Source organism: Clarias gariepinus, chromosome 27, assembly GCF_024256425.1.
Source record: "Clarias gariepinus isolate MV-2021 ecotype Netherlands chromosome 27, CGAR_prim_01v2, whole genome shotgun sequence".
Taxonomy (NCBI): Eukaryota; Metazoa; Chordata; class Actinopteri; order Siluriformes; family Clariidae; genus Clarias; species Clarias gariepinus.
In genome coordinates this window covers 4,191,542-4,252,489 of record NC_071126.1, presented here as the reverse complement: position 1 = coordinate 4,252,489, position 60,948 = coordinate 4,191,542, and the positions used below count along the sequence as shown (strand labels likewise).

The following is a 60,948-nucleotide window of genomic DNA, read 5'->3' as shown; positions in this document are numbered from 1 at the left end:
GAAGGCCTGATAAAGTACAGAGAACAAATAAGTTATTGCTGCTAAATATGGGTCTACGAGCTATTAAATCAGTGTGGTACTTAGTATTGCACAAATATTTTTCCTTTTTAGCTTAATTTCTGTTAAATAAATAATGTCACAGTAAAAAAAGTTACATGTTGTTTGTCTAAAGTGGATTGAAGCAGGCCAGATTATGTGTAATCAGATACTGAAGAATGGTTTATATCTCTCCGGCAATATAAAGAGAGCAAAAATCAAGACCACCCCTCCTGCCATACCCAGCCAGGAGAGTATTCCTGTTGTTTTGTCCTCAGGAATGGAGCGTGTCTTAAGTGGCTGGTATACGCGCTCCCACTGGGTGAGGATGGCCTGACGAGCCCCGGGCCACTGACCCGGCCCACACAGCCGAAACTGATACGCCGTGAAGGGACCGAACAGAACTCTCCCACCCAAACTAGGATCAGTCAGGAACAGCCACAAGAGGTTGGGACGCACACCGATTTCCCGCGCAATGGAATCCATGTATGGGATGAAATCTACATCGAAAGAAGTGTTCCTTGAGCAAAAGAATCTGTAAAGGATTAATAAAAAGCATTACAGAGACACTGTTAGTACTGCAAATATCTAAAGAAAAATGTTATTTATCACTTAAATGCAAATTAAAACCATTAAACTAAATCACCTTTTCATATTTGTCTTCTGGTCTTTCTCATAGATCTTCTGCCTTATTGGTACAGGAGGAAGTTGGTTTAAACCTAGGGGAAAAGAAGAAACATCACCAAGGAACAATACCAACATGTCAATACCAACATTAACATATTAGTCATATTATTTTAAACTGACTGAAATAAATAAATAAATTTCTCTCCCAAGCTATTACTAGTATAACTCATTTGAGTGATTTGTATTATTTGCACATTTTGTTATTATTACCAGACATTGACCTTCTTGATGTTGTGTTTCTGTACAATCTCTCCTTGCTCTGTAATACCTGCAAAGACTCGAGTGGCCCATCGTGCCTGCATCTCCATCATAGGCATCATAGCTCCAGGGCCACTGATTAGCCCTATGACGGCCAGTGTGGGGCGCTCTAAGACCAGAGGGAAGACTTTCTTGTAGAGACTCATTTCCCCAACATGATCCATCTCCTTTGCGTAGAGTAAGAATGGGAAGCCTGGCTTGTATCCTGTACAGAAGATAACTGCATCTATCCCATCTTCGACAGCACCATTATCAAATACTACGGTTGAGCCTCGGAACTCTCTCACGTTTGGTTTCACCTGCACTGCCCCCTGTAAGATGCGTGCTGGTAGTTCATCATTAATCATTCCTCTCTGTTTAAGTATCCTGTAAGAACAATAATTAAAAAAAAGATGTCTTTTAAGGAATGCTTTACTTAATCCTTTACACAAACATTCTAGCACCGATATCAGTGAGAAAACAGTGTGCTGCATCATTAAATTATGACTACACTTAAAACTTTATGGGCTACAGTATATAGTTTTTTTAGTCTTTTAATCCCCTTTATTGTATACTGATGTCATTTCTGGGATGCAGCACATATCCTTAAAAATAAAGCCATTCTTAAATGAATTGTGAGATCTGAGTATGTGAGTAGTGTTGTGTTGTTTCACCTATAACTGGGCTGCAGTCCATATAGCTTGTGGTCATATTTCTCATTGTAGACTCCCTCCACTGCCCAGTTTAGCAGTGCATCGGGAAGTACTTGCATCAGTATGCTGTTCAGACGTTTAGTTAGGTTCATATCCAAAGGCAGGCCACAGGTAGACACACGGCTCACAACCCATGCTCCATCACGCATGCTCAGAAAAGTCTTTCGAGTAAAAATATATAAGAAATATATAATGTTTAGATGCATTAGATATGGTGTGAATACATAAAGAGGCACAACAAAGATAGTAACTACCACACTTCTAATGTAAACAGATAAGATATTGCCATTAAGGCAACCTGCGTAACATGTTGGTTTACTAAGGCTACGTTTACACTGCAGGTCTCGATGCATGTGTTTTTTTCCTGTTTACACCGACATAGAACATATCCGATATGTGTCACATATGAGCAAAAGAATTGGAATTGGGTCACATTTATCTGACATTGTAAACGTAAATGTATGCATATTTACAAAAAAACAAAGAATGGACTAGGAGATAGGAAGCATTATGAACAATGGGGGTATATGATCCAATCTGAAAATTCACTTTTAGCACCAATACCATGTTTAGGCTGTTTAAATGTTAGAGATCTAATATTTAACAATCCTAGTTTGAAATCAGGGGTGCTGGCTATGCATTCAGTATAGTCTAATTTTTTGTTAATTACTAAGACGGGTTTTTTAAGCATTTCTACATTTTGGTTTAGCTTGGGAAATGTATTTTTATTTATTTATTTATGGTCTCACTATCTGGTATCACATCAATAGGATGGGTTCCTTTTCGAGTCGGGTTCCTCTGAAAGACTTCTTCCTCATGTTATCCCAGGGAGTTTTCCCTTCCCACCAATGCCTCCAGCTTGCTCATTAAGGATGAACAACTTTTTAAATAATATTCAAAATACTCATTCCTGCAAAGCTGCTTTGCCACAATGTCATTTTTGGAAAATGCTACATAAATGAAACTGAATGAAATCAGTTCCCTGATTGTGCTTACTTTTTCTGCAACTCTGCTGATCTCCACAGCAATGTCTCCAGCAGAGTTGCCACTGCCAATAACCACAACTCTCTTCCCATGGAATGAATGTGAATCCTTATATTCCCAACTGTGACAGCACTTACCTGGAAATGTGTCTATTCCTGAAAAAGAAAAAAAGGTTAAAAAATAAGGATTTTGGCACCTATGTGCTTTGCAGTTAAATCACTTCATACAACACATAACGTATGGGATATCATGCCCTCTTGTGTCCTGGCTGAAGACATGGCTCTACTCATGCCGTAACAAAGTAGAAGCCTTTATTTACACGAAGTGTGTCCCATCTGCCTGGGAATCCTCCACATTATCAGATTTTCCTGACGTTTGCATGCTTGCCTGTTGAGCAGTCCATAGCTAATAGCTAATAGCAGTCCATAGCTAATCTAATAGCTAAGGGTCTTCCTCTGAATGTGGTCAAGGCCTCGTCCACTAGAGGCTTAGAGGTGAGCAGTGTTGGGGAACGTTACTTTTTGAAGTAACTTATTACATTATAAAATTACTGTCATTTAAAAGTAATCAGTTACATTACTGCATTACCTTCTGATAAAAGTAATTAGTTAGAGTACTTTTTAATTGCAGAAAATAAAACTTCTCCAAACAGTGGCTTTCTCATTGGTGTTACGACCTCTAACTAGGGGTGCAATGGCATAACATAATAAGACCTCTCACCACCTTCCCACTCCCAAGTTAAGGTAGCCACCAGGTCTAACAAAGTAAATGTAGCCTTTATTTATATTTAGAGTTGAGCAATGCTCAAAACAACAACAACAACAACAAAAATACTCTACGGGTGCCCTAGGCTTGTCTAGTCACAAATCAAACACAATGTAAAATACATGTAGTCCAACCTAACTTCTAAACAAAAAAAGGAAAAGAATACAGAGAATAAAAGGGCTTCTCACTCCTACAGAGGCTACAAAGTGCTCAATATATACAGTGAATATTTCTACTACTAGTTTAACAACACAACTGAAATTTCAAAATTGCTACTTAATTATGGTGTCAGATCAGATTGCACATTTTAGCATCACATCTCACAGTTCACACACAAACGGTTTAGTTGGAAGTGGCAGAACAGAGAGAGAGGGACAGCTGTCATCGGTGGGTTTTAAACATGGGATCCCAGCTGGTCCAATCAGCTTGCTGCAATCTATTCGAATAAGCAAGTCACAGGAGATCTCCTATAACTCCAACCACACACATACACACTCTCACACAACACACACTCAAAACACACATTATAGCCATTGTTCAATCGGATGTTGGCTTTAGAGAATACTATTGTCCAGTTTGATACAACAGCCCCTATCTATGGCTTATCCTGTCCTTTCTGTGGGGTCCATGATACAATAGAGAAGCTATCTAGAGTTCTTGTTCCTAAATTTAATGAATGCTTGCCGGTGTGTGAATATATATGTCCCTCACGATATGTTTAATACTGAGTGATTTGACTCAGAGGAAACTAATAGTTATGATCAGGACCATTCATTTCCTAAGGGAGAGAAATAAGGTACAACACCTTGCTGCACCGCTGTTGAACTGAAAGTCAACTGTGGTGACGGTGCTTTACATGTATAGATGGAACTGCACATACTTTACCACAGTCACACTGCCTGCCTTTATGGCATGAATGAAAGTATCTTTAGCCAGGACACAAGAGGGCCACCCCCCCATCCCATACAATATGTGCTGTATCTCATTTAGAGGTTATAAACATGACCATTCGTTATGAGAAGTGGTACAGCTGAATATACCAGGAAATGCTGAGCGGGGTGTGAAAGGGTGTATGGAGCTCCCCGAACACACAAGCACCCCATCAAATACATGTGTTTCTTTGTGTCCATCTCTCTTTTCAGTCAGCACCTCCCACTGACCAGTGTCATGCCTTTGTTTCACACTACCCACTGTTGTCTAAAAGATGCAAAAATAAGATTTAGCATATGCGTCTTGACATGTTAGTACAAAAAATAAACAAAGGTGTAAATAATCATAACCTGGAAGTTAATGTACTTGAGCAGGTCAAAGTGCTCAGCATATAGCCGTAAATAGTTCAGCATCATGGAGTGGTCAAAGTAGTTCGGGTAATGTCCTGGCATTGGGAAATCACTAAAGCACGTCATTTCTTTTGAGGTATTTATGGCCAGTGAGCGGTACAAGCCGGAACGTTTAGGCTCTGGTTTCTCCTGCACATATAAAAAAAAAACAACACATTAACACTTATAGAGAACTGACAATCTCACCTCACAATTTTTTATTAGTTGTTTATTATCAAGCAAAACAATTTTGTGCTGGGGACACAAGCTTCTGAATAGTGCAACAGCAAGGCTTAAAAAAAAGTCATGCATGTTAAAAAAACACTCCACAGCTTTTTTTCTCCAAACTTTGTGATATAAATAGGGTGACCTCAAATCATGACATTTTCTTTCATTTACTGCATTCAGCAGATCCCCCTATCCAGAGACTTATAGATTTGGTTTAAAGTCTCTTTCAAACAAACACACTCATGCTAGTTTATCCCTAAACACACACACAGTAAAAGAGCACTTGTTTTCCACTACTCTGCTCTCTAGGTCTTTGACCTGTTTTTCCTTGCGGCAAGATCTTACATTGGTGGAGAATGCAGGCAGCAGACCATGGCACAGGGTCTAACCCCACCCCAGAGCAATATCTTCAACCAGCCTCCGGTAATAAACAACCTTTTAAGTGGGCAGACAGAAACTATTCCTCACTAAAACACACATGACTGCCGGCTGGAAGTTTGCTAAAAAGCACCTGAAAGATTTTGAGACCGTGAGAAACCAAGTCCTCTGATCTGATGACACAAAGAAAAAAAAACTATATTTGGTCACGTCACTTATTAAAACAATACCTACAGGCAAACATGGTGGTTGCAACATATAAAAAGCTATCCTGAGAGAAAACCTTCTCCAGAGTGCACAGGAGCCTGGGATGAAGGTTTACAGTTCAACAATACCATGAGCCAAAGCATAACACCAAGAAAGCATAGGAATGGATCCAGAACAACTCTGGGACAGTCCTGGAGTGGCCTAGCCAGAGTCCAGACCTGAACCCAATAGATCATCTTTGGAGAGACCTAAAAAATGGTTCTGCACCGACCCTGTTTATTTAACCTGGTTGAGCTTCAATGGGTCTAAAAAGAATCACAATCGAGAAGAATGAAAGAAACGACCAAAAGAAAGGTTGCCCATTCCCAAATTTTTGCATAGTTTCCTGATTCAGTGGATTTAGAACTTTTTCTCAGATGTTACTATGGTTACTTTACACTTAATTATAATTACAAGAATTTCATAAGTCTCTAAGGCTTTTATTAACCTTTACATTACAAAGAGCCAATGTTGGCAGTGTTGACCCTTCTTTTTCAAATTAGCTCTTGCATGCTGTCAATCAACTTCTGGGCCACATCATGACTGATGGCAGCCCACCCACTCATGCTGTATACAGTGACAATTTGCCTAACCTGCAAGTCTTTAGACTGTGGGAAGAAACCCACCAAGAAAGGGTAGAATATGCAAACTCCATGCAGACAGACAGAGGTAGGAATCAAACCCAGAACCTGGAAATGCAAGGGTATGTGCTAACCACTAAGCCACCATGATGGCAACCCATTCTTGCATAATCAATTCTTGGAGTTTGTCAGTATTTGTGGGTTTTTGTTTGTCCACATGTCTTATAAGGCTTGACCACAAGTTCTCAATGGGATTAAGATCTGAGGAATTTCCTGGCCATGAGCCCAAAATTTTGATGTTTTGTTCCTCGCATTATATTTATAACTTTTGCCTTATGCCAAGGTGCTCAATTGTGCTAGAAAAGGCATTGTTCATCACCAACCTGTTCTTGGATGGTTGGGAGAAGTAACTTTCGGAGGATGTTTTTGTACTATTTGTACTACAACCTGTCTCGAACTTTTTTGTTGGAACCAGCATTACTGCTTTGGTGACAGAGGTGAGGACCTATATACATTATACAGTGGAACCTCGGATAGTGAGTAACCTGGTTTGTGAGTGTTTCTGCAAGACGAGCAAAGATTTTTAATAATTTTTTACTTGAAAAACAAGCAAGACTTGGTTTACGAGTACCGAGTGTCATGTACCAAGTACCGAGTATGATGAGCATCACATGATTACATTTGAGCCAATGTTTTTTTTCTCTCGACTGCGATTCAGCTTCATACTCTTGGCACGTTTCCAGCGCCAACGGATTTCACTGCGCTGTGCAGTGTGGCCATCCCCCCTGGCTATTACACTATTTTTTTATAGTGTAATAGCCAAAGTGTCATGTTGAAATAATGGGCAAACCACAATTCTCAGAGACCAGAATCTCTTTCTCCACTGACAAGGCTCGCAAAACGAGCTGTCCTTAATAATAGAATTTGATTGATAGGGATCTTATATTTCCTGGATTCCTACGGGTCCTGATTTTCACGCTATTGCACCTGCGCTTCGTTAACGAATCTAACGACATTGACCCCACGCTTTCAATAAATCCCACGCCGCTCTGGTCCTTGACTGCGATTCAGCTCCATACTCTTGGCACGTTTCCAGCGCCAACGGATTTCACTGCGCTGTGCAATCCGTTCTCCACATTCTTGGCACGTTTCCACTTATTCATACAACCTGAGAACAGTTAACGCCTTGCCTCTGCGTCTGGATCCACCTTGCATGCTCCCTGACAGACACAGACACACCTTGAGCCGTTATACTTACAGTGGAACCTTGAACTGCGAGCATAATTCGTTCCAGAAGTGTGTTCGTATATCAAAACACTCGTAAACCAAATTTCCCCATAAGAAATAATGAAAACTCCATTACTTATTCCACAACCCCAAAAAATTAACAAATGAAAATAATAAATACAAAATATAAAGTAAAAATAAAACAAATTAACCTGCACTTTATCTTTGAAAAGAATTGCGTGTCTGTTAGAGTGTGTGTGAAGGAGAGGGGAGGAGTGGTATGTGTGAAGGCGAGAGGAGAAGGGGTGTGTGTGAAGGCGAGAGGAGAAGAGGTGTGTGTGAAGGCGAGAGGAGGTGTGAGACAAAGAGAAAATGGATCTTTAACCTCTCTATTAAGACTTTCTTTTACTTTACACACACACACATACAAACAAAAATAAAAGAGGCTTTACACACACACATGTGGTCAGTGTTATAGTAAACAGTACACATGCACACGGATGTCGATTATACCAGTGAAAGATGCACACTAAGACTGAGCAGTGTGCGCAAGGAAAAAACTATTGGCTCAGTTGTGATCACGTGACACTCGACATCAAAAAATGAAAGTCGGTACTCGTAAACAACTTCCTCGTTTTGAAAGGCAATTATTAAAAATCTTTGCTCATCTTGCGAGACACTCGCAAACTGCGTTACTCGCAATCTGAGTTTCCACTGTATAAATATTGTAAATCATTTATTAGGGCAGTAGGGAAGGCCCCTTTTGAAAAAAAATGCAAAATGAATTAAACTTCTTTAGGAAAGTCTGGAAATAGTGAGCAGTTTGTAAATGCAAATTGCATTAATCTAATTCACCATGTTAATTGTACAAAACAAACAGACAAACAAAATTGACCAGCAAAAAAAAAATCTCACCCTAAACATCCAGAGACCTCCAATGTCATCGCTGCTCTCAAAACATATCGGATCCAGACCCTCATCCAAGCAGCACTTTATGCTGGTCAGTCCCGCGCTTCCTCCTCCAATCACAGCAATACGTCGAGCCATAGTGTGGATCTGAAAATCAGAGATAGTATTAATCCAGTACACACAACTATTTAATTCATTTGTGTAGCATGTCACGGTGTGCGCCTGTGATGGGCATGTGCCTAAATCTGTTGTCGCTCCTGGCTCACTATGTAGACAGCCCCCCTGCAGCTGCATGAAGGGTTGTTATATGCTAAAATGCCCCCTGCCTCCTAGGTTATCTCTATCAAATATTATATTAGAACATAACTCATAGGTTTATGATTTACAAATGACAAGTTACAAAGATTATAAAATTATATTATATGATTATAAAAAGGAACATAAAAATATATACAGTGTTATAAATTTTATATAATTTTTTTTTCTATATACAACATACAGCATATATTTCTATGTACTGGTACACTGGTCACTAGCTCACGCGAGTTTGTGTCATTTTTTGGACTGCTTGCATTTTCGCAATAGCTAAGAGAACAGTTCAAGCACAGCTTTTGACATATGTTAGCATTTTCAAAATTTTACATAATATACAGCATTATTAATCTAAAGGGGATGATGGTTTTATAGAGGCGATATATGTCATTTTTTTAAACCGGGGTATGCCATCCCCCCTGCATCCCTGCCTCAAATTGAGCCCTGGTCATCATTACTTATCATAGAAACGCATGTCTTATCAGAAGTGCTATCAGTTTCTAGGTCCAAAAAAGTAAATCCCGACAGATAAGTGTTTCCATTAGTGTTTGTTATGTGGAAGAGGGAGAGGGTGTCGCACAAGCACAATGCCACATTAAGTTGGCTTTTTTATAGTGTAATAGTCAAAGTGTCATGTTGAAATAATGGGCAGCAAACCACAATTCTTAGAGACTGGGATCTCTTTCTCCACTGACAAGGCTCGCAACTCATGGAAAACGAGCTGTCCTTAAAAATGGAATTTGATTAGTCAGGATCTTATATTTCCTGGGTTCCTACGGGTCCTATTCTGTACCAGGTATTATTATTTCATAGATTATAAGGAAATAGAATAGAATAATTCAATAGACGACCAATAGAATAATCTATGCTCGACTGAAGAGAAAAAAAATCCATCAGGTAGCTTTCACACACATGCCAAAATCGAATTGAAAATTGAAAATCAATTTCCATAAGAAATCGAAACTGAGCATTTTTAAATAAACACAAACATTACTAAACTTTTTACTACTAATTAGTAAGCAGCAAACGCAGGCATTTCTTAATAATTATCAAAATTTCTGTATTTTTAAGAGTCTATTCCTCTTATCATCATGCATGCTGCATAGTCGGTCACTGTCAGCCTGCATACATGGAGCGGTAAAGTAAACCTGGCAGAGCTGGGAACCACTCATGATCTTAAGAGTCAAGATTCAAAGGTGCTTTATTAGCCTGACAAATATTTACATTCGTATTGCCAAAGCTTAGAAATAAAACACAAGAAAACAACAGAAGTAATACGATAAAAAAAGCTCTTTATTTTTCCTTTTATTTATATTTTTGTGAAAATTATTGTAGGCTTTTTACTATCTGCAGAATAAGGCTTGAGCTTTTTGAGTGCTTCAGTGCTTCAACCCGCTGGTTGGTTGCAACACAAAAAGAGGGATCAAACCAAAATATGTAATCAATACAAATTATTTATTTATGTACAAGTCCAACGGTAAAAAATTATAAACATAATAAAGTCTATGGATAAATATTTTTTATTTACATGTTATGAAATGCACAGGACAAACACAAAATTAAAGAGTCAACAAAAGGTTACATGTTACACAAAAGAACCACTACTGAGACTCCCTCCCCACAGAGTCTATCACCAGTTAACCCCTACAGAGTCTTATATATGCTACCAATTAGCAATTAATTATAGAATAGGCCAATCAGGATCAGCCCCACTCTTCCCAGTAGGGTCTGAAGAAACGTCAGGGTCGTCACATTCAGCAATAGGGGGATTAGTGAGGATCGATTTACAAGATTTAGCTGCTGCCTTTGCAGATAACATTTCATGATGTATTCCTCCTAACCAGCAAAAAAAAAGGTTATTAGATTGTTGTAGAAGTTATCGTTAAAACTGTGCCAAAAGTTCCTTTACGCGGTTTTGCTTTAGGCTGCCATTCCACTAAGCTGACAGATGCAAATTTGTTACGGTAGAGGACAGTAATGGCTGCTTACAGTCTCTTTTGGGCTTACTGTGAATTCTGACGTGTTCATTAGTTGTTAATGTCGGGAGGATGTCCACTAGATTTACTAAGCCTGCATAAGTTTGTGTAAATTCCCTGGACCTCACACCTACTAGCACCCCTGCTGAGTTTGTTTACATGCCTTCAGCTTCAGTGTGACTTGGAAAGCTTCAGAAATGCCTGCTGTATTTATAAAAAAGACACACATTCACAATATATGAATACACAAGTCTGTTTTATTTTAGAGTGTTTTAAACTTTACAGCGTTTGCAGACCCAGTGTCCATCGTTCCTGCGTTTGGCACAGGTGAATTTCTGACATGTTTCACAGGTAAACCTGCTGCGATTCCTGTTGCAGCTTTCTTGCACCTAACACTGCGTTTTCTATACAGTACCTGGCACAGCAGCTGCAGCAGCTTGCCTCTGTGCCAATATTTCCTTGTGCTGCATGAATTGCCAAGGGAGTTCCTTAGCTAGAAGACTCAGAAACAATCTTTTTTTGACTGTCCACCCTGTACATGCCTTGTACAAAATGTAGGCATTCACCGCTGCCAGGTCCAGTATATTGTAAAAAAAAAAAAAAACGCTACTGGCTACCTGCGTTTTGCTGCTCTTATGGAATACATACGCGCCATTTGGTCCAACACGTCTACACCACACTGTAAACTGTAAAGTACAGTGCAGTGTCTTTTGCAAGTTGAGGAAGTTCATGCCGGACTTTATTTACCATGCCCAGTAGCGTTGTTTTGCGCTGCAGCAGTCTGTGCGACAGTGAAGTAAAGAAATTGTCTGTCATGACATTTCTCCCATTCATGACCACGTTCTCTGCCAGCCTCTCTCCCTTCTGACGACTGGGGTCCTTTCGAAAGTTAGGAGATACATTGTAGACATATTTGGTCTTCAAATTCGTGGCCATCCAGAACTTGATCCCAAATTTGTCTTGCTTGGTTGCGATAAACTGTGTGAATGGATAACGAACCTTGGTGGGAAACAGCTGTTCATCTATGGTCATGTTCTCCTGGAGTGAAACTCGCAGTTCTTGTTGAAGCGTGTCCAGATGTTGAACATCACAGCAAATTTGTCTGTTTTTACCCGTTCTGCTTGCGTGTCCTTGTCATCAAATCGATGGTGTTGCATAATTGAAAATAATACATCTTGGTCTCTTTGATTACTGGCACCAGAAAGCTTTCTGACCAGCAATCCACAATGGCACCAACGGGACACATGATTGCTCTTACAAACAGAATTAAAATGAATGCCATCAGTTCATGAATTGCCAAATTCCAGTCCGGCTCTGTTCTAAACACGCTGGTAATTTTATGCTGTCGGAAGATAAACAAATAGAGAATGGTACATTTACATGAACCTCACTCTAAATGGGTTTAAATATCATATGTACTATGGCAATGACAAACCCTAGCAAATTCTGTGGGTCCAGCTTGCGCAGTGAGGCAGGGAAGCACTCCTTGATAACAGTATCGGTCTGTCATCATTTGCGATGTCAATGAAACACTGCCAAAAGTGCCAATTGCCTTCTTATCACAACAGAGTTCCTTAGTTAGAAGCGCAATCAGAGGGCAACTGGCACACAAAAACAGAACTCTCTGGTTGTGGGGGATGTGAGGTGGGCAAATGAACTAAATCAGTTGTTCAACAGGTTTAATTTATCTGCCCCTGCCTTTCCACCCATACTGCCCTCACTCATGCAGTCCCCAATATCTGCTACAGGCATCCCTAGCCCAACCTCTGTTCTACAGCTCACGTGGGGGAATCAGTCTATAGGACAACTATTAGTCGTGCACTGCACAAATTTGGCCTTTATGGAAGAGTGGCAAGAAGAAACCCATTGTTAACAGAAAACCATAAGAAGTCCCGATGGCAGTTTGCCACAAGCCATGTGGGGGACACAGAAAACTAACACTGCACATCACTCTGAACACACCATCCCCACTGTCAAATATGGTGGTGGCAGCATCATGCTCTGGGGGTGCTTCTCTTCAGCAGGGACAGGGAAGCTGGTCAGAGTTGATGGGAAGATGGATGGAGCCAAATACAGGGCAATCTTGGAAGAAAACCTCTTGGAGTCTGCAAAAGACTTGAGACTGGGTCGGAGAATCACCTTCCAGCAGGTCAACGACCCTAAACATAAAGCCAGGGCAACAATGGAATGGTTTAAAACAAAACATATCCATGTGTTAGAATGGTCCAGTCAAAGTCCAGATTGAAATCCAATCGAGAATCTGTGGCAAGATCTGAAAGCTGCTGTTTACAAATGCCGTCCATCTAATCTGACTGAGCTGGAGCTGTTTTGCAAAGAAGAATGGGCAAGGATTTCAGTCTCTAGATGTGCAAAGCTGGTAGAGACATACCCTAAATGACTGGCAGCTGTAATTGCAGCAAAAGGTGGTTCTACAAAAGTATTGACTCAGGGGGCTGAATAATTACGCACACCCCACTTTTCAGTTATTTATTTGTAAAAAATGTTTGGATTCATGATTTTCGTTCCACTTCTCATGTGTACACCATTTTGTATAGGTCTTTCACGTGGAATTCCATTAAAATTGATTCATGTTTGTGGCTGTAATGCGACAAAATGTGGAAAAGTTCAAGGGGGCTGAATACTTTTGCAAGCCACTGTATATTTATCTGTTTACATATATACGCCAATATTTTTTAATACACGTCCATGGTTATGTCTCCAGATTGTTTGTATAGTGCACTTTTTATACTCTTGGTACAGTTTTTATTTTTGCTGCTTTTGTCTTGCACTGTCCACTTTTCTGCAAGGACAATGCAGATTTTCCATTTGTGGGACTAATAAAGACAGATTTGCTGCAATCTCTGACATCTGGATGCTTCACCAAGAACGGTGCTGAGAGTCAAGGAACTCCAAGCTGAATGCAGGGACGATGGTCACTGGGTCTGCAAATGCTGCAAGCAGACTTTGAAACAGACATAGATTGTGTGGGAGAGTAACTGAGACAAAAGGCAGAAGGATAAAGAGATGAACCTGGAACTGAGGGACAGAATTTTTTTTAATTTTTTTTTTTTCTTCCTATTTTTACATGAACAGGCAAAGGAGAGAGATCACACAAAAACAAAATTCACTTTTGGTCTTGTAATTTAGTGATGGCCTATAAAATTTAAATTACATCATTTTATTTTGTATGTGTACGAACATGTCAAAAACCATGGACCCTAACTTCACTCAGCTTATGACATTTGTGTACAAATCATATGAGAGGTGGTGAAGGGTTTGAGTTGGGAGATGTGGAATATCGGATGCATCCTGAGCGCCGCAGGCAGCTGGAGCTGGTAGGTGACAGGATTTATCTAGAGGGTGAGACAATATGGGCAGATACATCTAGTTGAGAGTTTCCGCGACTTGGTGTGAAGGTGAAGATTTTTTGTGGAAAGCTATACTTTGTCACCTACGTGGTACAATCGTCCCGGAGGGTGTCAACGGCAATGTTGGGTGGTGTAGCGGGCGTTGGCTTGTCGACTGGCCCGATTTGCTTGTTTCCACAGCCGCCTGCAGGCCAACTGTTGGGCTGATGGTACATCAACCTCCGGTTCTTGGTGATTGAACATCGAAGGTTGGAAACCGTGGCATACCTTAAATAGGCTTAGCTTTGTGGCAGACGAGACATGGAGGTTGTGTGAAAGTTCTGCCCAGATGAGGTAGCGAGTCCAGGAGCGCTGACGATCGGCGATGAAGCATCTCAGATGGCGCTCCAGTTGTTGGTTGGCCCGATTCATCTGACCATTAGTCTGAGGGTGGTATCCAGATGACAGACTGCACGTGGACTTGATCAGACAGCAGAAGGCCTTCCAGAACCGGGCAGTGAACTGGTGCCCTCTGTCCGAGACGACATCCTTTGTGAACCCATGCAGACGGACTAAATGCTCTAATATCAGCTGTCTTTTTGGCTGATGGGAGTCCGGCGAGGGCCACCAGGTGCACGGCCTTAGAGAAACGATCGATCATGGTTAGGATGGTATCTTTTCCTTCGGAGACCGGCAGGCCTGTGATGAAGGCGCTGGCAATGAGCGTCCAGGGTCGTCGAGGAACCGGGAGTGGTTGAAGTTCTCCTGATGAGGGTTAATTGGGGTCTTTTGCCCTGACGCGCACTGGGCATGCCTGGACGAACCCGCGATGGATGGCCACCAGAAGTCGCGTTGGAGAAATTGGATGGTACATCGTGTGCCCGGGTGTCCCGAGATGGGAGAACGAGTGACCCCACTGAAAGACTCCTGATCTCATGGGGCTGGTATGGTCCGCCCGGGGGACGTCTTTCTCATGTTAATGGGAAAGTGCGTCTGCCTTGGTGTTTATAGACCCTGTGCGATACGAGAGTTGGAAATTGTAATGTTCGAAAAACAAAGCCCACCGAGCCTGTCTTGGGTTCAGCTGTTTCAGGTTCCGAATGGTGATTAGGTTTTGGTGATCGGTCCAGACGATGAAAGGCTCCCTGGCGTCCTGGAGCCAGCGACGCCATTCCTACAAAGCCCACTTTATGGCCAGCAGCTCACGGTCCCCTACTCTGTAACGCTGCTGAGTAACGTCAATTTTTTTTTAATTACATGGGTGTAGTTTCTGATCTGGACTTCGCTGGGAGAGAACAGCCCCAGCACCCACATCTGAGGCATCCACCTCCACAACGAATGGTTGGTTGGCTTCTGGATGGAGAAGAATTGGAGCAGTGGTGAAGCGGTGGCAGAGTTCCTTAAATACGGAGATGACAGTGGAGTTAAGGCTGAAAGATCGAGATGATGGACAGGTCAGAGCGGTTAAGGGAGCTGCAACTGTACTGTAGTCTTGGATAAAGCGACGATAGAAATTTGTAAACCCGAGAAAGCGTTGAAGTTGCTTACGGGTCTTGGGTAGGGGCCAATGACGCCCAACTTCTAGCTTCTGCGGGTCCATGGCCACACCCTGGGGCGAGATGACGAAACCCAGGAACGTGGTGGAGCGCTCATGAAAAGTGCACTTCTTCAACTTATAGTACAGCTGATGGGCGAGCAATCTCTTTAAAACCGCCCTAACGTGCTGGCTGTGTTCGTCTGCTGCACGGGAGTAAATGAGGATATCATCCAAGTAAACAAATGCCCACCGGCCTAGCAGGTCCCGGAAGACATTGTTAATGAAATGTTGGAAGGCTGTTGAAACCCAAAATGGAATAACTAAGCTTTCATAGTATCCTGTAGGAGTAATTAAGGCCGTCTTCCACTCATCCCTCTCTGTTGCGCACCAAGTTGTAGGCACTCCAGAGGTCCAACTTTGTAAAGATGGTGGCACCAGAGAGAGCATCCAGGGCTGGAGATCTATAGCTAGATCGTAAGGTCGGTGAGAAGGGAGATGCGTGGCTCGTCTTTTACAGAACAACGCAGCCAGGTTCCGGTAGGCGGGACAGCGTTGATGTAGACGTCGGAGGCCTTTTACTCCCCAGAGCACGTCCCAGCCGAAGCCCGTAGGCAGTACTTCTGACCCATTTGTGGCCAAAATGGAAGTGTACTTGAACCGTGAGACGAGAGGAGTTGGTCGTGGTGGCGGAGAGTTGAAGGATTGGAGAAGTTGGAGGGTCTGGGCGTTTTCCAGCTGGAGTGGACAAATGGCTTTGTGGTGCGCTGCCAATCCACAATAGATGCAGAGCCCTTCTCGAAAACGCTGCTCCCGTTCTGCAGCAGTCAAGGAGGAGCGTCCTAATTGCATGGGTTCCCCGGCTCCCGTGTCAACCACGGCCGGAGGTGGAGATCCGACGGGCCTGGTGACTGTGGGGGTGAAGGTAGGTTGGGCATCAGGAACCGGGGCGTGTGAGAAGAAAGTAAAGGAGTGGGGCGTGGTATGTGATAATGGCATGGTGCACGGCCGGGTCCGAGGAGCTGGCTTTGGACGAGAGAGTAGGCATTGGTCTATCCGTGACTGTCAATCAATGACTGTCATTGTATTAGCAACTTTTCATTCTGTTTTCACACAATTTATAAATAAAACAGACTTGTTTCCATATATTGTGAATGTATGTCTTTAATATTTACAGGTCAGTCAATGTGTGGGATATTTTGTATAGATACGGCAGGCATTTCTGAAGGTTTCCATGTCACACACAGAGGTTTGGCCTGCCTTGGATCTGAGCTACTCTAAGTAAACAAATGCAAATGTGCCATGCCTCACAGGTAATGGGTGGTTTGCACAGCAAAAGAAGGAGAAGAATCGACCTAAAGACCTGTGAAAATCTCAGCAGGGATGAATAACACCTCGGGACTTGCACCAGAAAATAAAAAAGTCAGTAATTCTAGTTAATGTCTTGGTAACCCCTTAGTATTGATTCTTAAGCGCCATTATAAAGTCATTATAGTATATATTTATGGAATCCTTATTGGTTTTCACGGTCTCCTTACTTGTATGGCAGCATGCAGCAACCAAAAATAAACAGTTAAAAAGGTATAGTACATGTTAAGTTCAATGCACAATATAAATGTTTATCTAAAGTGTCTGGTTTGATAATTTCTGTTAATTTCATGGTAAAAACTGATGACTCATTTATCATCTAATTTTTATTCCTAAAATATGTGTGGGATAGTTGCCAACTTTTCAAGCATGGAATGAGATTTTGAAAGTAAGGGCATGGTTTTGCATGGCTCAGGTTCTGTATATTCTATAATCATACCCAAAACAGTGCACCACTACTTATATGTACAAGAACACTTAGGATAGCACACTTGATAAGGAGAAAATACAACAAAAAACATGCAAAACTATATGTAATCTGTCATGCTCGGGGTGTATGGCGGATGGCGTTGCCGTGGGCAGAAAGAGGGCAGGCATAGGCGCAGAGGGGTGTTTTCACACAACAAGTCTTCAATCACAAAACAAATAAAGAAACATAACGAACACTTGTACTTTATCGGGCATGAGACCTCACCAAGGCACAAGTGGGAAACACAAACATTAGGTGAAACACAGGCTTACAGACAAACTTACAGGCTCTAAGGCTACAGATAAGCCTTAAGGCGAAACACAGGCTTAGACAAACAGGGGATGGACATTACCCACAAACAAAGTATGGAGCTGACACGGGACAAAACATGACAAGAGACTAGAGACACGAGACAGGATAGGACTAGAGATATGGCAATCAGCTAAACATGGCTTTTAGCTAAACATGGTCATTGGCCAACCATAGCAGTTACCTACACATACACCTAGCTAAACATGTCTTTAGCCCAACATGCACTTAGCTACACTTACCTAATAGCCAAACATACAACTAGGGACTCGGGACACAGACACACAGGGGCTAGGCTAGGGGACACTCAAAGGCTAGGCTAAGAGACACACAGAGGCCAATTACTTGCCTGCTCTCACAACACAACTTGACAACACTGAATCAGCTCCACACACACTAAACAACTTACATAGAGTAGTGCCTTGGGACAAGTTTTTTAAGTCATAGTACAAGGTAAAGCAACAAAACCAATATATAAAACAAACCAAAATACAAAACAAAGTGCCCACATAAACAATCCACACAAACAAACATTCAATGCTTGACCCAGTTTCCCAGACTAATCAGCTATTTGTTGAAGATTAAATGACATGCTTCGGTTCAGGTGTGCTCCCGCCTCACCTGACCGAGGTGCCTTTTGGGAAACTTTGTTTTGAGTCTGCAAAACTACAAACGACAAAACAGTGCCCTCTAGTGGCGATTCCTTACATAATGCATAATAGCTCCTGCATACATTCATATTGCCAAAGTTCAGAATCAAGTCACAAAATAATATAATAAAAATAAATAGATGAAAAATATATACACATTTAACTGCACATTTAAACATAAAGTGACACTAAGAGTGAAAACTATTGAAAGAGGAAAGCAAAAAGCAAAGGTAATAATAATAGTGTGGCGTGGGCGGGGCCGCGGCTGACGACCAGCATGCCTTGCGGGGATGTCGGTGTGTTCACCAGAATGGGGAAAGGTGTTTGGGTTAGTGGCTTGGGCCCTGTTTGTGTGACGTGTGAAATGTGTTCTGGTTCAGGCTGAAGCTGAGTTGGATGTAGGTTCCTGAGTGAAGATGCTGCTCATGCCATACCTGTTGTGTGCCTAATAAAGTACTCCCAGCCATTGCATTGGGCAACAAATAAGCTCACTCGTCTCTCCAGTATTCTTTCCGGCGTAAAAACGCTATAATAATAACCACAGCATTACAACTACTAGTACCATTACTACTTTCTTTCGGTTGCTCCAGTCAAGGGGATGCCACAGCGGATCATCTGATCCCCACACAACTTGGCACAGGCTCTCTATGCCTGTTGCCCTTCCTGACGCAACCCTCCCATTTTTCCGAGCTTGGGAAAGGCACTGCATGCAGTGTTTGGGTAATGAAACAGATCATAGTAATGTACACATCTTGCCAAATTAATTTTTATCTATCTTTTTATCCATATGTAAACATTGTGAAAATTAAGCCATTTATTTAAAAAAATTAAGGGGGAAAAGCTTGTGGTCAAAGATTTTATTTCTTGTTCTAGGTCTTCATCTAGTGGACATTCTTTAGTACTACATGAGTGTTTTTAAAAATTTGGCTACTTCAGCATCACCAAATAATAAAAATAAGCAAACTTCCTTACAACCACTTGCTCGCCCCAGGTAAATATTTTAAAACATTAGAACTTACTACTCTTAAGGTATAAGAACATTTATTGTCTTCTATTATGTTGTTAATTTAAATCCTCCCCATTGCAATAGCTTTTTTAATCTATTCAAGATATATATATATATATATAAAAAAAAAAAACTTTACAGCTATTTCTTTACATTATTCTGACTGATTTTAAACCAAAGTCAGGAGAAATTAAGGGACAAAATATTAGAGATTTCCAAAAGTAAACACTTCCTACTGCCAGTTGGTGGTGCTATGATTGAGCCTTACAGTTTTCACATCTATGTGCTTTCTTTTCTTAACATAAGTCTGAGGTTTGATGCACATCACTCAATGTACAAAAAAGTTATTAGTCATTCCCTGTTTCCATTTATTTCCCATAAGTTTAAGGGCTCCTCATGGGTAAACCATTTGAGATATGAAAAATTTCTTTACAATTTTAGATCCTCAATGTCTTGAGATCATATCGGCCTTGTTTTATGGCGATCGTATAAATTGCCTAGGGGGAGTATATCATATTCCATTAAGTGCATTTTTCAAACAACCCAAAATACTGTAATTGACTTCCTATTGTGCAGATGCCATGACATGGGTCATAAAAGTCATTCAGCTTTATGAACTAAACTAAATATGTACAGGTCTCATGCATATCCGTGCAAGTGGATTTTTTTTTAAACATTAGACATTTCCATTTATAAGATAGAACATTAATTTTCTTCTAATATGTTTTTATATAGCTAAGCAGGGGTATTAGTCATTTGTTGACTTAATCAAACGATTAAGCAAAACATTCCTGTGTTATTACTGCATTTACTTTCCATACCTGTTTCCAATGTATTTGATGGTCTACATTAATGCATTTTAAGACAGATGAAAATAAAGCATAGCACAATCTCATGGTTGCGTATGGCACCCTGGATGTGTGGATGTGCAACCTAAACTTTTTCCTTTTCTGCTGTCACTTTTTATTCAGTCATTTACAAATAAATAAACTAATAAATAATCATAACATTTATATATATATATATATATATATATATATATATATATATATATATATATATATTGTTTCCTGTTTGTTTTAGTTTTTTTCACTTTCTTTTCTAATCTGGACAACTAATGCAGTTATGTTTTGTAGGGATGTAACGGTATCGTAAATACCGTCGTACCGCAATAACAATTTTTTTCGATACTATCGTTGTCGCATGACTCGATAAAATAATAGGTCTTCTGAGGAAAGTTTGCTCAGGCGAATGGAGCGAACAGGAGGTAGTGGGAACTACGATTCCCATCAGCCCAGGCGTGGCCATCATCCTTTGCAGTCTGTTGTCGCTAGATCCAGTAATGGGCACATCCGATTTAAAACCCGCTTACTCCGTAATGATAAATTACTCTTTCCATCTCTTTTCCTTCGCCGCTAATAGCAGCACCCGGCATTTCTGCATTACTGGATCTGTAGCAAAAACAGACCGCAAAGGATGATGGCCACGCCTGAGCTGATGGGACTTGTAGTTCCCACTACCTCCCGTTCGCTCCATTCACCTGAGCAAACTTTTCTCAGAAGACCTATCGTTTTATAGAGTCATTTCGGTTTCTTTCTGAAAAGAAATGAGAAAGGGAAAAAAATCCTGTCTCTGTCTGAATAAGTAAGTGAATGAGGTGAGTGTTCTCAAATACTCATTCAGCACATGGGCCAGCTGCAATAAGTAGGCTGCTATTTTTATTTTTTCTGAGTTTTCAAGAATACTAGATTGAAACTTTTTTTTTACATGGTTTAATAATTTTGGTTTCTTTATTAAAATTGAAAAATTGTCCTGTTTCTGAAGTTGAAGTTCCTGTTTTAAAGTTTACAGATAGATGGCTAATTTGTATGTCATTGATATGTTTAGTGTTCATGTATACTGTTTATAAACACTTCTGGCACTTTTTTCGAGTCTCGTCATTAGTTTCGTTTTTCATGTAAATGATTTAATAATAACCTTACCGTGCCATTTATTCATCCACTTGGTTTGCATTTTAACACATTTAGAGAACCTGAAAGTGGACTTGGAACAGATATGTTAATATGCAAACCAAGTGGATGAATATATTTTCGTTTCTTTTCATAGATTATTAGATGTTGACTTGTAAAAGCTGCTGAAGAGTTTTAAGTTTGATTGTATATTGCTATGCCAACTTTATTCATCTATTTTCCAAGCAGGGTTAAACTTTGGATTGGTAATGTTCTGTACACTTCTAATGCCAGTCGTATGCCTTTATGACCCCAGTGAAAAAAAAAATAGACTTTAGTGTATTACAAATACATTGAAATCCTCAATAGTACATTGCAAATATACTAACAAAAAATATAAAAAGTATACCAACATCATGCTTTTACCAAATTTTGGGGTTTCTACTTTTAATATACTTCAAAATAATTGTATTATATTACACTTTCCAAAAATATATTATTGGAAAATATACTTTAAGTGAAAGTTTTGTTTAATTTCCAAAGTATACTTATATAAACTTATTTTTCAATGTATTTTTGGTATATTTAAAAAATATATATGCTCGAAATAACCATTGTACAAATGTACAGAAAGTACACATTAGAATACAATTATTCATATTTGGTATATTATCAGTTAAATTTAAATGTACTTATTCATATGTACTTATATTTAGTGCACTACTCTCTCGTGCGCGCGCATTTTTGCACGCTGAAGCTCTGTCTCTTCCGCGCGCGCCCTCAAACTCGTTCTCATCAGACAATACCAGCCAATCAGCGCGACACCAGCCAATCAGAAGCGGGAGGCGGGCAGATTTGGACTGTCTGATTGGCTCCCCAGGCCTCCGCTTCTAGATTGAATTAACGGCTGGAAGCTGCGTCGTTGCGTGCGTTTGTTGGCATTATTATTTTATTTTCATCGGCATAGGGTAAATTTAATGGTTTTTGTGTGGTAGTTTAAAATTAAGTCCATAGTTTAAGCTATAGAATATATTGTCTAATTTGTTATTGCCAAATCTTATGTACTTTGCTTGTGGTATAATGCTCCGTAGCTCTCTGCCTATTTTCAGTCTCTGTGTAACAGCTAGAATCAACAAACCAGGTTTAAACTAATACTGTACCTGTATATTCTAATACTAATGTCTGTCTGTGCTCACACAACTATGGAAGTATAATAGTGCCAAAATTTCTCAAAGCAAAATAGCAGGTTGAATTACATGAACTGAAAAAAACGTGTTGCAATAAATATGTTTGAATTTTTCTGCATTGCAATTTGATCTGAATTGAAAAAAATCCTTAGAGCATTTACAATGTTTGAAAATTTTGCCACTGCAATTTATTGTGGTTGTATATTTTAAGTGAAAATGTAATCCAAGCATTTAAAATTCAATGCAAAAATATTCAAGTTACTAAATTGCAGTTCAAAAATATTTTCAAGTGTTAAAAATACAATCTTCATTATTTTTCAATCTTACAAATTCAGGTCGACAAAATTCAGGTTGCAAAATTCAGGTAATAAAATTCAGGTTGTAAAAATTCAGGTAACAAAATTCAGGTCACAAAATTCAGGTAATAAAATTCAAGTCGCTAAAATGCAGGTCTTTACATCCGGGATATCACAGGAAGAGCAGTGGAGAGCCGATTGCTGCTGTCCGTGCCTCAGTGTACTTTAAAGTGTGCTTCCTGCTCCCTGTGCAGTCTACTTCTCACAAACTACTTACCGATCGGAACGCAGCCCTCTTAACTAACAGGCCGGGTTGCCAGTTGCACAATAAAGTGTGTATGTGTTAATATCACCCTTCTGCCGTAAACACTATATTCAAAGCAAAGCCGGCGCTGTTTCATTCACACGCGAGAGCGATGGGTTTCCCGCCCCTGAGCTCGGTAATGTTCAGTCTGTGGAAAAATTTATTACAGCAGCAGAAACAAATTTAGGAAGCAGTGAAACAGCATGGGTTCAGCGAGTGACACCAGAGTAACTGCAGAAGTCTGACTCTGTACAAATAAACTGATAGGGACAATTCCATACAAAGAATAAAGACAGATATATACGATAGATAGATAGATAGATACTTTATTGATCCCGATGCAGCAATAGAGACAGTAACAGTAAGACAGGTTATAGACTCCACACTGTATATCTTACAGTCAGTACACACAGGGTGATGTGGGAACTGACCAGAGTTACTAGTGCAATGATGAACAAAAACTATATATAAAAAGTATATAAAGATAATTGTCCAACGCACCGAGAACGCAGCCTGCCCAGCTTTCCTTCACCCCGGCGCCGGGATACCACGAGGCCTGGAAACTTCAGCAGCGGAAGACGCGCGCCAAGCCCCGGGCGAGGACCTCTCCTCCTCCGCCACCACCCGTCTTCGAGATCTCAACCCGAAACCGCTTCGCTCCTCTCCGTGAGACGGCACACGACGCGCTGGTCATCGGAGACTCCATTGTCCGGCACGTGCGTGCTACCACAGCTAAAGGTAAGGCGTACACGCGCTGTTTACCTGGTGCACGTGTTCTTGATGTTGCTGCACAGGTGCCTGCGGCCCTGAGGAAGAACATTCGAGCTGTGGTTCTCCATGCTGGCACCAACGACATCAGGCTGAGGCAGACGGAGATCCTAAAGAAGGACTTCAGGAGCCTGGTTGAGAAGGTCCGCAGCACATCACCCACGACAAAGATCGTCGTATCTGGACCACTTCCGACATTTCAGAGAGGAATCGAGAGGTTCAGTAGATTATTTGCCTTCAATGAATGGTTACAATCTTGGTGTCAACAACAGAGATTACCCTTTGTTGATAACTGGAATGTTTTCTGGGAGCGTCCTAGGCTCTACCGCACAGATGGCCTGCACCCTAGCAGAGCTGGAGCAGCGGTCCTCTCTGACAACATCTCCAGGACATTACGAACCATCTGACTTGCGGTAAGTCATACCTCAGATTCCTTAGATATCAGCCACAATACAACTCACCATACTAATAGACGCACACACATAGCTTGTACTATAGAAACTGTGTCTATTCCCCGATTAGTGAGAAAAAAGAATAAATTCGTTAAATCCAGCCGAAACAATCTGGTAACCATTAAACCAGAAAAAGCCCAAATAAGTAATCGAAGTCTACCTCTAAAGTTTGGACTTCTCAACATTAGATCCCTTACGCTAAACCAACCATCTGCTAGCTGCATAGAGTCGTCACTCAGGGTTCACTCTATTGAGACTGTGTCTGTTCCCCGAGCTAAAAACAAATTTAGAAAGACTCAGAAAGTCTGTTTTAGTAATTTAATTAGCATAAAGACCACAAACTTGGATCAGACTGAATGCGCAGCCGGCACCTCTGATCTGAAGCTAGGACTGTTAAATATTAGATCTCTCGCATCTAAAGCAGTTATAGTTAATGAAATTATCACAGATCAGGAGTTTGATATACTCTGTTTAACAGAAACCTGGATTAAACAGGACGAGTATGTAGCTCTAAATGAAGCTAGTCCTCCTGGATACAGCTACATACACCAGCCTCGGTTAACTGGTAGAGGAGGAGGCGTCGCAGTTATTCACAATGATAATTTGACTATTGTACAAAAACACGGACACAAATTTAATTCATTTGAAATTCTTTATAGTAACATAAGTGTATTTAACTATATTAAGTCAGCTCAGTCGATCCCGCTAATTGTCATTTACAGACCTCCAGGGCCGTACTCGGAATTTCTTAGTGAATTTGCAGATTTCCTCTCAAACCTAGTCATTTCTGTAGACAAAGTGTTAATTGCTGGAGATTTTAATATTCATTTTGAAAACCCAGAAGACCCTCTGAGAACTGCATTTATGTCTATACTGGACTCGGTAGGAGTAAATCAGTGTGTAGTAGGACCCACTCATAAAGCAGGTCACACTTTAGATTTAATAATATTATTTGGATTAAGTATAAGAAATTTATTCACAATACCACTATCTGAAGTTATCTCAGATCACTATCTTGTCTCATTGCAAGTGTGTCACAATAATAATGTACACACAGCGCCGCGCTACCGTATGAAACGTACATTCACATCAACTACCAAACAGAGTTTTATCAGTAATCTCCCAGAGTTCCCAACTTCGATTAGATCACCGTCTGACCCCACAGAACTCGATCAGGCGACTGAATATTTAGAGTCGACATTTCGCTATACCTTAGATAATGTAGCTCCAGTTAAAAGAAAAATTATTAGAGATAAAAAACTTGCTCCCTGGTATAACGATCACACGCGCACTTTAAAACAGACCGCTCGGAAATTAGAACGTAAATGGCGTCAAACTAAATTACTAGTATTTCAAATAGCATGGAAGGAGAGCATCCTGAACTATAGAAAAGCTCTTAGTGTAGCTAGATCAACATATCTCTCCACTCTTATAGAAGAAAATAAAAATAATCCTAGATTCTTATTTAATGCTGTAGCCAAATTAACCAGAAATAAGACCACTGCAGAAATCTCCACAACAACATCATGCAATAGTGAGGACTTCATGAACTTTTTTAATAATAAAATTGTAAATATTAGGCATAAAATTGAGGTTTTGAAACCGAACAATGTAATTGATGCAGATGTTAATCTAGCCATGTCAGACCAGAACCTAGAATACTTTACTCCCCTTGAAGAGAATGAACTAATTTCACTCATCTCTTCTTCAAATTCATCAACCTGTATATTAGATCCTGTACCGACACATTTTCTTAAACAGATAGTACCAGCAATAATAGAACCCCTGTTGAGAATAATTAATTCTTCACTCAGCATTGGATATGTTCCAAAATCTTTTAAATTAGCAGTTATCAAACCAATAATTAAGAAACCTGACCTCGACCCCTGTCAGCTGTCTAGTTACAGACCAATATCAAACCTCCCCTTTATCTCTAAGATCCTGGAAAAGATAGTAGCGGAGCAGCTATGCTCATATATACATAGGAATGGCATACATGAACTGTATCAGTCAGGATTTAGGCCTCATCACAGTACAGAGACAGCGCTCGTTAAAGTAGTAAATGACATTCTTTGGGCCTCTGATCAGGGTTGTGTAACTATGCTTGTACTACTTGACCTCAGTGCAGCTTTTGACACTGTTGATCACGCTATTCTTCTTCACAGATTAGAAAATGTAGTGGGAATTAAGGGTACAGCCCTCTCCTGGCTCAGATCCTATCTGACCCATCGTTATCAGTATGTAGACTTAAATGGTGATTATTCTGCATGTTCTCTAGTGGAGTTTGGCGTTCCGCAGGGTTCAGTTTTAGGTCCACTGCTTTTTTCCCTTTACATGCTTCCTCTGGGCAACATAATCCGTAAGCATGGTATTAGTTTTCATTGTTATGCTGATGATACACAGTTATATGTCTCAGCAAAACCTGATGAGAAAAAACAGCTTACTAAAATTGAGCAATGTGTGCAGGACATAAGAAATTGGATGCTAACTAACTTCCTTCTGCTAAATCCGGATAAGACAGAAGTTCTAGTCATAGGACCGCATACAGCTAGGAGTAAAATTTTAGATCATACCGTAACTTTAGATGGCCTTTCTGTTCCATCAAATGCAACAGTGAAAGACCTTGGTGTGATTATTGATTCCAGCCTTTCATTTGAAGCACATGTAGATAATATTACCAGGATAGCATTCTTTCACCTCAGAAATATTGCCAGAATAAGAAATTTATTGTCGCTAAACGACGCAGAAAAACTAGTTCATGCTTTTATCACCTCTAGGTTGGACTATTGTAATGCCTTACTGTCTGGTTGTTCAGCTAGATGCATAAATAAGCTTCAGCTAGTCCAGAATGCAGCAGCGAGAGTCCTCACCAGAACCAGAAGATATGAGCACATCACCCCTATCTTATCTTCACTCCATTGGCTCCCTGTGAAATTTCGCATTGATTTTAAAATACTACTCTTGACATATAAAGCATTAAATGGTCTCGCGCCGCAGTACCTGAGCGAACTGCTAGTGTCTTACGATCCGCCACGCCTACTTCGATCAAAGGATGCAGGCTGCTTGTCAGTACCGCGTATTATGAAAAATACAGCTGGGGGCAGAGCTTTTTCTTACAAAGCCCCAAAGTTATGGAATAGTCTTCCAAATAGTGTTAGGGACTCAGACACAGTCTCAGTGTTTAAGTCCAGGCTAAAAACCTATTTATTTAGCCGAGCATTTTTATAAATAGATTTGCCATAGGTAAAGGAGCAGATCTGGGGGACTCATGGACGTAGAGTATTATGGTGAACTGGTATGTTTGGATGCTGTCTTCCTCACTCTCATTAATCACTCAGGTTTGCTGACGGTGAGGTGATTGTTTGCTTTACATGTCAGGAAGCCCTCATGTTTGTGTTTCCTTCTGGCTCTCCCTTTTAGTTATGCTGTCATAGTTAGTCCTGCCGGAGTCTCTGCTTGCACGCTACAGTTAATATACATTCACATTATACATTGTGTGACTGTGACCATACCTAACTGCCATCTCTCCTCTTCTTCTCTTTCCCCCCCTCTTTCTTTTTCCTCTCTCCTCCTGCCCCCCCCCTTTCACTCTTTCTCTCTCTCTCTGTCGAGCTACACATGTCGTTCCTGAGCTGCCAGTGATCCAGACTCCCTCTGCCCTCCGGACCTGTCTGACCCATCCTGGTGCCCCGCTTCTGGCTGAAGATCTCGTCACATGGATGCCCCGTGTGTCTCTCTGGGATGCGTCTGGTGTCTGGGAATGATTCTCTCTACCTAGAAAATGGTTCTGGCCTTGACTGGTGTTGGCAACTGTTTCTCTGGGGACTTGACAGTTCGATAGTTCATAACTGGAACTTCTTACAAGTCTACCTGGGTCTTCAATAACTACCTGGACTCCATATTAACATCAATTAACATCAGCTATTATAGCTGAACTGCCTCCCACCCTACACACTGTATAAATGCAGATCATTTACTGCTTTTTGTTTCACCCAAATGAGGATGGGTTCCCTGTTGAGTCTGGTTCCTCTCAAGGTTTCTTCCTCTTACCATCTCAGGGAGTTTTTCCTTGCCACTGTCGCCCTCGGCTTGCTCACCAGGGACAAACTGACCATTTTGATTCATACAAATTCACATTTCATACAAACCTAAATAATTCTTTTGACTATGTAAAGCTGCTTTGCGGCAATGAAAATTGCTAAAAGCGCTATACAAATAAAATTGAATTGAATTGAATTGAATAATAAATATAAATTACAATAAAAAATAGAAATGGAGTTAATTGCAGTGCAGCCAATGGTGTACAAGGTTATAAGTGACAAAGTCACAGTGCGACAGGTATTAATGAGGCGCCCTATAGGGCTTAAATCAAACTTCACTCATACACACATATGAAACAGTCACACATACATATACAGGCCCGTAGCCAGCCTAGTGCAAGAGGGGGTTCTTCTTTTTTTTTTTTTAAGTGGACCTTTTTTCTCAGTATTTTGTATTTGAGTATTTACTCATTTTGTATTTCATTTTGAGGTTTAAATACTGCATTTTAGTGAGACCGTCCCCGGTCACCATGGCGAACTCAGTCTAGCAGGCGTGACGGTGGTCGGCGCTGGCGTTGTGAACGCCGGAGTCTTTTTGCGGGGGAAGGCGGGGCGCAGCCCTCTTCCTGAGGCGGACCGGCCTTCACAGAGCTCGATGTTTTGCTGACGTGGGGCTGGTAGGGAGCGAGCCGGTCCCGGTGGAGCACGACCAATCGCGACCGCCCCGTCAACCGCACCCGGTAGACTACGTCGGAGAGCTGGGCAACGACCGTGCAGGGGCCCACCCAGTGCGACATAAGCTTAGGCGAGAGCCCCCTTTTTCTTCCGGGGGAATAGACCCAAACCTGCTCCCCAGCAGCAAAGTCTCGCCCCCGGCTGTGAGTATCATACAAGCGGCGCTGCTTCACCCCGGCGTTCGCCAAGTGTCTACGCGCCAGCTCGTGGACACGAAACAATTTGTCTTTTAAGGAACAAAAGTAATCCATCCCCGGCTTCGCGGGTAAATCCACTTGTGGAGGAGGCCCGAACACAAGGTCCACGGGCGTGCGCAACTCGCGACCGAACATTAACGCAGCTGGCGTGAACTGTGAGGACTCCTGCACCGCTGTGCGATAAGCCCAAAGCACGAGAGGCAAATGTTCGTCCCAGTCCTTTTGCCGGTCGCTGGTAAGCACGGCGAGTTGGGTGGTGAGTGTTCGATTAAAGCGTTCCACAAGGCCGTCACTTTGCGGATGAAGGGGCGTGGTGCGGGTCTTTTTCACCCCGAGGCGCTCGCACACCGCTGCGAATACCTCCGCCTCGAAGTTACGCCCCTGGTTGCTGTGCAACTGCTCCGGGGCGCCGAATCGGCTGAACACCTCATCCACCAACACTCGGGCCGTGGTGGAAGCGCTCTGGTCAGGAACAGCAAACGCCTCCGGCCACTTGGTGAAATAATCCATGGCTACCAGCACATACCGGTTCCCGCGATCGGAGATGGGAAAAGGCCCAAGAATGTCCACGCCCATATGCTCCATGGGTGCCCCCACCCGAAAGTCTTGCAAAGGTGCTCGCGAGCGCTGGGTAGGGCCCTTCTTTGCCGTGCAGACGTCGCATCTGTGAACAAAGAGTTCACTATCAGTGTGACAGCCCGGCCAGTAGAAGCGGGCACGCAACCGCTGCAGCGTTTTGGTGACTCCGAAGTGTCCCGCACCCGCATGCCCGTGAATCATTTCCAACACTCGTGCCCGCAGAGTCCGCGGCACCAGCAGCTAAAAAGATTCGCCAGCGCCACATGGCCGTTCCCAGTGGCGGTATAGTAAACCCCCCCGCAAAGCTAGTCGATTAAACTGCGAGTGAAGAGCTTTTTCCTCCTGTCCCAAGTGAGCAACCGCGGCATAATCCGGTCTCTGGCCCGCGTTAACCCAACCCAGTACCCGTTGCAGCGCCGGATCCTTGACCTGCTCGGCAATGAGCTGATCACGGTCCATCTGTGGCACAGGCGGAACGACTACAGGCGATGCTGTAGGCGACGCGGTAACTCGGCTGCACACTGGCTCGGACGGCGGATTACCGACGGAGACTCCGGAGGATTGCGCAGGGAGAATGTTCCGATTCACGGGGGTCGGGGAGTGTTCGATGTCACGACCATGCACGCGCTCTTCAACCCGCTCGCAGTGCCGACAACGCTCTTTGCTACACGGCCGGCGGGATAAAGCGTCCGCGTTACCATGCAGTTTTCCAGCTCGGTGCTGGACGGTAAAGTCGTAGTCCTGCAACCGCTCTAACCAGCGCGCCAACTGCCCCTCGGGCTCTTTAAAACTAAGTAGCCACACCAGCGAAGCGTGATCGGTCCGCAGCGAGAAGGATTGTCCGTATAAATACGGCCTAAAATGTTTTAAGGCCGCGACGACCGCTAACAGCTCGCGCCGCGTGACGCAGTAATTTTTCTCAGGTCCAGACAATGCGCGGCTGAAGTACGCAATAACACGCTCTTTACCCTCGGACACCTGAGACAGGACGGCCCCCAGCCCTACATCGCTCGCGTCCGTGTCAAGGATAAACCTACGAGACGCGTCAGGGTATCCGAGAACGGGCGACGTGACCAGAGCTTCCCGTAACCGAGTGAAAGCACGCGCATGCGCCCTGTCCCAGCGGAACGGCTGATTCTTTTTCGTGAGGCCGTGCAGCGGACTGGCGATCGTGGCAAAATCCTTCACGAACCGGCGATAGTAAGAAGCTAACCCGAGGAAGGTGCGTAGCTGGGACACATTTAGCGGTTCAGGCCAATTCTGTACCGCCGCTATTTTTGTTGGATCGGTGGCAATCCCTCTAGCACTAATTACATGTCCTAGGAAGCCGGTCTCTCGCCGCAGCAGCTGACACTTTTTAGGGTTGAGTCGCAAATTCGCCCGCCGGATAGCCAGAAATACTGACCTCAAACTCCCTGCCGTGCACCAGTAAATCGTCCAGGTAAACGACACAACGGTTGCGAGGAATATCGGCTAATACCTTCTCCATCAGCCGTTCGAAGGTAGCTGGAGCGTTACACAGGCCGAACGGCATGCGCCGGAATTGCCATAGCCCTTGCCCGATCGAGAACGCAGTTTTAGGTCGCGCTTCCGGGGCGAGCTCTACTTGCCAGTACCCGCTTCGCAGATCTAACGAGCTAAACCACGCTGAGCCCGCAACGTGTTCCAGCGCGTCATCTATACGCGGCAACGGTTAGGAATCTTTGTGCGTCACCTCGTTTAACCGCCGGTAATCGACACAAAACCGCCACGATTCGTCCTTTTTGCGCACCAACACAACCGGTGAAGACCACGGTCCGGACGCTGGCTCTATGACGCCCGAGTCGGCCATCTCACGTAGCTTTTGTTCGGCGATAGCTCGTTTAGCTAAGGGAAGACGTCTCGGATGTAACCGAACAGGAGCCGCGTTACCCGTATTAATCGTGTGCTGCACCAAATTGGTATGTGTGCACTCACGCTCATCAACCGCGAAAATGTCTGCGAACTCGTGTAGCAGGGATTTCACGGTGTCAGCCTGTGTCTGACTGAGCCCTACGTTACTACGCTGCATAAGCTCGGCCATTATTCTCGTTCGGTCTGCTACCGGATGTTTACATGGCGCGCCCGCCGGAAGTTCCGCCCCCCTGGTGTGCTCCACTAACATGTCCGGCTGCGCTTTGGGCACTAGCAACCTGGCTAACCCGAAGCTACCACGCAACGTTCCGTCAACGAGATTAAGTACTGCACCCCACCTTTCCAAAATATCCAACCCCAAGATACAATCATCCTCAATGTCGGCCACCAAGAATGGATGAAAAAGAATGATTGCACCTACTTGTATTCGCACTGTGCGACAGGCCCGTATCTCTAGATAGCTCCCCGACACGGTGCGAATGCTCACGGCTGGGGCCGGCAGCATACAACCGCGATCGCCTTGTCCTAGTACTCCCCAGCGCAGCAGCGAAACTGTGGAGCCAGTGTCCACGAGCGCCCGCAGCGAAACGTTGTCCAGGCCACAGTCAACGTAGACCCCCGCGCGATTTCCTGCACGTCCTGACCGGAGGTTGAACCCGGTAGTTGGGGAAACAAGGAAGGCTGTGGGAGGCGGCTTCCCTGTCCCCGGCTAGGTTCACCTACCGAGCGGCCCTGAGTCACGGGAGGTCGCTCGGCTCTTTCGCCGTGGCGTTCTGCCATGATGGGTTCGGCGCGCTCAGCCTCGCGCAGCGCCTCAGCCAAGGAAGCCGGTGCCGCTAACCGGATGTGCTCGCGCAGCCGCCACGGACAGATTCCCCGCAGGAACGCACGACGCGCTAGCTCCTCCTGCTGGACGGACCCGAACTCCGGGTAGCCTCTGCGCGCGAGAGACCTCAGGTCCATGGCGAATGCCCCCAGTGGCTCGGCGGCGCTCCGCACCAGCCCGGAGGTCTTCCAACGCTCGCAGCGCGTCACCCTCCAACGAGAGGGCCACCCGGACGGCTGTTTCTGCCGAGGACCAGCCCACGAAGTCGGCGGCTAGCTCTACCTGGGCGAGGAACGCGTGCGGATCGACGGCGCCGTTGTAGGCCGGCAGGCGCAGCTGCAGGTCGCTTTGCTGGCGGACGGGGCACGGAGCTGTAGCTTGCTCCGGTGCTGCGTCACTGGAGGAATCCCCTCCAAGGTCCAGTGCCGAAACCTGGAACGCGCAGCTCCGCTCCGGTCGCTGCTCTAACCCGCTACTCTCCATCCCACTTCTGACACCAATTGTAGCGTTTTTCACAGCTACCAATGAGCGTGGAGAGACGAGTGAGCTTCCTTGCTGCCCAATGCAAATGGCTGGGAGTATTTTATTTAGCACAGCACAAAAGTCACACAAACAGCACATTCACGTATCACCCAACAATCAACAAGACACACTTCTGACCCACACACACACACACTGGCCGAAGCCACTACCCCAGACACCTTTCCCCAACACGGTGAACACATAACAATCCCTCCCGCAAAGCATGATGGTTGTTACTCAAACCCCACCCACGCCACAATAATAATATACAAATATTACGGGAAAAGACGATCAGTTAATGTACTTACAAGACTGTGGGATGAATAGAAATTATTTTTTGTGGGCTTATTTTATTTATTTACCAATATTTCATGATATACCACGTATAGACACTAGACAGCATCGCCGATGGTTAATAGAATAATTTAATAAATGTTAATAAATCCTATATGACTTTATACTTAATATTAAACTGAAACTGAAATGTTGTAATTGCATTGCATAAAATAATTTATGTAATTTATTTATATTATATTTTAATCAGACTGACATTAAACCGTACTATCCACACTTTACGTTTTTCTTAATTACAAAGTTTTTGTGTTTACCTTTATTTATAAGCAATATAAATTTAACAAAGTGTAAACATCATGTATGTTGTTTCTGCTGCTGAGGAAATTAATCCCCTCTTGTTACTGAATGTGACTGTACTGTACATTACCGAGCTCAGGGGCGGGAAACCCACCGCTCGCGCGTGTGAATGAAACAGCGCTGGCTTTGCTTTGAATATAGTGTTTACGGCAGAGGAGTAATTTTAACACATACACACTTTATTGTGCAACTAGCAACCCGGCATGTTAGTTAAGAGTGCTGCGTTCCGATCGGTAAGTAGTTTGTGAGAAGTAGACTGCACAGGGAGCAGGAAGCACACTTTAAAGTACACTGAGGCACGGACAGCAGCAATCGGCTCTCCACTGCTCTTCCTGTGATATCCCGGATGTAAAGACCTGCATTTTAGCGACTTGAATTTTATTACCTGAATTTTGTTACCTAAATTTTTACAACCTGAATTTTATTACCTGAATTTTTACAACCTGAATTTTATTACCTGAATTTTGCAACCTGAATTTTGTCGACCTGAATTTGTAAGATTGAAAAATAATGAAGATTGTATTTTTAACACTTGAAAATATTTTTTAACTGCAATTTAGTAACTTAAATATTTTTGCATTGAATTTTAAATGCTTGGATTACATTTTCACTTGAAATATACAACCACAATAAATTGCAGTGGCAAAAATTTCAAACATTGTAAATGCTCTAAGGATTTTTTTCAATTCAGATCAAATTGCAATGCAAAAAAAATTCAAACATATTTATTGCAACACGTTTTTTTCAGTTCATGTAATTCAACCTGTTATTTTGCTTTAAGGAATTTTGGCACTATTATACTTCCATACACAACAGTTTATATTTTAGTTTGTGTGTTTGTAAGACAACCTGACTTTTGTTGAACACAAATAAACTATAGTAGTGCTTTTTGTAATCTTGTGCAAATGAAATCTGATGAATGCATGAATAAAATCTGCTGAAAAACATGTTATAGTGTAGAAAATGCATTTAGCATTTGTAAATTATTCTAAACACTTTTAGTGTACGGTTAATACATTTGCAATACTGTAGTATAGAAGGTTGTGTGTACTGTATAATACAGTAAAGTATATTTGCATTACCCACAAAGTGTACTTTTTTAGTATTTGTCCAGAAGTATAACAGCATGCTACTGCTGCAATAAGAATATACTCATAGTACAGTATATTAATCATGCATTTGTAATACAGTAAAAATAGTTGTAATGTACTTATAATACATTAAATATATACTTAAATTGTATTAATTACTGTCAGGTATGTACGTTAGTACACACACAGGAATATACTTTAAGTGTACTAAGTGTACTTAAAGTTGTTCCACTTTAGCACACAAAAGTATACTTAATACACTTAAAATTGTGCTTTTGTACAATTTAATTGCAACTTAAATACACTTTGTACAAAATTAGTTGTTCCAAAATAGCAAACTTCAAGTATACTAGTCATTAGTCTGGCTGCCTCTCTTATTTGAATTTCACATAAACACACATTAACGGAAAGATTGTTTTGTTGGCAAAATTAGCAAGGATCATCGCTAATGACACACGGGTGAGTGCATCCTAACGGAATCACTGCTGTAAAGTAAAACAAACAAGCAAATGAACCTGCACTTTACCTTTGAAAAGAATTGCGACAGACAGTATTTTTGTGAAAGGCAAAGAGTATGTGTGTGTAAAGCAGAGGGGGTGCTTCACAAACACACACACACACACACACACACACACACTGAAGGCGAGAGTGTGTGTGACCCGGCACGGTGCCAAATTACGCACACACACAACAACAAAGAGAAAGAAAATTGATTTTTAACCTTCTAATAAGGCTTTCTTTTGCTTTACACGTGCACACACGTGTGTTATGAGAAAACGTACATGCGCGCTGTCTAATTCCATTAGAAATGTAAAAATGTTTTGTTCTTAAATGTGCGTGGTTTTATAATTTCTATCTATTTTTATCTAGTAGGTCTACTATGATCAGAATCAAGTCACAAAATAACAACAGATTAATATAGATATATAGACGAATAGATTAAAATATATACATCCATTTAACTGTGCAGTCAAACACGTGATACAAGTAACACTAGGGGTGAAAACTACTGAAGTAGGAAAGCAAAAAGCAATAGTAATAACAATAGTAATAATAATAATAATGCATGCAGTGGCTGGGTAGTATGGGGTGTGGTAACCCACATATGGTGGGGCTCGAACCCGGATGCTCACTATTACTACTACAGTACAACTACTACTACTACTACTACTAATAATAATAATAATACATGAAGAAAGTGCAGTCAAAGAAGAAATATTTTTTATACAAAAGAAGGGGAGAAGAAAAAAAGGCAAAAAAGGGATGCAGAATATGAAGTGGTATTGTGCTGCGTGTATGATTGTGAATCTCTCTCGTGCGCCTTGTGTGTGCAATTTTTCCATAGTCATGTTTATCAGCCTTTAAATGTCATATGAATATTAAAAGTGTTACATGATTAAAATCAATGCAAATATTTTAACATCACTGTAAATACCGACATGTATTTTTCGTTTTGGATAATACTAAATCTCTGCCCTCAGTGTTTAATACTACAGCTGGTGCATTTGTGTGCAGCCTTGCAACCCCTGCATGTGATTGATGTCTTAGATTACATAAGAAATATTTCTCTTGAAGATAACAGAGTGGATCCCTGTGCCGGTGTGCTTCAGCCTCAATATGAGGTGACACATATGCCCTTTTCCTCCAATGTCTGTATGTTGGCTTCTTTCCGTTAACGAAATGATATAAGATTGATATCATATCGTTTACACATTGATAATAGTTCATTATAGTCTATAGTGTCATTTTAATTTCGTTTTATGTCGGTAGTGACAGTATGACGGTATGACCACAATGACTTCAGAGCGGAGTTCAGATTGGCAGACATCGGGAGAGGTCGCTAGCAAATTTAGACAAATGTCGCATATTGCAAATTTAAAGTCTTTTAAAGATACTTGCTAATAATCCCAAACTGATGACGGCTTGGTGATGTGGCTTCGACTAATGTATTTTGCATCATGACAGTATTGGTTTATGTTATTAGCCGGTTGAGACACAATCAGTCTGTCAAAATTAACATCAGCTTCTCAATTATCCTTCTGTTTGCATCTGCTTTATCACCCCTCCACAGTGAGCTATGTGCATTAAAATCTGCACACCATATTACTTTTTGCCTATCTTGCCCTTGTTTTTTAAGTAATTTTTCCAATTTCATCCTCTTACATGGAGTATAGTAGTTGATTATCATTATCTGTCCCCCATTTTCCCAAACCTCCACCACTACATACTGTACTTCTGATTCTCCCCCACTTTTAAAACCCTGTATGGTATTTCTCTCTTAATACATGTGGCACACCCTCCTCCTACCCCACCTGTCCTATCTCTTCTTATTATTGTATACCTATACATAATAAAGTGGAGATTTGGTTTCAAGTTAAGTCATGTTTCCTAAATAAAAACTATATCTGGTCTTTTGTCCAATTCCCTGATGAAGTGCTTAAATTCCTGACCATTTGCTATTAGGCTTCTAGCATTCACTGTAAGCCCAGACAAGTGGAGTTTACTTTAAAAAATTGGAGGAAACTGGTTGCCCTAAGAAAAAATTAAGTAATGTTTAATGAAAACTTAAGTTTAACTTAAATGCTAAGTTGACTTAACTTAAAATCGTTTGTAATATCAATTGCTTTACTCAATCACACCACTTAAACCGAGAATTTTTTTATTTCTATTAAACTTAAATTAGAGCGTTTAAATTATTATTTTTTAAATATAAAAAAAAATCAAAACAGTATATTCTTTTCCTGTTTTATTTAAACTTCAAACATGAAATTCAAGAACAAGTCATGTCTTATTAACCTTTTTTTGTTTATTATTTAAACAGTGGTTTAATCATAGTCCAGGTGCAGAGCATACATCAGTCCGAAAAGGCCTAAAGCATGTTGGCCAGTTTATCCATCACCACACTCCCTTCCAAGATGATGTCCACTCTGGATGGGTTGAGCTGAGGTTTTTCTTGATCAATGTAGAGAACTCACACCGGTGTTTTACTGTACAGGTCCTTATTAGTTACATCCTAACAGAAAACAAAAACAGATTAACAAAGAGAAGACATACTGTAATTAAGCAGTTAGATAATACAGTCTTGTCCAACAAAAAGTACCTCTATTTACCTCCACCTATTTATATTTTTCATGTGCATAAAATTAACCATTCTGTAAACCATTAAAGTAAAAGTTAAATACCAAGCAGTCCTTAAAAAATAATAATGAAGGAAGAGGTGGACAATAGCCTATCACACTGGTTAAAGAATGTTTCACTGCTCGCAAACAGACCATGAAATTATAAGGTGGCTAAATTACTGTACGGGTGAATAACAGGTAAAATGACCATCAAACTAATTAAAAAACATCACGTTGTACTGCTCCAAAACAGCAGAAAGAGTGACACGACAACGTTATATAATATAGCTAGCTAAGTTAGCGGGTAAAATTACGTGAAATGCGCGTTCGTGTTCCCAGTTAGCTAGCGAACGTAGCGGGTGAAAATTTGTTGAAAATTACAACATTACAGCGAAGTTTTAATAGTGCCACACTCAGCCGCTTCAGTGCAAAATAAAGCAGCAAAAAACAAAACAAAAAAAAAAGCAGCAGGTTTATACTTCTCGCTAATAGCACTCACCATATTCAGTAGATTGTGGAACAGCAGCCCGACCCGTGGCCCTCCGGTCTCACCTGCTGGAAGCAGCCTCGGCTCAGTCACCTGGCGGGAGGTTAATGCGGGGCAGCGTCCGCCCACAGCGACCGTTACACCAGCTCCGTTAACGGCAGCCAAAGTAACAGGTGATAAAACTTTTTTCGAGCGGATATTTCAACGGCTCACAATCATCCTCTCGAGTAAAAGAAAACTAAATTAAAAGAATAAGAGGTGGAAAACTATGGAGCGATATCCCGGACAATAATTATAATTATATTTGCAATTGCGTTTCCCATATGTGGACGCACAAAGTGTGCCATAATTCAAATGCAATTGCAAACTTTGCATTACCGTTTGCTGTTTCGCCTTTGTGAATGCACACTGACTGCCAACTTTCAAACGAAAAAGAAAAGTCCATTTGCATTTCCCATGCTTTACAAGTCATGAACCTGCCATATTTAAATAGCAAAATCAATGACCACGTTTGCTTTTTCACTTTCTCTGCGTCGCGCGTCAAGCCGGCCAAAATTCAAATGCAATCGCTAATCCATTAGCAATTGCATTTCCAACACGTTACACAGAAACCTGTCAATCAGCGTCAGGGGCGGGTCTATACTGTGGGGCAAGATTGTGTGAGACGTCACTCGCAGTCGCCGACCAAGAGGGGGGAGTTTGAGCAATGGAGGTGAACCAAGATTATCCCTTTGTTTATCAAGAAATAAACACACAAAAATGACAAATCGCACATTTTCTTACTCTGAAGTGGGCAGAGAAGCTATTACAAATATATATATATATTTTTAGATCTTCTCCTGTTACAGCCTGCTGGAGCTAAATCTGTCAGAAACGCTGCTTACCGGAGCTTTATAGCGACGGAGTCACTAAGGGACCGTCTAACAAGTGCATAACCAAGACTCAACCGTTTGTTTACAGAAGAATACACAAGATTACAGAGAAATACCTTACAGGAAGTATTACACTGTTAGGCTACAGAATGGATTATTTGTCTATTTATTTGTTCAATTGATTAATAAATATTTCAATGTACATTTTAAAATAAATGATTACACAGACAATTCTTGTGGCAATAAAACAGATCATTTGTTAAATGAGAGTTAGGGTGTTTTTTTATTATTAAAATAATAATAATTGTAAAGATATGTATGAAAATGAATGCATTTTGGTACAGTCTATTATGAGTTGCAAATAAAAAAATAAAATAAAAATGAAATCAAACTGAAACTGATAGAGTGGATTATAGTACAACTGGTTTTACATGTGTGATCCACATAACGAAAAAGCTATTAACCTTTATTTTTGTAATGTTATGCGCTAAAATGCCTCCACGAATTGCCCCTCCCCCTACATAACCTCTTTTAAATATTATATTAGAACATAAATTAATAGGTTTATGATTTACAAATTGCACCAAACTAATTTGATTATAAAATAAGCAATATAAAAAAGACATGTTGTATTGGGAAAAATTATATAAATTATATATATTTTTTTATATATGTATATTTTTATATTGCTTATTTATGATAAAAATCGCGTCGTGTAATTTTTTATCATAAACAATATGTATTTAGTGTAAACATTTTTAACCCCTGCAAAATAAATGTTTCACAAAATAAACATTATATGAGAATTTGTATTTACGTGTCTTAATTTTCGTGTATTAATTTGTCACGTGCCTACGGTTAATTATATTAGTAATAATATATTTGATAATAATAATAATATGACTTTTTGATTATGATGTCCTAATATATTTGATAGAGATTTTGTGGGGGGTGCAATCCGTGACGGGGCATTTTAGCGCATAACACAACTTTACTGCTAGGGTTAGGGTTACTGCTGTTCACCTCCATTGCTCAAATTGCCCCTTTTGGTCGGCGACTGCGAGTGACGTCACTCCCCACACAATCCCGCCCAACAGTATAGACCAGCCCCTGACGCTGATTGACAGGTTTCCGTGTAACGTGTTGGAAATGCAATTGCAAATGGATTAGCGATAACAATTGAATTTTGGCCGGCTTAACGCGCGACGCAGAGAAAGTGAAAAAGCAAACGTGGTGATTGATTTTGCTATTTAATTATGGCAGGTTCATGACTTGTAAGGCATGGGAAATGCAAATTGACTTTTCTTTTTCATTTGAAACTTGGCAGTCAGTGTGCATTCACAAAGGTGAAACAGCAAACGGTAATGCAAGGTTTGCAATTGCATTTGAATTATGGCACACTTTGTGCGTCCACATTTGGGAAACGCAATTGCAAATATAATTTGCAATAATTTGCAATTGCAAATATAATTTGCAATTCCTTTTGAATATTGTCCGGGATATCGCTCCATAGAAAACGGATTGTGGTCGAATCAGGCGCGTGCCAATCATCTCGTGTGTTGCCTGAAGAAACAGCCAATCATCAACTTCAAATTCGGTCTCTATGGAGATAAAGAGGCGTGGCCACAGCTAAAACTGACTATTTTTTAAGCGATTAAACTTAAAATTATTAACTTATTACATTACTATCAAATTGCAAGTATATTGTATTACAAATTTGTACAATATTCTTAGCTATAATAGTAATGCAATCAAACTTAAAATTATTTAGTACATTGTAATAGATTGTTTCATTAGATTTTAAATCCGGGTTTACAGTGGTAAAATGTAAAAGTATTACCATTAGGATAACCAATGCATGATGTATCTTGACTTGTTTGATTGGTAAGGTTTTCCCTAACTTCTTCCCATGTCAGTCCTTTCAGTCCCAGATGATTGATTGCAGCTTTGACCACCGGTTGGATTTTGTCATTTTTTTATTTGACCTCTGCTGTGCTGTTTATCACCCCTGCTATGAATGTAACTAGATCTCTTTTATCCACATACACTCTCTCATTTGTTATATGAGGTTGTCCATGCGCTCCCATTGCTCTTTTCTCACTTCTCTTACCTTTACTTCCCTTTGACATTGTTACTGCCTCAGCATGTTATTCGTTTTTTCACTCTGTTTTTTTTTTTGGCTCTCTAACTCCCGCTTCATAACTTCACATCCTCCATATGCCTGTTTCTCCCTTTTTCCCCATTCTTCATGTCTTCCTTCATCTGAATTCATATTTATTCCACCTACTCCAACTCATTCACGGAACAGTCGTGCTCAACCCTCTTTGATGTACACGGCTCAGAACTTTTTTTAGCTTGAATGTGAGAGGGCAGCACTACTGTTATGGGCCGCAAACAACTGTAAAGAGTGGTGAAGACTGCTGAGAATATCACAAGGATTCCACTGCTGTCCTTGCAAAGGATTTACTATCGCTGAGACTGCTAGAGAACCGCCATTATCCTCAAGGACCCCATTCATCCTAAGCACAGACTTTTCACACCTCTCCCCTTAGGCCAGAGGTACAGAAGTGTTAAATGTAGGACTTCTAGCCTCCTAAACAGCTGTCAAGAGTTTACTATAATGGTCTCCTATTTGCATCTGACTGCTGGCACTGATTTTTAAACAATCATTGCAGAATTTGCAGCCTCATTGTGGACTGTTATACTGTGTATTATATATATATATATTATACCCCCAACAATAAAACTTAAAAAGTATCCCAAAATGCCAAGCACCCTAATAATGATAATTTAACACAACAACTGATACAAAGTAAGCAGGTGCATTAGTCCTGTGTTGACAATCTAAAAATCCTGTGTGATGATGCATTTACTTTCACTTATTTACTTTATATACCTGATTTCAGTGTACTTAATGGTCTTTGTTAATATATTTTAAGACAGATGAAAATTAAGCATAACGAAATCTCAAGGAAATAAATTTTCCTCTTTATCAGAAGTCAAAGCATGTGTGTCGTTAATAATGAATTAGGTGATTCTGGTGTTTATGGCACACTGGAATTACCCTGGACGTGCCCCCATACACCACAATTCCCCTCAAGTTTGCTGTAACCTTTTATTCAGATATTTAGAACAACAAATAAAACAAACTAATAAATAATCATACCATTTATAACTATATATATGTTTTCCATTACATGTTTAGACATCATAAGTGAAATTAGTCTTTATACAATGCTATGTAAGTTAGCAACACAGTAGATAATTAGATGAACAAACCAAAGTGTTAGACTAGTCTGTTTTATTGCATAATGTTTAATTCAGTAAAAAAAAATTATGAATGCATACCTTTATTTGTTGCCCGCTTGTTCTTTCTTCTCTTCTAATCTGGACAACTAATGCTTTTATGTTTTCGAATTTATTTTAGATGATGAGTCAGGACTAAACCATTTCACTTGGGTGGGGGGGGGGGGGGGGGTTAATTAGCCTAACCCATCTGTCTTTGGATTGTTGAAAGAAAAGTGTAAGTGTAAGTGCAAGGCGACAATGCTAAACACTGTGCTAAGCCACAGAGTTTTGGCCAATTTGTTTATTTAGGGCCCAAGGACTTGACATTGGCACTTATTATGATAATGTTAATGTCTCATGGTGCAGATGTCATAGTGAGTGAGAGCCCTATTATTCTTCTAAGGATTTCTTCTAAGGACTATTTTATTTCATATATATTTTTTAATTATCCAGGCCTTTTTTTATCTGCTTAAATATAAAAGATATAAAAACAAATTTGCAAGTTTTAGCAATTTATTTCTTGTAAGAAGCAAAATTAAGAAACAAGAAATAGAACATGAAATTTTTGCTAATTTAAAAATTTGATTTTTCTGGGGGGGAACGTTTGACTAGAAATATGCTTAATAATCTTATATTCATATCTTATATTATAAGATAGGGTTCAGAGGATTTGAAATACATATACAGAAAGAGAGGAAAAGCATACATGTATGTGCTTACTGTCTGATACTGATATTTTTTAATCAGGTAACCTAAGTTCACCTAATGTTCTGTACAGAGACACAGAGTGTACTTGGCAGAATGCATTCTGTACAGAACATTAGGTCAATTTAAGGTTAGGGACACACACATAACCTAAAGTTGACCTAATGTTCTGTACAGAGACACAGAGTGTTCTTGGCAAAATGCATTCTGTACAGAACATTAGGTCAACTTAAGGTTAGGGACACACACCCATAAGAGTTTCATGGTTCAAGAACAGCAACAACTCCAGCAATGGATCGGAGGCACGGTGATCTGAGATCACAAGTCTACTACGGGTTGGGTTGCCAACTCCCTGAAATGTATCGATGGAGCAATAGATGGTGCTTTTTGTGGCAGGTGCATAACACAATTGGTTTTATGCCTTAAAATTTCACCACGGGTTTTCACCCAGTTTGATTGCCTACATATATTATTTCCCCATTCTATAGTTTTATGCATGTAAGCTGTTTAGCCTTGTACATGTGATTGTAAATAAAATATAAAACATTATTTGCTACTCGTAAGAATTACATGAAGTTTTGTAGTAAAATAATCACAGTGGGGCACTGAGCACGCACAGAAAAATAAACAAAAAGTTAAGAATGATGATAACGTTTGCATGGTTGGTTTTATAAGTCTTTGTTTTACTCTGTGGGTTAATTAACCTGATTTTACTTTGAAAGTCATACAGTGCTGCAAAGACAGTGTTTATTATATACATGTTCCAGTGTAATACATATTCATTTATACAAGTGTTCCCATTTTTTCTATAGTTGCAAGTAAATATGAGTACAAATCTAGTCTGAAATCTGTGGGTTTTGTGTCTCTTTTTACGTTGATGGAAAATCTCTTCTGTTGGGAAGTCATATCAAGATAAAGAGATAAGATATTTTTCTTGTAGTAATACAACTAAATTAGTTTAATAGCTCTGAGAGAACAGCAGCAATAAAGAAAGCTCAAACACATACTTAATCACCACAGTCTCACCATCAGACACCACAGGTTTTACTGAATTGCAAAGATATTGATATTGCAGATACTTCTAGTCTTGATGGTTCAAGTTTAGAGCATCAATTTTTGTATTTACAAATTCAATATCAGGCACTATGTGTAAGTAGTAATATTGTAAACCTAGATTACAATTAGTTAATTAGCTAGATTAGTCCTAGACGGTTACAGAGTTTTTAGAATTAGTTGCAAGCCCAAAGCTAAACATGACCAGCTTTAATGTAATCAGTGATATTATTATTTCAGGTTGAAGCCCACAGACATCTGCCTGACTTATTAATACTAAGAAATAAAATTTTGTAAGGTTGAGTATCTTATGCCTTACTTACACACAAATACACTCCCTGTTAAAAGAAGATTATTAAATCCGTCACATAACTGTTTTGATTTTAGCGTATAACAATGAACTCTCAATTTGGGTATTTTACACGCCCTTACCTTGGACTGCTGTAAATATGTTTCCTCTAACAGCCCATGTAGAAAAGAATAAACATACACTGGTCTGTCAATACATCATCATACATACGAAAGTAAATGAAGCATTGCTCAGAGCTACATTATTTTTATACTCGACAACAAAGTATTTATGACATACAGTATGTCAAAAAGTCGATAAGGTACAATTTTGTTGGAATATCACAAACTTGATGAAAAACTGCCCCACAAAAGTGCATAAATAGTTACAGCAGAAGTGAGAACACAGACAGATTTCCAGCAGGTATTATCCAAGTATCCAATTATAATACTGTATTATTTTAACCTATTTTAAGTAATTAGAATTAATTTTAACCAAAAGTAAGCAAGAAATACTAATTATTTCCTGTGGCGCAGAACCTTGGCCTATTTGGCCAAAGTAGTGGCGACTTGGTCTGTAAACAACAACATCTACATGGCAGAAGGCTACACAAAGTGAACACCAGCAACTGGTGGTAGTGGAAGTGACCCCTCAGGATGAAGCAGCCAAGGTTCCAGAGCAGTCTCCCAACCCCAGGAGGGCTGCTGAGTGACTTGTGATAGCATAGAGTAATATAAATCACTTTTAATTATTGTAAATAATGTCATACTTGGATCCTAAACTGTTCACTGCAACAAAAAAGGATATCTTAGAAAGTAAAAATATCTTAAATACAGTTTAATGTATGTACACTTTCTTTAAATAAGATTACAAAAACCAAATACTGTATACGTTTTTTTAAGCTTATTTCAAGTTGGCTTTTATTGTCATTTACAGTTTAGTAAACAGGGAAATGAAACATCGTTGCTCCAGGACCAAGGTGCTACATACAACATAAATTAACAGAATAAATTAACAAAAACCTGACTAAAACCTAATTAACCATTAATGAAACCTAATTAGCTGACTAGCTGAGACAAGACAGATTGACAAAACAGCCTAAATTAACAACATTTTCACAAAAAACTAACTAGCTACTGTAATTTAGAAACCTAATTAGTTGGCTAGCTGAGACTTGACATTTTACGTTAACAGAGAGCTATCTAGGTTATTTTGATTTAAGCAAAAAGTTTCATGTTCTTTTGGTAGACAATTTTGCAAGTTTTAGCAATTTATTTCTTGTAAGAAGCAAAATTAGAAAACAAGAAATAAAACAAGAATATTTTGCTAATTTATAAATTAGAACATTTAATTAGAAATAGGTACTGATACTGATATCTCTTGTGTGTGTCCTTAACCTAAGTTGACCTAATGTTGTCTAATGTCTAATTAGCTGAGCCAGATTTCTTAGTTAGCTAGCTGGTTCCGGTAAAGTGTGTTGTTGAATGACAATAAAACTTGACTTGACTTGTTCTGTACAGAAACACATTCTTGGCAGAATACATTCCCATAATGTGACATAACCCTGTGCTTCCCATTAGAGTTTTATGGTTTAAGAACATTAACAACTCCAGCAATGGATCAGAGGCACTGTGATCTAAAATCACAAGTCTACTAAGGGTTGAGCGCGCACAGAAAAATAAGCAAGTTAAATAAGTTCTTAAATAAGTTAAGAATGATGATAAGGTTTGCATGGTTGGTTTTCTATCTTTTCATGTTACTCTGTGGGTTAATTAACTGCTTTATTGCCCTGATTCTATTTTAAGAGCGAGGCAGGGGACTGACTGGGAAGGTCTCTTACTCAGAAGTATGAGATGGAGAGGGATGGGGCTAGTGGACATTACCTCAAGTCGACTGCAGGGGAGCAGGAAAAACACACACATCTAACACTGTACAGCAATGCAGTTAGTTAAAATAACCAACAATATGAAATGCCACTGAATAAATCACAGATCATTCATAACTGAATATATACTGAATCCCTGGTCTTTGACTGCACTTTCTCCATTAATTAGTATTAGTAGTACAATAAAAATACTGGGTTTTTATAAGCACATCTTTGGGTTGTTTATGCTGGGTCAAAATTCTGTGTTATTTTGGGTACTTTAATCATAGTGTTGGGTTGCTTTTGCTGTGAATACTAAAAGTGCTACATAATTAAATGATTAAAGTAATGTTGCGGTTTTCCACCGCAGTGAAGTTGGACATTGGCTCCGGCTTCCAGATCCCGATTTGTAGCGGAGATCCGGCAAAAGCATCTCGTCTACCGCACGAATCAGGGGCCGTCTACAAACTACTGTCCGACTGAAATACTGATAATATTAATATTATAACCATTTATATTTAAAATAAATAAATGTATGTTGTTACTGTTAGTGTCAATGTGAAGTGTATCAATGGTGGTGTATAATGACTTTTCATATCACTTTTGCATAATGTATATTTATAAATATTTTTAATAGACATTTTTATGATTTTATTTAAATAATTTTTATGTCATGTGACCTATTGCCTCAAAATCTATTCTTAAATGTCCATCTGTCCTGCAATGTACACAATCTTTTTATTCAATATTATCACTTTGCATATTTATTAATAATTAAGATGTAATAATTCTATATTTTATTTAAATAATTTCCAGGTCATGTAACCTATTGACTTAAAATATATATTCTAAAATGTGTGTTCACCTGTCCTGCAGAGGGCACAACATTTTTCATTCAATATTATCACTTTGCATATTTATTAATAATTTTTTATTGATTTTATTTCAATAACTTTCAAGTCATGTGACCTATTGGCTCAAAATCTAGTCTAAAATATGTGACCACCAAGTGCACAACCTTTTTTATTAAATCTTATGACTTTACATATATATATATTATTTTTTAATGAAATATGAATAATTGAATTTGGCACAAAATCCTTTCTAAAATATGTAACCACCTGTCCTGCATAAAGTTTTTTTTTTTATTATTACTAACACTTTGCATGTTTATTAATACTTTTTAATTAAAATATTAATTATTTATTTCAATAGCTTCCTTGCAATATTTTATTTCAATTAAAATAGATCATAAAGCCATTCTTGAATTTACAATGTCATCTATCCTGCGTGTGTGTGTTTTAAACCACAGTTAAAAGAAAAACAATATCAAAGCAAAAATGGTTGCACACTTCATCCAAAACACAAATCCAGGAAGTGTCTTGACCGCACGAATAGCACAGAGAAGACAAAGTGAAACGCAATTATCATTTAAGCATTTTTGCAGGTAATTTTACTGTCACACTATTTAAAAAACTTCTACATTGCATGCACTGCAGTGGATACCAAGATTTGATTACATTGAGGTGTGTCTGTCTTGGTCATCTTTTAGATGATGCTTTACAAAGCAGCATATATAACTACCCTAAAGGGGAAACTTGTAATTCCTGTTGAACATTAAACCCCCATACAGAGAATGTGTCATTCAGTTTCTCATAAGCAAGATGCAAGTGTGGGAAGATGATTATTATGCATATTATATACATCATACATATCAAAATACATTTATAGTCATTTAAATTATTATTGAATTATTGACAATTATAATCACAATATTTCTATTTTTATACCTAATCAAACTATTCATTCTGTTTTATTAGCACTAAATGATAATTTGTATGCTGCATGATTAGCAGAGATGTCAAGTAACAAAGTACAAATACATACATTTTTACATTAAAAAAAACATCCGGATAAATCGCGCCATCTGGATGGAGCGAATTTGATTGTGGTTGGATGAGAAGTATAAACATACCATTCCGACACCCTATTGGTTGGTACACGATCCATCGCACCTGCACATGACGTCAAATCACACACTCCAGCAAGGACGTTTGAATAAAATAGCATTTTCGGTTGATAACGTTGTGATAAGTAGGCGAAGATGTCCGTGATAGAGACTCAAGAGTCGAGCGAAATGTCACAACCAAGCACCAGTGCAGAAGGTAACAGCACCAAGAAGGTAACAGGAATGATATATATATATATATATATATAATTATTTTTTATTAATTACTTGTACTAATCATACATTCTGACAGCACTAATGTTTATTGTAGACAACCATACAAGGGTAATTGTTACTAAGCCTGCCCTGGGTACACTCATTTTCTTGTATGTTGCCCTCACAGATTCCTGCAGCTAAGCTTAGATGTACATTTACATTCCAATAAAGGTTACCGATGACATGCCTCTGAAGTTTGACTTTTTGCACCATTAAAATACTTAACTAGTTATCAAATCTTCTTCTCCATAAAACATGTTAATACTCAGTAGTACACATATATGGTTCTTTAATGTATTTGCATTGGACTAAAATGCATTCTTTTTCAATTGCCATATACAGTATCCCAAATCACTATGGCCTTTAAAAAATACACCAAAAAAACAACAACACATTTTTCCTTTTTTTTTATGAGGTGTTAGTGCAGTATATAGGCCCGTGGCACAGCCTAAGCTTTTATCCTTAATGCCCAGACCCCCTCATGTTACTTTTACTTTTATACTTTAAGTAGTTTTGAAACCAGTACTTTTACACTTTTACTTGAGTAAAAAGCTTGAGTTGATACTTCAACTTCTAAAGAAGTCTTTTTAAACCCTAGTATCTATACTTCTACTCAAGTAATGAATGTGAATACTTTTGACACCACTGATGATTAGATAACTTTAATATAAAAAAAATAATAATAAAGCATCAGGTGGCTACAGTACACATGATTCTCTACAAGCACAAGCTTGCTTGTGCTTGGTACATGGAATAAAGGCTGAATCACCATGGGTGGTTGTGTTTTTTGTTTTTCTGGGGGAGTTGGGAGATTGCTCTATAAATATGCTGACATGCACACACGAAAGCACAAACTTAGCACTCGTCTTAATAAGTTCAGCCTAAACTCTGCAACATGGTCATGGGCAAAGGTGTTGAAGTACAGGTCAATAAGGCCATCTATCAGACAGGTGAGTCAATAAATTGTATTGAAGCGATTCATACAAATGCTACTTGTGATGCAGTTACACATGTTATTAATATTATGATTATTATTACAAACCACTTTTCCCTTTTTATTTACACTATTTGTAACATTAAATCTATTTTGTTTAAAGCTGGTGTGGCAAAAGAGAAAATTGGTGAGGTGACTGGAGAAAAACAAAGCAAGGACAAGAAACAGGATGGAGGTAATTATATTATTTTTTGATAAATTTTCTCATTTGATTATTGAAAAAAAAATTCACTGTTCAGTATTAGCAAGGATCGAGCAGTGTAATTTGTAAATTATATTAGTTTTAAAGCTTTCTGATTCTCTTTTAAATAATAATAATAATAATAAACATCCTATAGCAGTGGTAGGTTGCGTTATAGAAATAAAATTCTTTATTATGATCAAAGTGTATGTATGCCTGTTGTAATAAGGCTGTAACTGTTGCAGTTCTCAACGATTTGGTGAGCGGTGTGGTCGGCAAAGGTTCAGCAAACCAGGCAGCAGATCAGGCACTCGCTTTTGGAAAAAAGTTACTTGACAAATGTAATGCATTTTAAGTGTTTGTATCACATTATTACCAAATTTTGCATAAGACTGTTTAATTAAACAGCAATGGAACAGAAAATGTGTTTAATTTCTTTATTCATAACAAAAAAAAGCAAATTTTCACATGATGGTGTAGATAAGCTTTTGGAATGGTTTTGGTCCCCAATGAGCTAAACTCACCCACATACAAACACACATTTCCAGGGTGTCACTAAATACACTGGATTTAATATTCACACATTTTAAATGGAAAATATTACACTTAGCACATCTCCAAGTCTAAGTGCTGAACAAGACCAGTGTGTTAGATGGATGTTTTTCTGTTTGAGGTATTTTATAAATGTTCTTCTCCAGATATAACGACATAATTCCTCTGAGTATAAAACTCCTGCTCTAAGGTTAAAGACATTTTTAGTGTTGCCTTTTACTACTCATAATGTGGGGTCACAAGCTTTGGGACAACAAACATTGTGAATGAATGAATGAATGTAAACATGTTTTGAAAGCTGGATAATAAAAATAACCCACATTTCATTTGCACAATGGATGCAGAGGCAATACTGCCAACATTAGTTAAAAACAAATTAATACAAAACTACAACACAGTAAGATAGTGAATAGCTTGAGAACGTGAACTTAAGAACATCGCAGCATGACATTCTTTATAACTAGCAGCTTGTTTGGTTGTCATACAGAAATCACAGCATAGTTATAGTAGAACAAACTTTATGGAACAAAACTTGGCACAATATGAGTGGGACAATTTATTATTTAATATAATTTATTAAGTAATATAGTATGCTATGGGTATCTTTGGAAACTCAGAAAATGACAGAAGGCTGTGAGATGATCGGGTACAGGGTTGGACTAAGGCTGGTCAGGAGTCAGGATGAATAAACTGGTAAAGGGGACATTGAGCATTTATGTGAATAATTTGCTACAAAAGACAGAAAAATATAAATATCCTTCTTAAATAATAATATTTATAACAACAACAACAATAATAATAATAATAAAGTATTAATTGAATAACTACTAAGAATGCACTGCTTAGTTAGAAGGATAAGAAAGCCTGGGTAATCACTGTAGACAGGTTGGTCTACTGATTACTCTTAAAGCAATCTCAACATCAGGGACATCGCAATGCCCTGGAGGTGTTTATACACACTATAGTGATCAATCAACAGAAACTATAAACACACTATAAAATGATACTGTAATCTTATATTAGGAGATTGGCTAGCTTCCAGAATTCATTTGACATCCAACAGCTTTTCCCAGATGGCCAGGCAATACGTTAATCTACATGGTCTTTCCTTGGTATTTCTTTTAATCAAACTGCACTTACAGTATTTTTACAGTAAAAATTCAGTAACCCCTTGATCTTTGTTAGGTTTCTGCATCTAGAGTCCTCACCAGGAACACCTGGTTTGATCCACCTTAGTGCCTCATGCAAACACACTCACGCTCAGGAGCATTTCTATATTTATGTAAGGAAACAGGAAAACCCAGAGCAACTCAACACATGCAGAATCCCTGGTTGACCCAGGAGATTTAAGGCTGCAATAATAACCATTGTTCCACCCTGCCACCCATAGCACACAACTGAAAAATAAGTTAAGGTTGGGAAAGGTGTAGAATAGTGTTACTTGGTTACATAAAAAAAAAATAGTCAGTGTAAAGTCATAAGGAGAGTAATACATGTGTGTGTGTCCTCAGGTGGATTTCTGCCAGGATGGGTGGATGGAGGGTGGAGATGGTGGCCAGGACAATTCCTTAAAAATAATCAAACATTCATTATTTAATACCCACAAAGTGTTTGAATAATTTACTGCATGAGTATGAGGCTAATAAATTTTTCATCTCTTTTAAACAGGATTATTAATTCAATTTTATTTATATAGCGCTTTTAACAATGGTCATTGTCTCAAAGCAGTTTCACAAAAATGAAAGAAATTCATTAAAAACAATAAAATAATAATAAATTGTGTATGTGTGAGAAAAATGTGTCTAGATAATAATGAGATGAATGAATGAAATGTCTCTGATGAGCAAGCCAAGGGTGACGGCGACAGTTGCAAGAAAAAACTCCCTGAGATGGCAATAGGAAGAAACCTTGAGAGGAACCAGACTCAATCAGGGAACCCATCCTCATTTAGGTAATAACAGATAGAGATGATATAACATCATGTGTGTTATGCAGCTGAAAGTACAATATAACAGAAATTCTTTAAATTAACATGAAGTCCAGTTCAGCACAGGAAGTCAGTAGGTGCAGAGGGCAGATGAGGTCTGGGTCACTGGGAGCACAGGAGCAGGATGTGTAGCTCCAACCATCATAAAGCAGAATCCTTCTCTGGATGCCTCAGGGTCCTCGCAGGGTTGGCCTTTGTCTACTGAAGCTGGTATAATCTCCAGATGCCTCGGGATGGGTAGAAAAGTACAGAACAGATGGCGAGAATTAGCGTAGTTGCCATTCAGGATAGATGTACTGAAGTATGAAGTTATTGTCACGGTGCGGAGCGGAACGAGGTGAATCCAGGCGCAGATGAGTGACAGCAACGTGAAAACAAGAGCGCGGTCGGAATGCGGAAGCGGAGGTCAAAACCGGGAGATAAATCAGCGCAGCGTTTAAGCCAAATCGTTAAACAAGAGCAGTAGTCAGAAGGGGAGGCGTTTAATTGGTAACCGGGAAATCAATCAGCGAAGCGACAATTCAAAAAACGATATATAAATAATATATATTCCTGTTTGCGCACAGCCTCCCTGTCAAACAAATATATTTATTGAAGAATAGTATATCTAAATATCAGGTCAGGAGTTCTGAAGCGAACGTGTGTGTGTGATTTGTGAATGTGCTGTTTATGTGACTTTCGTGCTGTGCTGAATAAACTACTCCCAGCCATTTGCATTGGGCAGCAAAGAAGCTCACTCGTCTCTCGAAATTTCCTTCGCAGTGAAAAACGCTACAATAAGTTACTAATAAGTTTACTAAATAATCTTAATAAAGTTACTAATAAGCATATATCATAGCATAAATTTGTGAATTTAGTAGAAATCTACAGATGCAAACAGATGGAGGATAGATAGACTAGAAAATGTAGTAAATCTGAGTAACTGTATCTGGTAGATTAATAAATAAAACTGAGTAGAAATAAGTTAACATTAAACATTAAAAATAACATTTATAAATTAACTTTTTATTTATGAGTAATTTAACTTTTAATTTCCTCTAAACCTTTATAAAATAGTAGTCCATACAACCACAAATACATACATGACATGGGCTTTTATTGAAATTTTCTCAATTCTTTTGGTAAGTTTAATTCAAACAATCAAGTAAGATTTTCGGAGATTTTGTTAAGTTAATAAAGTTAAACATTTCTCTAATATTTACTAAGCCACAGAATATTTTTTAGAGTCTAGTAGGTTTAAAACAAACTCCATCTAAATGTGGATTTTGAAGGTTTTATTTGATGATGGTGATACAGTCCTCCCTCAAATGTGAAACTAAGTCCATGTCAGTCAACATCAATTATTGTGTATGTGTACATGCATAGCAATAATAATATTAATGTATTTAATTAAAACATTAAGGCAGTATTCTGATGCTTGGTTGTGTGAAGTTTAAATGTTATTTTGCTTGTAAAACAAAAAGTATTTAAACAATTAATTTTAATCATGCTTGCAGTGCAGGGCCATGTGTGACGGTCTTGCCTGGGTGGCCTGCAATGAGGATGTACACACTTGACAATGAGGATGTATTGTGAAATAAAGACTCAGTTGCCTAAAAAAAGAATCAGCTCCAACAAGTTAACAAACAGATGGATCAAAAAAAAAATGTTATTTATGTGTTTTAAATGACTTTTTGACTGATATTTTTCTTAGAGTTTTAAATGTGCAACTCACCCACAGCGTGTCTCATCAGCTCTGCTGTGGGCGGTCCTTATTCCACACATCAAATACCATTCCAACCAAACAGATGGCGCTGTCCCCATTTATGCATTAATTTAACCGTCTTTTACACTCCGTTACATGCACCCCCCTTAAATTATGCTAAACTAGGGAAGCGCATATAGAGTAGGAAACTACACAACATTTAGAGCAACACCTTTAATGCCGTTAACACCTTTCTTTACCTACACAATTCAAGGATAAATAAGTCAGACTACTTAAAAGAAAAATCTCAGCTCAAAATGACAAAATTGAACTCATAAATTACCCATGAAAAAGGTTTTTTACCACATCAAAAAAAGAAATCACAGATGGTGATGAATCAGACACAAACTGATTATTTATCTCACAGATCAATCTCTGGAGGTTTAATGGCCCTACCAGCCCTAGTTCTAACTGTGTCTTTTTGAATGCGTTCTGGCTGAGTGAAAATTACAGGGTTAACTGTATCCGGAACAGGGTTATCGTCTACTTGTGAGGGTGGAAAAACTGGCATAGTCAAAGGGTGCTGCAAGGAACTCTGGCCTAACTCTTTATCTGGAACTAGTCCCTCATCCAACATACAGTGGTGTGAAAAACTATTTGCCCCCTTCCTGATTTCTTATTCTTTTGCATGTTTGTCACACAAAATGTTTCTGATCATCAAACACATTTAACTATTAGTCAAAGATAACACAAGTAAACACAAAATGCAGTTTTTAAATGATGGTTTTTATTATTTAGGGAGAAAAAAAATCCAAACCTACATGGCCCTGTGTGAAAAAGTAATTGCCCCCTGAACCTAATAACTGGTTGGGCCACCCTTAGATAGATAAATGCAATCAAGCCTTTGCGATTACTTGCAACAAGTCTTTTACAGCGCTCTGGAGGAATTTTGGCCCACTCATCTTTGCAGAATTGTTGTAATTCAGCTTTATTTTAGGGTTTTCTAGCATGAATCCCCTTTTTAAGGTCATGCCACAACATCTCAATAGGATTCAGGTCAGGACTTTGACTAGGCCACTCCAAAGTCTTCATTTTGTTTTTCTTCAGCCATTCAGAGGTGGATTTGCTGGTGTGTTTTGGGTCATTGTCCTGCTGCAGCACCCAAGATCGCTTCAGCTTGAGTTGACGAACAGATGGCCGGACATTCTCCTTCAGGATTTTTTGGTAGACAGTAGAATTCATGGTTCCATCTATCACAGCAAGCCTTCCAGGTCCTGAAGCAGCAAAACAACCCCAGACCATCACACTACCACCACCATATTTTACTGTTGGTATGATGTTCTTTTTCTGAAATGCTGTGTTACTTTTACGCCAGATGTAACGGGACACGCACCTTCCAAAAAGTTCAACTTTTGTCTCGTCGGTCCACAAGGTATTTTCCCAAAAGTCTTGGCAATCATTGAGATGTTTTTTAGCAAAATTGAGACGAGCCTTAATGTTCTTTTTGCTTAAGTGGTTTGCGCCTTGGAAATCTGCCATGCAGGCCGTTTTTGCCCAGTCTCTTTCTTATGGTGGAGTCATGAACACTGACCTTAATTGAGGCAAGTGAGGCCTGCAGTTCTTTAGATGTTGTCCTGGGTCTTTTGTGGCCTCTCGGATGAGTTGTCTCTGCGCTCTTGGGGTAATTTTGGTCGGCCGGCCACTCCTGGGAAGGTTCACCACTGTTCCATGTTTTTGCCATTTGTGGATAATGGCTCTCACTGTGGTTCGCTGGAGTCCCAAAGCTTTAGAAATGGCTTTATAACCTTTACCAGACTAATAGATCTCAATTACTTTTGTTCTCAGTTGTTCCTGAATTTCTTTGGATCTTGGCATGATGTCTAGCTTTTGAGGTGCTTTTGGTCTACTTCTCTGTGTCAGGTAGCTCCCATTTAAGTGATTTCTTGACTGAAACAGGTGTGGCAGTAATCAGGCCTGGGGGTGACTACAGAAATTGAACTCAGGTGTGATAAACCACAGTTAAGTTATTTTTTAACAAGGGGGGCAATCACTTTTTCACACAGGGCCATGTAGGTTTGGATTTTTTTTCTCCCTAAATAATAAAAACCATCATTTAAAAACTGCATTTTTTGTTCAATTATATTATCTTTGACTAATAGTTAAATGTGTTTGATGATCAGAGACATTTTGTGTGACAAACATGCAAAAGAATAAGAAATCAGGAAGGGGGCAAATAGTTTTTCACACCACTGTATGTGAAATGTCACTTCTCACATCACAGTCCTGCTCAGTGGGTATAGAGCTGTTACAGCAATCAGAGTCAGCCTTTGAATTAGAATTCTGAACATCCAATAAACACTGAACTTCAGACAAAGCCACTGAGTCACTGTCATCTTCAGGGCAGTTAGACTGATCGGACTGCATAACCCAGCAAGCTGTTCTTGTGTCACTACCAGGATGATCAGCCAAGTCTGAGGTCAAATCAGACAAACCAGAATGAGACGGTAAAGCAGTTCCATCATCTCCATACAAAAAATTGACAGGGAGCAAAAGATTCCTGTGCACAGTCTTTACTCTGCCTGTTTCAGTGTCTCTTATCCGGTAAACGTTAATTGGTGACCTTGCTGACATGACTTCATAAAGAAAGACCCCGAACATCAGATAGAAAGGTGCAAAGCCTGTGGTCTCATGAACAGTGCAGTTATAACAGAATGTCAGCATCTGCAAAGACTGTGGCCACTTGGCTTTAGACTGGGAAGGTAAGGATCTTATCATGTTCCCTAAAGTTCTGTTGAAGCGTTCAGTGATTCCGTTTTCCATAGGGTGGTAAGGCGTGGTATGTGATTTCTTAATACCTGCCATGTCCAGCAACTCCTTTATCAATTTGCTCTCAAAGCTTGGGCCTTGATCTGAATGCACACGCCTAGGGAATCCGTAAACACAGAAGAGACTGTTCCACAAATGACGAGCGACCTGCTTTGCTGACTGATTCTTACAAGGGAAAGCATAGGCCAATTTGGTGAAATGGTCTGTTGCTACTAGAACATCCACGCTTCTGTTATCACCCTGCTCTGCTGTCCAAAAATCGATGCAGATGAGTTCCATTGGCTCAGAGGTGCGTATATTCTCAAGAGGAGCACAATCTTTTGGTTCAGGAGTCTTCCCTACAATACATCGCATACAATTCCTGACGTAAGCCGCTATGTCACGTTCCATGCCTGTCCAAAAAAACCTCTGTCTGGCCAACGAAAGTGTCCTGGAGCGACCTTGATGACCAGCAGCGTCATGCAGACCATGAAGCACTTGTTGTTTCATAGCATCTGGGACAATGAATTGATGCAGCTTTTTATTCAGGCAATTGTCTCTTTTGACCCTGAAAAGCATGCCATCTCGGATGGTAAGTTTATTCCAATGCTTAAGAAGCCTTATAACAGGGCGGGGCTCACTAGCACGTTCCTGCTTGTCAGGACGGCGGTGTCTTTGAACATAAAACAATGCTCTGCTCACAGTGCTATCCTGTCCTTGTGCAGTTGACAGAGTGCTCATATTGTGTGCAGGAGTCTGGTCCACACTCATGAAATGTGGAATGGATTCCACACCCATCATCCGTCCCACACCACCAGCACAGTGTGCCTCCAACACTGCAGCAATATCCTGTGAACTAAAAGCACCCGACACTTGACCTTGGTCCTGAACTCTAGTCTCGTCAGAAGGATCTTCAACAGGACTTAGTACTTGGCAGTTAGTGGTAAGATGGAAAAATTCCCTGACAACTTGGTCTACAACTCCATTAACCTGATTGAGCAAAGAGTGGTAAGGTTCCGTTACAAGTCGATGGCTTACACTGGACTGGACAAATGGTTCCCTGCTCAAAGCGTCGGCGACAACGTTCTTAGAGCGAGGCACATACTTTAGATCAAAGCTGAAAGCGGCTAATTTAGCAACCCAGCGTTGCTCGCAAGCATCGAGTCTTGGCTTGGTGAGTATGTAAGTAAGGGGATTATTGTCCGTCCAAGCTGTGAAATGACGGCCCTTCAACCAATAATGGAACTTGTCACATATTACCCATTTAAGCGCGAGGAATTCTAGCCTGTGGGCTGGGTAGTTTATCTGAGAACGTGACAATGTCTTGCTAGCAAATGCCACTGGTCTAGCCATAGTGCTGCCCTCCGGGATTTGGGAAAGCACAGCTCCCAATCCGTCAAATGAAGCATCTATAGCTAATATGAATTCACTGTTGAAGTCAGGGTGCGCTAGTGTTACACTTGTAAGAAGGTCCTCCTTTAAAGTGTCAAATGCTGTCTGGCATTTGTCGGTCCAGTCCTTGGGTGAGAGCTTGGTGCATACATCTTTTGAGTTAAGCTTCCTGCTCCGGCCTCTAGAGCCTTTCGTGCCCGTATTTGAGATCAGATCAAACAAAGGTTTGGCTTTGGCAGAACATCGCTCGATAAAATGTTGGTAGTATAATACCATACCCAAGAAAGATCTGATTTTCTTGTGGCATGGAGTGATTCTGTCAGAATCCATCAAGTCAACTGCTTGAATATCAGTGATGGCCTTTATTTTCCCAGGGTCTGTCTGGACACCATCTTCACAAATGACATGGCCAAGAAACTTAACAGATTTCCTCAAGAAATGGCACTTTTTAGGAGAAAGCTTGAGATTGTGGGCCTTAAGTATTGAGAATACCATTTCCAGCCTTTCAAGTGCAATCTGCTCATTGGGAGCAAAGACCATGAGATCATTAAAATAACATAGTAAACTAGTGAAATTCTTGTCACCAAAGATAGACATCATCGTGCGCATGAATGTAGCTGGACTATTGCAGAGGCCCTGAGGCATCCTATTATATTTATGTAGCCCAAATGGTGACGAGAAGGCAGTATACTTCCTATCGTCCTTGTGTAACGGAACGTTGTAGAAGCCTGAGGTAAGGTCCATAGTCGAGAAAAAAGCATTTCCTCCAAGAGCAGCTAAAGCATCTGACTGGTGTGACAGGGGATGAGCATCTTTCACAGTTCTGGCGTTTAGCCATCGAAAATCGGTACAAATCCTCAAATCACCGTTTTTTTTCCACACCAGTACAAGAGGGGACGCATATTCACTGTTTGATTTACTGATAATGCCCTTCTCTTCCATTTCATTCAGCGCTACTCTCAGTTTCTCATAATGGCTTGGAGGTACACGACGGTAGGGGAGACGAAAGGGTTTATCATCCACTAGGCGGATTCGGTGTACAAAATCTTTGGCTTCACCACAGTCCATCTTATTCCTTGAAAATATTGACTCATATTTCTTGACGAGATGAAGCAATTTCATTTTCCATGTAGGAAACACTTCGCATGTGATCAGATCCAAGTCATTCAATCCCATGTCATTCAAGATCTGCACCAGCTCATTCACAGATTCCTGTGAGGGTCCATCCTTATGTTGAAAGTGTTGGACTTGAGACTTAATATGGTCAATCTCTGGGAAATCTTCAACAGCGATGCATGGAGAAACATCCGCAATCTTTGCATTTCTTCTCAAAGTTAACAGACTGTTTGTGGGATTTATAACTTTCACAGGTATTCAGCCATCGCCCAACAAAGGTGTAATGATTCTGCCAACCATGATCTGCTTAGGGCTGCCTTTAGATTGAGTAGGTTCAACAAGCACTGTGCTTCCCACAGATGTTGCAGTGTGGACAGGAAGCTTGCCCCATACAAGATGTTCACTCCAGGGCTGAAGCGTCACACTGTGCTTAAGCTTAACGGTACCTACTGTGTCAGGTACACAATCACCTCTCCATCTCTGTGTGTTGGACAACAAGGAAATGAACTCTAAACACTCGTTGTGTCCATCACCACTAGGTATTGACATCAATTTCCAATAGTCATCCGTATTTTTCAGGAGAGTCAGGAGGCTTTTTATGGCATTGCTACCCAAGATCATCTCATCAGTTTGGCCTGGAACGACCAGAACAGGTATTATCATTTTACAACCATAAACAGAGACAGGTAGGTCATACATCGCTGTTGGTGTGAGTTGATGACCACCGCATCCAATGATCACAACATTATCGGCAGAATACTTTGACAATGTGTAGGCGCTTGCAACTTAGCTTCAGCAGCTTCACTGAGAGTGCAGGCCATTGAACCACTGTCGAGTAATGCAGTGAAAGATAGGCCATGTTCTACAGATACAGTAGTGTAAAATAATGAATCAGCTCTAGGTACTCGTTGTATTCCTTGAAAGACAGGAATTTTCTCAGGTGAGACACTAGGTTTGTTCTGCTCATAAATAGACCTGTAATCTTGTGTGACTGTCATGGGAGGATCATCAATCTGGTCTGTACTAACCTCCCTAACGCACAGACCAGTCAGTTTTCCTGATTGGGCTGAGAAGACTGGCTCCGCCTAGGACAGAACCGCCTGGAGTGACCCGGAGACCGACACTGAAAGCATAGTCGATGCTCACAACAATGTGTTAGGGCGGAGTGCGCAGCATCATTACAGATAGCACATGGCAAAGCATCAAAACCCTCAATCCTAGGAAGTCTGCTGCAAGGCTGCTGTCTAGGACGGGGCTGAGATTTGTTAGTATTGGTTAGCAGAACCTTCTCAAGCATGTCAATGACTTTCTCAAGAGCAGAGAAATCTGTACTTTTCTGTTGCTGTTCACAAACAGCAGGAGCAGGCACTGAAATTGTATTAACATCAATCTGGTTAACTGAAACTCTTTCACTCTGGTTGCGATGCACTGTACTTGTGGCTTTGAATGACAAGTCAGATTGATAGTCAATGAGCACAGCTTGTACTTCATGGGCTGACCACTTGTCAATTGGTTTAGATCTGAAGGTAAGGGCTAAGTCTTTATTTGGGCAGTGTCTGATAAAC

General features: G+C 40.1%; 1 protein-coding gene across 3 annotated transcripts; it reads right to left on the bottom strand.

Annotated features, from left to right (window-relative positions):
* Positions 1–201: 201 nt before the first annotated feature.
* On the bottom strand, positions 202–42,618 carry LOC128515178 (flavin-containing monooxygenase 5-like). Of its 3 annotated transcripts, XM_053489237.1 has the most exons (9): positions 42,598–42,618; positions 8,317–8,457; positions 4,703–4,891; positions 4,463–4,619; positions 2,670–2,812; positions 1,635–1,834; positions 992–1,347; positions 683–755; positions 202–571 (listed from the first exon to the last, which is right to left on the bottom strand). In XM_053489237.1, exons 2-9 carry the CDS (start codon positions 8,446–8,448, stop codon positions 202–204), a joined length of 1,620 nt encoding a protein of 539 aa, XP_053345212.1. In that variant the 5' UTR covers positions 8,449–8,457; positions 42,598–42,618. The 3 variants fall into 3 exon arrangements, with proteins under 3 accessions (XP_053345212.1, XP_053345213.1, XP_053345214.1); XM_053489238.1 differs by lacking the exons at positions 202–571; positions 683–755 and having other exon boundaries at positions 1,027–1,186; positions 1,269–1,347; XM_053489239.1 differs by lacking the exons at positions 202–571; positions 683–755; positions 992–1,347 and having other exon boundaries at positions 1,631–1,834.
* Positions 42,619–60,948: the final 18,330 nt, after the last annotated feature.

Excerpts from the sequence above, each read along its gene's own strand:
- LOC128515178 (XM_053489237.1), bottom strand. The coding sequence starts at position 8,448 with ATGGCTCGACGTATTGCTGTGATTGGAGGAGGAAGCGCGGGACTGACC. Across the intron at positions 1,835-2,669 it reads TCAGCAGAGTTGCAGAAAAA|ACTTTTCTGAGCATGCGTGA; the intron begins GTAAGCACAATC and ends TTTACTCGAAAG. Across the intron at positions 1,348-1,634 it reads GGACTGCAGCCCAGTTATAG|GATACTTAAACAGAGAGGAA; the intron begins GTGAAACAACAC and ends TTGTTCTTACAG.